The following is a 68,826-nucleotide window of genomic DNA, read 5'->3' as shown; positions in this document are numbered from 1 at the left end:
GACACTTATAAAGAGTATATGAACGCATGTGGTTCACTAGCCTCAGCACTGGATCAGGCATGATGAAATGAAACTCTTCTTCACTACATATGTGAACATACACAGTTTTCTAATCACTTAGGCCTAATTTAAGACTGAACCTCCACAAGGAGCTGAAAAGCGATGAAGAAGAACAGCTCCATTACGGGTATAAGAAAAGAGACAGAATGAGTCTCACACAGCGAGAGGCTTAGACCACAGGAAATCTTTTAATATATTGTGCAGTCCATTTATACAGATCACCAAACGAGACCACACATGCACTGTGACACTCAACAGCTATATCACTGTCTGCAGAAAAAGATCTGCTACAATTGTGGTAGTGTTTCAGTATCTTTGTTCCAAATTATTATGCAAGTGACAGATCAGTAAGATTTCAGCACAAGACACATTCAGATTTGGTTAGGCCTGGCAGAAATGCAACTTTCTGCTCTTTTAATACAGTTCATTAGCTTGACAGAAACGTTCCTTAATAAGCCTTTATCTGACTGAGTTCTTTTATGCTGTAAATCACTCACAAATCTTGACAGTTCTCTATTCAGTTTTCATTTCATGCCTTTTACATTGCACCATTTCATGCTTTTCAGATATTTCTTCATCCTCATATTACTGTGACTTGCTAAATAATGTGGATCAACATCTTGAAGTATGTTTTCCATTTATCTAAGAAGACCTGGAAAACTACCAATCCTGTCTGAGATTGATAGCAGTTATCTAAAAAGATATGAGGACTAAAACAAACAAAAACTTTCTTTGGGAAACTTAAATCTGAATGTTTATTGTACTGAAATCCTACTGATATGTCACTTCAAAGCTGTGTGGAGCATACTATATGTTGTTCTAAAACTTGGATATACCTTTCAGCATTGATGGTGCCTTTCCAGATGTGTAAGCTGCCCATGCCACACACACTCATGCAACCCCATATCATCAGAGATGCAGGCTTCTGAACTGAGTGCTGATAACAACTTGGGTTGTCCTTGTCCTCTTTAGTCCGGATGACATGGCGTCCCAGTTTTCCAATAAAGAATTTCAAATTTTAATTCGTCTGATCACAGAACAGTTTTCCACTTTGCCAAAGTCCATTTTAAATGAGCCTTAACCCAGAGACAACACCTGCGCTTCTGCATCATGTTTAGATGTGGCTTCTTTTTTGACCTATAGAGTTTTAGCCAGTGACGCTGAATGGCACGGTGGATTGTGTTCACGACAATATTTTCTGGAAGTATTCCTGAGCCCGTTGTGATTTCCATTACAGTAGCATTCCTGTATGTGATGCAGTCCCGTCTAAGTGCCAGAAGATCACAGGCATCCATGGTTTACACACACAGAGATTGTTCTAGATTCTCTGAATCGTTGGATGATATTATGCACTGTAGATGATGATAACTTCAAACTTTTTGCAATTCTTCTCTGAGAAACTCCTTTTTGATATTGCTCCACTATTTTTCGCCGCAGCATTGGAAGTATTGGTTGATCCTCTGCCCATCTTGAATTCTGAGAGACACTGCCACTCTGAGAGGTTCTTTTTATACCCAATCATGTTGCCAATTGATAGCCTGACAAGCCAGACCCACGTCAAGATGTTTGATCTGAAAACTCTCCATTGACAGGGCTCAATCCGAGGGGCGGTATAAACGGTTGTCTTTCAAACTCCTACTGCACGCGATAGGATAGCGCTACAACCAACCAGAGCTAGTTGAAAGATTAAACTTTTGGCGTATCCGGTCGGCAAAACTCCGAACACATCTTCCCTTTTTAAGAATGACTTCAGTGCCGTTCTTTGTTCTTTTCTCAGAGAAAAGCTTAACTCCAAGTCTTCCAGAGTCGCGGTCAAAGCTGAGTCGAAAGACCGCCGTTCTCCAGTTTCTGTGTTTACTAGAAGCACGCAAACGCAACTCGGCCGTTATTATGTTAAGCCCCGCCCACCGACTCCATGCACAGTGTGATTGGCCCAACCAGAATTTGGCGTTTACTGCTCAGAAATGTATTGAGAGTTGCTAGACGACACTCGCAGCAGATTAGATTTGCTGCCGCTAGGGTGCGTCTAGATTTCTAGGCTAGCCAATTGACCTAATAAATTGCAAATTGGTCCTCCAGCTGTTCCCTATATGTACATAGTACATTGCTACCTGTCCCAACTTTTTTGGAATCGGGTTTGTATATGAAATGAAAGAAGTATGTTAAAAATTTAAGGAAAAAGATCTCTAGTACTCACCTCATTTTCTTCATTGTCTTCAGTGTCTTCTTCATCTGCCACAATCACAATTTCAACCATTCTTCATTTGTAAACAAAGCAATGTAAACAACAACTGGTACATGAAAATATATTCTTCTGTGTGAACATTATAAAAAATACTTTGCACAAAAATATGCTTATAATATTCAGCAGATCCTTTGTGTGGGATAAGTTGAATTACCTGGGCTCTGGGAAACAGCTGCTACAGAGGTTTTCATAGGACTAAACACAATAAAAGAACACATTATTTTGTCGTTCTGAACATATAAGCACCTAAAGTACACTAGAAAAGTCTTACCTCTTCTCTCTGGGTTTCTGTCCTAGTAAAAATACACCAGAGCAGTGCATTAATGTGTTGATTACTGATCATTTACTAATCATGCTGACCAGAACTGATTATTAAAACCTGTTAACTGCACTTGGTGCACTTTTTTATTTGCCTTTTATTCCTGTTACATATTTTAGTAATCATCATAAATTAGGTGTCATACGAAAACCTAAAATGTACAAAATCATCCTGTGAAAACTTTTTTTTTTTTTTTTTTTTTTTTTTTTTTTTGTGTGAGAGGAATGATATTGAAAAGTGTATTCATTTGTGGCAGGAGAATGTATATAAAAAAAATAACGAAGGGTGATTGTCATCTGGTGGCTGTGTTTTGGTATAGAGGTGTCAGGGTTCTGTCACTTCGGTCTAGGTTACTCTTGGTTTTGTGACAGAGCCCTGACACTCCTGTGTTGTTTGTCTTGTGTCCTGTCCTCAGAGTTGTTTTGTGTTCGGAGTGTGTGTTCAGATCCCGGCACTTTGGTCTAATCTGGTTTCGGTTTTGTGTCGGGATTTGGACATTCATGCGCCGAGTGTTTGTCTTTTGTTGTGAGCATTTGCTCGTTCTCTTGCTCTTGTCTTGTGTGAGTGTGCAGTTTGAGTTCGCTCAGCTGTACGCTCTTCTGTGTGCGAGTTTATGAGTCCTCATTCGCTGCATGTTCATATCATGTTTGGTGTGAGCACATGGCTGTCCTGTTTCTTTGTAACATGTGCTCTCGTCTATTGTCTTACCCCACCCACGTTGTTTCCTAATTATTGGTTCATCTGCCCCACCTGTCTTTCCTCATTACCCTCTTTTGTTTTCTCCATTCTCTTATTCTCTTGTGTTTGCAGTCCTGTTCTGGATTGTACCTCATGTTTCCTCGCTCATGAAAGTCAAGTCTTGTTTTTCCCCCTCGGAGTAGTTTTTGCTTGTCTTGTTTTATTTTATTAAATAAAGCCCATTCCTCCTGCAAACTGAGTCATCGATCCTCATCCCTTACCTCAACCCTGACAAGCGGCTAAATATTATCCCACAGGAAACTCCATTTTTGAAATATCAACTTCAAATCTGGAGTACAACTTTAGACATATGGCTTTGCTTTAATTAGATTTTTGTGTCCAAATTATTTTTTTAAAACATATATTTTGTATAATATAAAACTATAAAATATTTAGGTTAATACACTACATTTAAAATTATAAATATATCATTTTTATACAATTTCATTTTTTTAAATTCCACTTTTGCAATTATCTGCTGAGTGTTTTCTTTAAAAAGAGACCATATAGCTCATGATGATGATGATGATGTAAGCAATAACTTTTATTTATATTAGCACTTTTTGCGTTTGGTCACAATAAGCACAGAACAAAAAAATACAAAACGACTGAGGGACATGCGGTTAGACATAACAGTATTTATTATACTTACTTACACTAATACACATGTATATGCAATTTACAATAACAAAATGCAGAAGCACTGAAATTTAATTTTATCATCACCTTATCCACAAAGTTCTTGATATGTACAGCTCTATATTTTGGCTGTAAATGTTATTGTACTTTTTGCCACTTTAACGGAAACTTACAGTATATACATTCAATAACTACATACTGTAAATATTCTATCATGTTTTCTCTTTAGAGGTGCAATACGTGAAGCAATGAATCGGTTCATCTGTGTTTTGAGGAGCAGACAGAGGAAGTTAGCAGAGATGTTGTTTCCACCGGACAGGAGCTGTAGATCACCTCTGTGAGAACGCCATCAGAACCTGCACAGACACACACTTTATTATCATATGTTTCTATATCATAGAGCTCAGGTTATGCTTATATAAACTTACTGTCAGAGTGGCAGAGACAGAAGAATCCCACGAGTCCAGACAGAAATAAACCAATACCAGAGAAAACCAGCACTACTGTAAGCCATGAGACTGTCAACATGAAAATAAGACTTTAATATCAGATATATTATGTGCACATTGTTTTTATTAAATTCATTTTAAATGAACATGCCACATCATATGATCATAAAAGGAGGACATTTGAATGTTTGTTTTAGTTTTTACAAATGTTCATAAAGTCAGATTGTGTGTGTGAGTGAACGGACCTTCAGAGTGAATGTGATCCGTGTGAGGAACAGCTGCAACAGAAACGATCTCATGAAATCATATTAGAATAAAAACTGCATCACGATTACAGGCATCAGTGTTTCTAGATGATTTCACTGTCAAGAAAATGATTCTTCTTATTTAACACATTTAATATTCTCTTATCAACCAAGCAAAAATAGACGTACATGTTTCTGACTCTCTGGTGGTTTCCGGTCGGGCAGAGGCTGGGATAAAAACAGCTGAGAGAATCAACACTGTCAGATGAGATGAGATATGAGAGATATGAAACTATTAGTCTAAGACAATGGTTAATTATAATGTATAACAATATTTGACTGCTAAATCCTGCGACTGACTAATATTCACATAAGAAAGCTGTAATAAACAAAGAAAGAATATTTTCATATTGCAATTTAAAATGAAATGAGCAAAATGTCTCAATGTGATTGTCAAGTGTTTTATTCTCAATATTATAAACTTCACACACCAGTTGTTTTGGCTGTCAAAGTGTCACCAGTAGAGGGCGCTGTTGAAGCTGCAAAGAGAATTCAACGATGTCAGACGATTCATTTAGTTTGGAAATAAAACTATTTAGTTGTGGTATTACAGTATAAAATACAATAATAATATTAGAATATTTATTTAAAAACTGAAACGTCAGCTGGGCAGAATCATTTCATGTGATAAGAATAAAAAAAATCCACCACTAGTTCAGTCAACTAATTTAAAATTAACAGCAAACGACGAATACATTGTAAAATCTATGATGTTGAAATGTAAGGTGTATGTCACACATATGTTTCCTTAAAACAAACAAACAAATAAATAAAATAAAGCACCCACAAGTTTTTATGGCTGTTGTCAAAGCTGAAGAGGTCGCTGTTGAGACAGAAAATATATATCAATGATATTTAGCTTGGAAATAAAACAGTTAATAAATATTTGTAATTCTCTTTGAGCATGTCTGATATTATGTTATTGTATGTTATGCTTTAATATTAATACCAGTAATATTATATTACTGGTATTAATATTACAGCATAACATACAATAACATAATATCAGAAATGCTCAAAGAGAATTGAGATATAAGGTCACTCACTTGTTTTTGTGGCAGTTGTCAAAGTTTGACTAGTAGAGACTATCACACATTAAACAAATAAAATATTAGTCTTTAAAGTCATAAAATTCTTAATATGCAAAGGTGTTTTAAATACATTGTAAAATCTATGATGGTGTATGTTGAAATGTAAGGTGTATGTCACACATATTTTCCTTAGAACAAACAAACAAATAAATAAATTAAATAAAGCACCAAGTTTTTATGGCTGACATATATATATATATATATATATATATATATATATATATATATATATATATATATATATATATATATATATATATATATATCAACAATAATATTTAGTTTGTAAATAAAACAGTTAATAAGTACTATAAGTTAATAAGTTGTACTGGTATTAATATTACTGCATAACATACAATAATATAATATCACAAATGCTCATGAAATCATATTAGAATAAAAACTGCATCACGATTACAGGCATCAGTGTTTCTAGATGATTTCACTGTCAAGAAAATGATTCTTCTTATTTAACACATTTAATATTCTCTTATCAACCAAGCAAAAATAGACGTACATGTTTCTGACTCTCTGGTGGTTTCCGGTCGGGGTGGGATGAAAACAGCTGAGAGAATCAACACTGTCAGATGAGATGAGAGATATGAAACTATTAGACTAAGACAATGGTTAATTGTCAGCTCTAATTATACTGTACAACAATATTTGACTGCTAAATCCCGCGACTGACTAATATTCACATAAGAAAACTGTAATGAACAAAGAAAGAATATTTTCATATTGAAGCAATTTAAAATGAAATGAGCAAAATATATCGGTGTGCTTGTCAAGTGTTTTATTCTCAGTATAAACTTCACACACCAGTTGTTTTGGCTGTCAAAGTGTCACCAGTAGAGGGCGCTGTTGAAGCTGCAAAGAGAATTCAACGATGTCAGACGATTCATTTAGTTTGGAAATAAAACTATTTAGTTGTGGTATTACAGTATAAAATACAATAATAATATTAGAATATTTATTTAAAAACTGAAACGTCAGCTGGGCAGAATCATTTCATGTGATAAGAATAAAAAAAATCCACCACTAGTTCAGTCAACTAATTTAAAATTAACAGCAAACGACGAATACATTGTAAAATCTATGATGTTGAAATGTAAGGTGTATGTCACACATATGTTTCCTTAAAACAAACAAACAAATAAATAAAATAAAGCACCCACAAGTTTTTATGGCTGTTGTCAAAGCTGAAGAGGTCGCTGTTGAGACAGAAAATATATATCAATGATATTTAGCTTGGAAATAAAACAGTTAATAAATATTTGTAATTCTCTTTGAGCATGTCTGATATTATGTTATTGTATGTTATGCTTTAATATTAATACCAGTAATATTATATTACTGGTATTAATATTACAGCATAACATACAATAACATAATATCAGAAATGCTCAAAGAGAATTGAGATATAAGGTCACTCACTTGTTTTTGTGGCAGTTGTCAAAGTTTGACTAGTAGAGACTATCACACATTAAACAAATAAAATATTAGTCTTTAAAGTCATAAAATTCTTAATATGCAAAGGTGTTTTAAATACATTGTAAAATCTATGATGGTGTATGTTGAAATGTAAGGTGTATGTCACACATATTTTCCTTAGAACAAACAAACAAATAAATAAATTAAATAAAGCACCAAGTTTTTATGGCTGACATATATATATATATATATATATATATATATATATATATATATATATATATATATATATATATATATATATATATATATATATCAACAATAATATTTAGTTTGTAAATAAAACAGTTAATAAGTACTATAAGTTAATAAGTTGTACTGGTATTAATATTACTGCATAACATACAATAATATAATATCACAAATGCTCATGAAATCATATTAGAATAAAAACTGCATCACGATTACAGGCATCAGTGTTTCTAGATGATTTCACTGTCAAGAAAATGATTCTTCTTATTTAACACATTTAATATTCTCTTATCAACCAAGCAAAAATAGACGTACATGTTTCTGACTCTCTGGTGGTTTCCGGTCGGGGTGGGATGAAAACAGCTGAGAGAATCAACACTGTCAGATGAGATGAGAGATATGAAACTATTAGACTAAGACAATGGTTAATTGTCAGCTCTAATTATACTGTACAACAATATTTGACTGCTAAATCCCGCGACTGACTAATATTCACATAAGAAAACTGTAATGAACAAAGAAAGAATATTTTCATATTGAAGCAATTTAAAATGAAATGAGCAAAATATATCGGTGTGCTTGTCAAGTGTTTTATTCTCAGTATAAACTTCACACACCAGTTGTTTTGGCTGTCAAAGTGTCACCAGTAGAGGGCGCTGTTGAAGCTGCAAAGAGAATTCAACGATGTCAGACGATTCATTTAGTTTGGAAATAAAACTATTTAGTTGTGGTATTACAGTATAAAATACAATAATAATATTAGAATATTTATTTAAAAACTGAAACGTCAGCTGGGCAGAATCATTTCATGTGATAAGAATAAAAAAAATCCACCACTAGTTCAGTCAACTAATTTAAAATTAACAGCAAACGACGAATACATTGTAAAATCTATGATGTTGAAATGTAAGGTGTATGTCACACATATGTTTCCTTAAAACAAACAAACAAATAAATAAAATAAAGCACCCACAAGTTTTTATGGCTGTTGTCAAAGCTGAAGAGGTCGCTGTTGAGACAGAAAATATATATCAATGATATTTAGCTTGGAAATAAAACAGTTAATAAATATTTGTAATTCTCTTTGAGCATTTCTGATATTATGTTATTGTATGTTATGCTGTAATATTAATACCAGTAATATTATATTACTGGTATTAATATTACAGCATAACATACAATAACATAATATCAGAAATGCTCAAAAACATTGAGATATAAGGTCACTCACTTGTTTTTGTGGCAGTTGTCAAAGTTTGACTAGTAGAGACTATCACACATTAAACAAATAAAATATTAGTCTTTAAAGTCATAAAATTCTTAATATGCAAAGGTGTTTTAAATACATTGTAAAATCTATGATGGTGTATGTTGAAATGTAAGGTGTATGTCACACATATTTTCCTTAGAACAAACAAACAAATAAATAAATTAAATAAAGCACCAAGTTTTTATGGCTGACATATATATATATATATATATATATATATATATATATATATATATATATATATATATATATATATATATATATATATATATATATATATATATATATATATATCAACAATGATATTTAGTTTGTAAATAAAACAGTTAATAAGTACTATAAGTTAATAAGTTGTACTGGTATTAATATTACTGCATAACATACAATAATATAATATCACAAATGCTCAATGAGAAGTATCTACAGATATATTATTGAGATATAAGGTCACTCACTTGTTTTTGTGGCATTTGTCAAAGTTTGACCAGTAGAGTATCACACATTAAACAAATTAAAGTAACGTGTAAAGTCATTTGTCATTTTGTGTAAAGTTTTAGTGTTTTAGTATATAGATCAGTTATTTCAAGATATGATATATATATATATATATATATATATATATTTCAAGATATGATATATATATATATATATATATATATATATATATATATATATATATATATATATATATATATATATATATAGACAAGTCTCCCGAGCTCTCATCAGCGTCGCCCTGGCAATTGATGGAAAACACCTGCACACGATCAGCACGGGCCGGATCGTCACAGCTGCAGGCCATCAGGCCCGGGCATAAAAGCCTTCACTCTGGGACACCAGTTTGAGCACGATCTCCATGCAGCACTACGCTAACCATTGTCTCTCTCTCTCACCCAGACTGCACCCTGTGACGCTCCGGCCACCTCGCCGCACCCACGTCACCGCTAGCACCAGGGCACCCGGAAGAAGGACATCCACAGCGCACCTGCACCTAAACTCACCACGTTTGTCACAGTTCATACAAATAAATCCACCCTCTGGGGGCTTTGCACCAATTTCATTGTTGCGTGATCCTTCACCCTGCCACACTGGTGGAGAATGCGGGCAAGAGCGTGAAGGATCACCAACCACCCCCTGAACACTGACATTGTTTTTTTTCTCACCCACTCAGTCAACCGGATCGGAGAAAAAGGCGGCGCTCCTCCCCCATCATGGAAGGCCTGCTAAAATGCCTTACCGAAGTGAGTTTGCGACAGCAACAAATCACCGAACATCTGGCGGCCCGCCAGCAAAAAGTTGAAGAGGAAATCGCCGCTCTCCGCCTTGCCCCTGCCCAGCACGTTCCGCTGCCTGATCCGCGCGTCCGCGCCACCCAGCTACTGCCAAAGTTAACCAGCCATGATGACATCGAGCTGTTACTGCAGCTATTCGAGACCACGGCGGTTCGGGAGAACTGGGACCGGAGCGAATGGGCGCGGTTGCTGGGACCCCTGCTGACCGGTGAGGCACAACAAGCCTACTTTTCATTGCCCATGGAAAGGGCTGACAATTATGATGCATTAAAGAGAGAAATCCTCGGATGCCTCGGGCTGTCGTCCATTTTAGCAGCCCAATTGTTTCACGAATGGGAGTACAAGCCTCGTCGCCCAGCCCGCGCCCAGCCCGCGCCCAGGCCGCTGAACTCTCCAGACTGTCCCGACACTGGCTGCTCGAGGGAACAACCACCGCGGGTCAGGTAGCGGAGCGCGTCACGATCGACCGTCTGCTCCGAGCTCTCCCGCCGCCCACTAGGAGGGCGGTGGGAAGGACGAACCCAACCTCCATCAGCGAGTTCGTCGAAGCCATCGAGTTGGCGGAGGTGGCGATGCACCGCGACCCTGGGGAGCGAGCGCCGTCTTTCCCCCGGAGGGTGGTCCAGGAGCGACGCGCGCCGGAAGGTACCCAGCGCACAGTACCCAGGCCTGCGGCTCCCGGCCCAATCGACGAGCCGATGCCCACGGAGGAACCGGTCCCACCGGTACGTGCATGGTTGGCTGGCTGTGTCGTCCATCAAGAGCCGCCCCGCGGAGCCCCGCGATCGGAGGTGAAACTCAATGGGCGGCCGGTTCTGGCCCTTCTCGACTCGGGGAGCTCGGTCAGTCTCGTCCAGGCCGCCATCCTACCACCCCAGAAGAACTCCAAAGCCCAGCTTCCTATCACCTGTGTACACGGCGACACTCGTCATGTCCCGGCCCGCCGAGTGACGATCTCCGCTGGCCCGGGCACCTGGCCGCTGGAAGTGGGAATTGTGAAGGACCTTCCCGCGGCCGTACTCCTTGGACGGGACTGGCCGGGCTTTGAAGAACTGCTTCAGACCTCCGCCCAGCCAGCCAGGCCGGGAGCCGCCCCCGAGAGCGGCGCGGTCGGAGAAGGAGGACGACCCAGGCCGCTCTGTTGGCATCGGACAGCGGGAGAGATGGTGAGTCCCCCTCCCAAACTCCTAATGTCTTCTTTGATGTGTTCCAACAGGTCCAGGGAGGGGGCTCCTTCGCGAAGGCCCAGCTGGAAGATGACCGCCTCAAGAACTGCTGGACTCAGGTCCGGGCAGTCGACGGCCAGGACCATCATCCAGCACCCCATCCTCTCCCGCATTTCATTGTTCGGAACGGCCTGTTGTACTGTGTCGCCCAGCGGAGGGGGGAGGTCAAAGAGCTCCTCGTGGTGCCGAGGACCAAGACAGAAATGATCATGGAACTCGCCCACGGCCATCCCACGGCCGGCCACCTGGGAGTCGCCAACACCATCCAGAGGATCCGGGACCGGTTCCACTGGCCAGGCTTGGATGGGGAAGTGAAGCGTTTCTGTCAGGCCTGTCCGACCTGCCAACGGACCGCACCACGAGCTCCTCCCCCCAGCCCGCTCATTCCGCTTCCCATCATCGGGGTACCTTTCGAGCGAATCGGAATGGACCTGGTGGGGCCGTTGCCTAAGTCTGCCAGGGGACACGAGCACATCCTGGTGATCGTCGACTACGCCACCCGGTATCCAGAGGCAGTTCCCCTGAGGAAGGCCACGGCCAAAAGCATCGCCCAAGAGCTGTTCCTCCTCTGCACCCGAGTCGGCATCCCAGCGGAGATACTGACGGACCAAGGGACCCCCTTCATGTCCCGGCTGATGGCGGACCTCTGCCGGTTGCTGCAGGTAAAGCAACTCCGCACCACGGTGTACCACCCACAGACAGACGGCCTCGTCGAGCGGTTTAATCAAACCTTGAAGCAGATGCTCCGGCGTGTGGCAGCGGAAGACAAGAGAGACTGGGACCTGATGCTCCCATACGTCCTGTTTGGCATCAGGGAAGTGCCTTAAGCGTCCACGGGATTCACCCCATTCGAGTTGCTCTTTGGCCGTCAGCCGAGGGGTCTTCTGGACGTGGCCCGTGAGGCCTGGGAACAGCAGCAGCCGGCACCTCTCCGCTCCGCCATTGAACACGTGAGAGAGATGCGTGAGCAGATCGAGAAGGTCATGCCATTAGTCCGGGAACACCTCACCAAGGCGCAGCAGTCCCAACAACAACGGTACGACCGGGCGGCCCAGCCACGAGAGTTTCAACCAGGGGATCGAGTCCTGGTGCTGGTCCCCACCTCCACGTGCAAGTTCCTCGCGACCTGGCAAGGTCCGTTCACCGTCGTGGAACGAGTGGGGCCCGTCAACTATCGGCTGCGCCAGCCGGGTCGCCGGCGAGAAGAGCAGCTATATCACGTTAACCTGCTGAAGAGGTGGGTGGGGACCCGAGAACAGCTCGCCGCGTTGGCTTCCGTCGATCCCCTGGTTGTAGACGTCGGGGACCACCTGGCGGCCGCCCAGAAGACGGAGTTGAACCATCTGGTCCGTCAGTTCTCTGATGTGTTCTCCACCCGTCCCGGGCAGACCAACGTCATCCAGCACGACATCCGAACGCCACCAGGGGTCATCGTGAGGCAGCGGCCCTATCGGGTCCCAGAGGCTCGGAGACAGGCCATCGAGGATGAAATTTGTGAGATGCTCAAGTTAGGGGTAATCGAACCATCCCGCAGCGCCTGGTCCAGCCCAATCGTCATGGTACCGAAGCCGGATGGCACCCTCCGGTTCTGTAACGACTTCCGCCGGCTCAACGAGGTCTCGGAGTTCGATGGCTACCCGATGCCCCGTGTCGACGAGCTACTGGAACGTCTGGGGAGGGCCCGGTACATCACGACACTCGACCTCACTAAAGGATACTGGCAAGTCCCCCTCACGAACTCCGCTAAGGAGAAGACGGCGTTCTCCACTCCAAGTGGGCACTGGCAATACCGGACCCTCCCCTTCGGCCTCCACGGGGCACCGGCGACGTTTCAGAGGATGATGGACATCCTCCTACGTCCTCACCAAACATACGCCGCAGCATACCTCGACGACGTGGTCATCCACTCCGAGACCTGGCAGGATCACCTGGAGCGGCTCCGGAGGGTGCTCCTGGAACTCCGGCGGGCTGGGCTGACCGCCAACCCCCGGAAATGTCATCTGGCCTTCGCCGAGGCTCAGTACCTGGGTTTCCGGGTGGGTAGAGGACTGATCCAGCCGCAACAGAGAAAGGTCGACGCCATCCTGACAGCGCCCCGCCCGGAGACCAAGACCCAGGTACGAGCCTTTTTGGGGTTGGCGGGCTACTATCGCTGTTTTATCCCTAACTTCTCCTCCTTAGCATCTCCCCTGACAGACCTGACCAGGAAGGGGCAGCCGGAGAAGGTGAAGTGGGATGATGCGCTGGAGAAGACCTTCCGGGACATCAAGACCTCGCTGACCACGGAACCGGTCTTGAGAGCGCCCGACTTCAACTGCCCCTTCCTGCTGCAGACGGACGCCTCCGACACGGGCCTCGGAGCGGTCCTCTCCCAAGTCCAGGAGGGTGAGGAGCACCCCGTCACCTACATCAGCCGTAAGCTGACCCCAGCCGAAACCAGGTATGCGGCGGTGGAGAAGGAAGCCCTGGCCATTAAGTGGGCAGTCCTGGAGCTCCGCTACTACCTGCTGGGACGCCGCTTCACTCTGATGACGGATCACGCCCCCCTTCAGTGGATGGCCCGCGCTAAGGACACCAACGCCAGAGTGACGCGGTGGTTCCTAGCGCTCCAGGACTTCCACTTCACAGTGGAGCATCGGGCCGGGACGGCCAACTCCAACGCCGAAGGACTCTCCAGGCTGTGGTCAGCTTACGCAGGTCTGTCAGGGCGCACTCCCCGCCCACCCCTATGTTCCCCAGTATATGCCACTAATATAGGACCAGCGCGACGCTTGGGGGGGGGGGGGGGGGGGAATAAAAGCCTTCACTCTGGGACACCAGTTTGAGCACGATCTCCATGCAGCACTACGCTAATCATTGTCTCTCTCTCTCACCCAGACTGCAGCCTGTGACGCTCCGGCCACCTCGCCGCACCCACGTCACCGCTAGCACCAGGGCACCCGGAAGAAGGACATCCACAGCGCACCTGCACCTAAACTCACCACGTTTGTCACAGTTCATACAAATAAATCCACCCTCTGGGGGCTTTGCACCAATTTCATTGTTGCGTGATCCTTCACCCTGCCACAATATATATATATATATATATATATATATATATATATATATATATATATATATATATATATATATATATATATATATATACAATAACTTTTTACTGTTCTTGTCACTGGATCAGAATGAGGAGATGGTGTTTGAACTTGTGTCTTCTTCACAGTGTAGAAGCAGGTTATTCTCACAGATGAACTCTGACCTCCTGACCAAATACTGATCTGAGATCCAGTGAGTGAGATCTGACATGATGAGCTCTGTTCTGAGTTATTTTCTCTTCCATATATGTTAAAGAAACACATCTCCATCTTCAGATGTTCAGTATTCTCACAGCTCAGCTCAACTGTGTCTGTTTCCAGAATAACTGAAGCAGACGCTGTTAACTTGGCCTGAGGAAGAGCTAATGAAGAAAAAGAAAAAAGAAGTAAAAGACTGAGTAGTGATCTGTGGCCTGAGGACATTTCGATTGCTTGGATTCTGTTTTTAAAGCTGGGTAGAGAAACCTCATTGGTCCACACAGTCTCATTATATTCAGGATTCACACTAATGAATTCCACGATCGTCCCAGTCACTCATGATTTTTAGATTATTGAATAATTAAAGAAATATTTAGGCAGATATATAAATTACTTTAAACATTTGACCTAGCAGGTACATTTTACTCTACACAAGCTCTTGCACAGAGGAATATCCAGCTGATTCAATATTTTTTAGAACGTATATTCAATACAAAAAAGTTTACTAATTTGCAAGACTTTTTGCAGGCCTGAATATTGCAATTTGAATATATATATATATATATATATATATATATATATATATATATATATATATATATATATATATATATATATATAGCCACTGTCAGTTAACCACATGTTTTAATACAGTAATAATGTTAAATAATTTTAAATATTAATAATATTAAATTATTTTATTTACTATTATAAAATAAATATTGCTCATTTAATGTATGAAAAGTCCTCACCTCTGATGGTGCGTGTGTCACTGAGTGGTGATCTGATCTTTCGTTCAGTGTTGAGTGAATAATCACAGCTCAGCTGTCTGCTGTTCACTGACTGTGTGAAGAGTTCACTGTGACTTAAATAAAACACACAGTAATGTTCTCCAGACCGTGTCCTCTGAGAGACACGTCTGTGCAGAAGACCATCCTCAGTGTAGAGACTACAGATGAAATCAGCTCTTACTGAAAGTGGTATTTCACATGATATGGTGATCAGGAGTTCATAATCACTAACACTGATGAAGGGTTTCTGAAGTGAACCTGTTTGAATAAAAAAAATCTATATTTAATAAAATAAAATAAAAATCAATAATATTTTACAAAATATAACAGCAGTGAAATCTCTCACCTAGAACCGTCACTGTGGCAGCAGGAGAATGAGATGATGGTTTATTATAGTCCTCCTCATAGAAGCAGTTAATGTCGACAGATGCAGGTGATTTTACAGCTGCCCATCCGAGCACTTCAGCACCAGTGAGATCGAGCTCACATGACTGACTGACCTTTATTTTCTTCTGTTCACTGTTGATGTAGAAATGACACAGTTTCACTGTAACATCTGCTGGCGTCTCACAGATCATCTTCACTGAGCTGGACTCACTTAGACCATCTGGAGACACTCTTACAGCAGGAGCTTCTGAAACAACCAAAACAGATCAATCACATTACATCTTATCGACAATGTTTAATAATAGTGACAATGTACAATAATAGTCATAAATTAATACCATATTTTTGGTTAAAAGCTGCTGATTATTACTGATGTATACAGTACTACTATAAAGCAAAAACATTATAAATTCCAAACTTCATAAACTTATTTCAAATAACAATGAAAGTGACTTCTCTCTCTCTCTCTCTCTCTCTCTCTCTCTCTCTCTCTCTCTCTCTCTCTCTCTCTCTCTCTCTCTCTCTCTCTCTCTCTCTCTCTCTCTCTCTCTCTCTCTCTCTCTCTCTCTCTCTCTCTCTCTCTCTCTCTCTCGTACTGCCTACTCTCTATTTTATGTGTTTTTGTAATGATTATATCATCTAACTGTTTTGTCTTATGTCCTTTAAAAACCAATTAAATAAATACTTTATAAAACAAATATATCAGGTTGGTTGAAGTACACGTGTTTGTATGTTCATATTAAAACTTCACACATATCAAACATGCTGAAATGTTTTAGCCAATAAAACTTTGTTCACTATAAATGTGGACATATTTTAAAAAGTCATTAAACAGCAGAGATCACTTACTGTAAGACTGAACCTCCAGAAGAAGCTGAAACACAATGAAGATGAACAACTCCATTACGGTGTGTGTGACAAGAGTCTTACACGATATAGGTGAATTAGGAAGTGACACGTTAAACCACAGGAAATCATTTAATGTAGAGAACCGTTTAGATGTAAGTGTACAGACTACACTAACCATGTGCAATGTAATGTGTATCATGCATGCATAAGATGTTAATATTATAGTTTTAAGTTTCATAATGTTCAATGAATCTACTGACAATTGTACCATAAACAGAGTTAAAGGTTTAAGTAGAGTTATCTAAAGCTATCCATTCTCTGACTAATAAATCCTCTTATTATTATTCTGCATAAAGTAAAACCCTGCATAGAAACATATTGTGCACAAATCTGCATTTATTGTCCTTATTGTAAATTACAGCAGTGATGATCAGTAGGAAACAGAAGTTAAAATGTTCATCCATCTTATTAATAGACAAACAATATCTGACATGCACTTTGCATCTTGATAAGGTCCTTCTGAATGACTATAAGTATAAAGGTAGTTCACTCGAAAATAATAAAAATGAAGTGATCATTTGCTCATACTGGTGTTCTTCTAATGCTGTATTCCCTTCTTTCTTTTTCAGATCACAAAAGGACAATTTTTTTATTATAAAAAGATAAAAATATCACAGAATGATCCCAAATGACACGACACACAACCACAACACCAGGGTGAGTAAATGATAACTTAATTGCCATTTTAAGGTCCCTTTAAAGGCACAATTTATCGCTTATGCCTTTATCCCTTTTAAGGCACAGTATGTAACATTTTTGGATTAAAATTACACACAAAGAAGAAACACTCGAACTGTCACAGTTTGGCTCAGGCAGGAAAAATATGTTGCTCAAACGACATTTACTGAAGAGAGTTTCAGAATGCATACATCACGGTGACCAGACAAGGATTGAATGAACAACACACATGATTGAATAAACGAAGGACACAGGGGATCAGTATTGGGGGTAACGAGTTACAAAGTAAAGAATTACAGTAACTATATTACTTTTTTGAGTAACGAAGTAAAGTAAAGCATTACACAAAAAATATCGGTAACTACACTACTTTAATAGACTATAGGAATGTGCTTTCGTGCATTACCCAAGTTGTGTTTGCCCGTGTGAAGTTTTGATCTGTTAAGTGCCCCGTGCATGCACTGCGTGCAGCATGTGTTTGTGAGTTTGTGACTGTGTGAGTGATGTAGCTCCTGATGCGAGGAGAGAGGAAGACGGGGACAGTTCGGCCAGTGGCGATATTCACATTACTTTTACTTTAGATAAACATTTTCATTTTTCTACGGCCCAGTGATAATTTAAGAAAACAGAATGGAAGCCTACATGTTAATATAGCAATGAATGCAACCGTAATTGCGTGGAGAGGGGCGATTGAATGGTTCAGGAGTCTTGGGCAGATCAGGGGCCCTGGACAGATCAGGAGCCCTGGGTGGATCAGGTGCCCTGGGTGGATCAGGAGCCCTGGGTGGATCAGGAGCCCTTGGTGGATCAGGAGCCTTGGGTGGATCAGTTGCCTTGGGTGGATCAGAAGCCTGGGGTGGATCAGGAGCCCTGGGCGGATCAGGAGCCTTGGGCGGCTCAGGAGCCTTGGGCGGCTCAGGAGCCTTGGGCGGATCAGGAGCCTTGGGTGGATCAGGAGCCCTGGGCGAATCAGGAGCCTTGGGCGGGTCAGGAGCTCTGGGCAGGTCAGGAGCCTTGGGCGGGTCAGGAGCCTTGGGCGGATCACGAGCCTTAGGCGGGTCAGGAGCCTTGGGCGGATCAGGAGCCCTGGGCGGATCAAGTCTTGGGTGGGTCAGGAGCCTTGGGCGGGTCAGGAGCCTTGGGCGGGTCAGGAACCCTCGGCAGATCAGAAGTCTTGGGCAGATCAGGAGCCCTGGACAGATCAGGAGCCTTGGGTGGATCAGGAGCCCTGGACAGATCAGGAGCCTTGGGTGGATCAGGAGCCCTGGACAGATCAGGAGCCTTGGGTGGATCAGGAGCCTTGGGCGGGTCAGGAGCCCTGGGCAGATCAGGAGCCTTGGGTGGATCAGGAGCCCTGGACAGATCAGGAGCCTTGGGTGGATCAGGAGCCCTGAACAGATCAGGAGCCTTGGGTGGATCAGGAGCCCTGGGCGGGTCAGGAGCCTTGGGTGGATCAGGAGCCCTGGACAGATCAGGAGCCTTGGGTGGATCAGGAGCCTTGGGCGGGTCAGGAGCCCTGGGCAGATCAGGATCCTTGGGCAGATCAGGAGCCCTGGGCGGGTCAGGAGCCTTGGGTGGATCAGGGGCCATGGGCGGGATCACAGAAACACAGAGCAGGCACAGGAGAGTCTGGAGTGGAATCCATGGAGCGGGTACAAAATCGATAAACCAGCTGTCCCTCGCTGGCTATTCAGTGGGAGAGACCCTCTTGGCAAGGGTGGTCACAGTGGAATGGCATGTGGAGGGCTCTGTAATAGGGTGAGCTGGAAAGTCCTCTGGTTAGTGGGGATGGACTGGATAATTAAGACTTGTGCTGCCTTCATCGACAGCATCAACACAGAAATCGGAACCATTTAGAAGGAGGACATAAGTAATAAAGTCTGTTACAGACTTATCGCAAAGCATTGAAGACAACAATTGAAAAAACAAGTCATCATCCAGTCCATCCCAAAAACAAGCATTGACCATTGGATCTTTCCAGCTCACAAGGTCGGAATACTCCAGAAATTTCTCCACATACCACTCCAGCGGACGTCCACCCTGCCTGCCGGAGGGAGAGAAGGAATCCCTCTGCCATCTCGTTCGTTCTTTGTCCGGTCATCTGTTATGGTTTGGCTCAGGCAGGAAGACAAGAAGAGGCAGAGGAGTATCTCAAACAAAGTTTATTAAGGGAAGGTTCAAAAACACATACAGGGATTGCATAGCAGCTGGTATAACGGTATAACATAACAGTGATACCAATACCAAGTGCATTCCTGTAATTCAGACCTGCCATGTTCGACTGGAGAACGAACTCCAGATGATGGAAGGACACAAGTCAAGTAGGCTGATCTGCTAATTGAACAGCAGGGTCCTTGTAAATTTTAGGCTAAACTAAAACTAAATATATGATAAAACACCATTCTTCCTATTTTCATTTTCATAAAAAAACAACAACAACAAAAAAAAAAACAGTGAAACATAGCCACACAAATGTAGTGCAGGCAATGCATTATCTTCATTGCATGTATATAACAAAACAAAATATAAAAAACCCTGCCTCTTTTCTTTTACATTAAATAATAATAATAATCATAATATGTGGTTCAGACAAGTGTGCATAGGCTATATATGCTTTTCACTGTAATAAAATGAAATATGAAATAAAACACAGCCCAGTCTCTTTTTGTTAAATGTCAGTTTATGTGTGATCAGTGAAAAGAGTATAAGTAAAAGGTATAAGAAGCTATACAATAAAAAAGCGAACAAATTGGTCAAACAAAGTTATTGCTATCTACAACGGTTAAGTTGAGGAGCCTAAAATATAAAACTTCACTCTTCTATAAAGAATATAGAAAGAATAGCGGCTGGCCCGGGTGTTCTTGCATACACGACTGCATACGAGTGGCGAAGCGGATGGAGAGTTGGATGAAACGCTCAAGGCCGATGGTGTCGCCGTATGCAGCGAGATGCAACCACACACGAGGATCCAACCTTTGACGGTATGTGGTCAGTAGAGATCGTTCGTTCCACCCACTAGAAGCGGCCACGGTGCGAAACTGGAGAGCATACTCATTAACAGACTTTGTACCTTGTTTTAAATGATAAATGATAATTGAGAATGGATGGAGCCTGACGTTTTTGTGACACTTGCATTAACAAGACAACAACCAACCCTTTTTAACTTCCGTATGAATATTATAAAACATTATAATATCTTGCACTAAATGTATCAAAAAGATGCAGCACATCATTGGAGTATGAGTGACTGACCTGGGTTCTGGGAAACGTCTCCTACAGAAGCTATCATAAGACTAAACATAATAAAATATAAATGATATGTCCTGTTTCAAACGATTAAAGCATTTAAAGCTGAACTGTGTAACTTTTTTAGTTTATTCCTAGCTAAAAACACGTAGTTCTTTCAAAAATATATGTGCTCATTAAATTTACTTCTTTCAAGTAATAAAGTATTCTGGTAAGTTTATAATATGCCATTGAAAATACATACGGGTGAGGGGTTCGAATGCCGCCATGTTGCCTCTCCATCTTGAAAGTACTTTAGCCAAAGAGGGACATACCCGTAAATTCAAGCTTCGCCTTTCGCGATTTAACACTCGATGGCACCGTGTCGAATGTGAAGAGGGGGATTGCCATGTTAATCTTGGACTAAATCAGCCACCGTAGGAGTTAAAACGAAATCAGAATTGAGAGGAACAGAAACTAATATTCACTGGATGGTCATATAACTTTACACCGCTAGATGGGGGAAAATATCACACAGTGTAGCTTTAAACAGCACTCACACATATGAAGTAAACTAAAAGTCTCACCTCTTTCTTCTTAGTGTCTCAGTCAAATGCAGTGTATTATGTGTTGTGTTGTTAAAGGGGTACTTCAGCGCTGGGAATATGAATCTGTATTTAAACTGGGTCATTAATGTATTAGAAATGTGAAATTATTTTTGAATTTGGTGCCTTCTAGACTGAGAAAAGACCGAAAATGTATTTTTGTCTCATGGGGATGAAAGACTACAATTCCCAGAATGCTTCACTGCCCTGTGAGGCCACCGCTACTGAATCACTTTTACTTTACCACCACCGCGTTCATCTTCATAAAATCAGTTCAGTTAGAGAACAGACACTACAATTAAAAACTGAACGTTTCTTTTCAATATATTGTGATTTAGCCGTTGAGGGAGTGTCAGCACAAACGCAGCAGGAGTCAGATTACACGCATCATGATGAGCTGAATGAGCTCTCCTGATGAGAGCTGAGGTAAACGCGTCCACGTGGCAGTAGTTCTCAGCGTGTGTTCAGTCTAGCGTGTTTTTAGTTCATGCCTTTGGAAGATAAACTTTCATAGGAATTAATTTGAGAAGATAAAATACTCACTTTGCTCTGCCGGCTGCACCGTTTCCATGAATGCCTGAGCCGAGCTGAGCTGTGAGTGCGACCCATAGACTGTAAAAAACGACCCCATAACCCATGTGCGAGTTGAAAACATACGGAAATAGCTCCCTCTGCTGGCTGTAGTCTTTAGCATCTGGCCAAACATTTTACCTATGACGCAAATCGACGATATTTGCGTCACCGGAGTAATTTTAAATCTCTCATCTCAGGGGGATATGAGAGGGGGGAGCCCGATCATTCGAATATACTCTAGGGTTTCTACTGATACAAAGCCATATGCGAATCGCTGAAGTAACCCTTTAACTGGATGAAATGAAACTCTTCTTCACTACATATGTGAACATACACAGTTTTCTGATCACTTAGGCCTAATGTAAGACTGAACCTCCACAAGGAGCTGAAAAGCGATGAAGAAGAACAGTTCCATTACGGGTGTAAGAAAAGAGACAGAACGAGTCTCACACAGCGAGAGGCTTAGACCACAGGAAATCTTTTAATATATTGTGCAGTCAATTAATGCAGATCACCAAACAAGACCACACATGCACTGTGACACGCAACAGCTATATCACAGTCTGCAGAAAAAGATCTGCTGTTCAACTAAATGTTGTTTTCAGCCCTTATTGGCACAATAACTTTTATCTGTGCTCCAAATTATTATGCAAGTGACAGATCAGTAAGATTTCAACACAATAAACATTCAGATTTGGTTAGGCCTGGCAGAAATGCAACTTTCTGCTCTTTTAATATTCATTAGTTTGACAAAAAAACTTTATCTGACTGGTTCTTCTATGCTGTAAATCTGTAAATCTACTTACCAATCCTGTCTGAGATTGATAGCAGTTATCTAAAAAGATATGAGGAATAAAACAAACAAAAACTTTCTTTGGGAAACTTAAATCTGAATGTTTATTGTTCTGAAATCCTACTGATATGTCACTTCATATCTGTGTGTGTTTGTGTGTGTGTGTGTGTGTGTGTGTGTGTGTGTGTGTGTGTGTGTGTGTGTGTGTGTGTGTGTGTGTGTGTGTGTGTGTGTGTGTGTGTGTGTGTAATGACAGATAAATTAAATTAGCAGAGAATGATTTGGCGTCTGTGCGAGACTGTATAACTCATGTGTGTCTTTGGAAACATCAGGAATAGTGCAGTACACGTGGTACAGTTTTTCCTATAGAACAAAGAAAGTTAATTATAAATGTATGAAATGAAAAAAGTATGTTAAAAATTAGAAGAAAAAGTACTAGTGCTCTAGTACTCACCTCATTTTCTTCAGAATGTCTCTCATTTTCTTTATTGTCATCATCTGCTAGAAATATAATCTCTTAATTTGAACCATTCTGACATTTAAACCAAAGCATTGTAAACAACAACTGGTACATGAAAAAAGATTCTTCTGTATGAACATTATAAAACATACTTTGCACAAAAATATGCTTATAGTATTCAGCACATGATCCTTTGTGTGGGATAAGTTGAATTACCTGGGCTCTGGGAAACCGCTGCTACAGAGGTTTTCATAGGACTAAACACAATAAAAGAACACATTATTTCGTCGTTCTGAACATATAAGCACCTAAAGTACACTAGAAAAGTCTTACCTCTTCTCTCTTGGTTTCTGTCCTAGTAAAAATACACCAGACCAGTGCATTAATGTGTTGATTACTGATCATTTACTAATCATAATGATCAGAACTGATTATTAAAACCTGTTAACTGCACTTGGTGCACTTGTTTTTTTATTTGCCTATTACATATTTTAGTAATGATTATAAATAAGCTGTCATTCGAAAACCTAAAATGTACAAATTCATCCTGTGAAAACTGTTTTGAAGTTGGACATTGGTGTAACTAAATGAAAGGGTCAGGGCTTCTCCCTCTAGTGTGCGGTGTCATGTTCCAAATTCACTGAACTATATTATAATCAAATTCTTTTCTAATCTTAACGAAACACATTGTGGAAAGGTCTGAGACTCAAGGTTTTTTTATGTGAGAGGAGTGATATTTAAAAGTGTATTAATTTGTGGCAGGAGAATGTATTTTTAAAAATATGAAGCGTGATTGTCATCTGGTGGCTGATTTTGGTTTAGCGGCTGAACAACATCCCACAGGAAACTGAGTCAACACATTTTTGAGATAACTTCAAATCTGGAGCACAACTTTAGACATATGGCTTTGATTTTATTGTCATTATAGTCCAAATTATTATTTTTTAAAACATGTGTGGTATAAAATAAAACGTAGTTAATATTCTACATTTGCTTCACATTAAATGGAAACTTCTTTTTTTATTGCACTTTTGCAATAGTCCGTTTTTTCTTTAAAAAGAGACCATTAGACATTAGGTCTGTATTAAAGCGTTCATGATACAGACATTTTAAGTTTAGTGCATTTTCACACCAGTCCTGTGCTCAATAATGTTTTTTTTCACATATATGCTCAATAAGGAGTGACAGTTAACAGGTTTTAAAACTGTGTGTGGGTAACTTACTGATGCAGAAGAGACAGATGCCCATGAGTCCGGTCAGGAAAATCCCCCCGCTGGTGGCCCCCAGTGCCATGATGAGCAATGTTTCTTTGTGACCAAGAAATCAGAACAATTAATCATCATGTGCAAAGTTTTTAGTTTTCAGAAATTAATCGATTGTTAATACATACTTGTTTGTGGTGTCCTATGGCCATAAGTTTTACCAGGAGTTGAAGCTTTGACAGCTAAATGGTTGAAAAGTAGGAATAGACATTTATAAACACTCTGACTCATTAAATCATCTGCTCCAACAACTTTTACTGTAGTACAGTAACTCAGAAGTTTAACTCACCCGCTGTCGTGTTCCTTGTGACATTTAGAGGATGAGTATTTTCTAAAACATAGCAATTCAGTCCATCAAATAATGTTTCTTATTTCCATAGCTTATTTACTACTATTACTATATGCTACTATTTCTATTTTTGACAGATTTCATATTTTAGATTTAATTTAAACATCTCCAAGTTGTTATGTGTTTACAAATAATTTGACATATTTCTGCATTTAAATTGAGTTGATTAAGGGTTTACAAGCTGCTTAATTAATATTTGTTTTATAAAAATAAAAATATGAATCAAAACTAAAACCATAAAATGATCCCATGATGCAAACCCCTAAAAGGTTCTGTATATCAGTGGTTGTTATATATGCACAAGAAAATAATTCCGCAATAACTGCAATTGCAGGTTTCAAACAGAGATGGCGACAAAGAGGCAAAACTTACAGAATGCAGCGTTAAGTTCCTAAATAACAGAAGAGTAAGCACTTTAAAGTTGTAATCATAGACCGTAAAAAAATATGGACGACTCGACATCATCCGTTTCCGCTTGGCAGATTTGAAGCTTTCAGGCGGCCTTGCACGGAGCGGACATCTTGGGACCGAGTCTGCGCAGTAGCGATTTCGGGACCGGAGTTGCGCAGTAGAGCGCAGGAAGTAGAGCAGGAAGTACAGCTGCGATATCAAAAGCCCACCCACTCTCTCGCCGATGCAGAACAATTAATAATGTTGGTGTGAAATAAACAGTTATGGAAATGTAGAAATTAAAGCTAAAGCTCTAATCTGCTCCCAAAAATTTCGAAAAAAGTCCGTTAGTGCCTCAGTGACAACTTCACTCAGAGAAGCCGTCAGTCTCAGCTGTCAATCATGACGTCACACCCCCCGTTTTTATAGCATCAAATAACTAACTCAAACTAAACTTATTTTTAAAACGAACGCCTGAAATGAAATCATCGTGATGATAACTGCCTTCAGTGACATAAACTAACTTTGGGGAAATTTTTTTGAAGTGTAATTTTATTATTTAGTTTGCCTCGCGTCCATTAGAAATCACAGAGGGGCGGCTATACTGGGACCGGTCACCGGGGGGCGATCGAGGCGCGAAAGCTTCAGTAAATGAGAGGGAGACTGCAGGCTTGCTCCCAGATAACAGAAAATGGGCAAAAAGGCGGGATGTGCGCGGAGCTGAGGTGACGCAATAACTATAGACGGCGGATAAATGGCTATCCACGCCCTTAATTATGCAGAACCTTAAGGCTTTATATAACGGAAACGAATGAGTTATAAAAAAATTCACCCCCCTCAGAGTTGTCATGAAGATCAAAATTAGCCTTATAAGCCAAAACCACAATTTGTACCAGGCTGTAAACATGTTTTTTTCTGCTTTAAAGTTGAGAATTTTAACATGGGGCTCAATGAGATTCTGCTCCTTCTGGAGCCTGCCTCTAGTGGCCAGTTTAGGAATTACAGTTTACATTACTTCCGTATTGGCTTCAAGAGAGATCGCGGGAGGTTGCCGCTTGGTTGTAATGAGTCTTAGTGACATTTGAGCAAATTATGTAGATGTCGCTTTTTAGATAAAAAATAATAATAATAACGTAGTTGAAAAGTAATAAAATTATAATAATATTTATGTAATGCTATATTGCGGGGTCTTTATAATCAGGTTTGTGGTTGAATCTAGTAGATTCTACACACTGTTCCTCAATTTTTATGGCAAAGTGTTTCAGATCCTCATGAACACAGAGGTTGTGCAAGGACAAATCATCATATCAGTGTGTCCTGAAAAACTGTATTTTACCTTCAGTACGGTTTTGTTAAATCCCTTTAAATGTGTTTTAAAAGTGTAATTGCAAAACTAGATATTTTACATACACTTTATTAACAATAATGAGCTCACCAGCAGTAGAGTTTATTGGGGTCTCATGCCAAGTAGTGGATTCTGTAGGAAGAGTTGTTTGAAATATTAAGAACTTAATATTCAAAGTTGTTGTTAAAGAAGAAATCATCACAATTTATATTTTTTAATGAAATTTAATCTACTTACTTTGTATTGTTTCACTGGTAAAAAATGTTGGTGTTGAATCTGCAGAAAACAGGTTAATTGTCAAAATAATCATCACAAAAATAATAATTACGTATATATTTCAGAAGATCTTACATAATATTGATGCTTTTGTTGAGTGTGGTGACTGAACTTGCACAGAAAGAAAAGCTATAGAGACAAAAACATGCATTAAGAAGCATTTAAATAAAAAATATTTAAATTAATTGTGAATGTGAAGATTAATTATGAACATACCTGTCAGGTTGAATTTGTCACTATATGGTGAAAGTGTGGATGATGCAGACTCTGGAGAATATCTGCAGCTCATCACTTTACTCTTCACTGACTTTAGTTTATTAAATAAATACGTTTCGTGGAGTGAAGAAATGCACTGTGTTGTTCCAGATGGTTTTTGAGATTTTAGAATCAGCCGATTTTCATCTCCAATGTAAATAAAACAAGCAGAAGCGTTTCCTGATCCTGGTATTTTACAGTAAACTTTAAAATCACCAGTTTGAGAGTCATAGGTTACTGTAATGACTGGCCGCTCTTCTGCAAAACAACATATTCCAGAGCACATTAGTGGAGGAACCAAAGGATTATGACAATGCTCAGAAGAGAGCAACATTGGGGATGCTAAACACAGTTGCTGCACCGAATTAAACATCTTACTCTGAAGTAAAACTGTGATATCGTGAGATCGATCAGCCCTGTGTGTGTCTGTCGGTCGGTCATATCTCAGCTGTGCTGTGCTTGTGTCCTTCTGCACTGACGCCGGAGACGCTGTCAGCCAAACCTGATCAGAGAGTCCTGTAGAAGAAATACAGCAAACCATTAGATAATACAACAAGCATACATCATGGCCGCTTAACACAAGGATTCCAGCACCTCTTTTGCTAGAAAACAAGCTATTTATTGGCCAAAATTAAATGGCACAATATATTGGTTCTAAACCACGTGCCAATGGGGGCTTTGGCAAAACTAAATATAAATAAATCTTAATTCAAAACTTAATTCAGATACTAAAAATACAAATAAATCAAGATGTATTTATTGAAAAACACTCAGTAGCTTGTGATGATGATATAAGCAATAACTTATTTATATTAGCACTTTGCTTTTGCTCACTACATAAGCACTTAAAAAAAAGAACTAAAAACAACTGAGGAACATGCACAGTTAGACATAACAGTATTTATACTTACACTAATACACATGGATATACAATTCACAATAATATAAATAACAAACTGCAGAAGCACTAAACATAACTTAACATAACATACATTTTCCCTCCCATGATTTTTTTTAATAACATCACGTCCCCTTATCCACACATTGCTTGATATTTAGAGCTCTATATTTTGTCTGTAAATGTTTATTTTACTATTAAATAAGTCTAGGTCATTCCTAAAATCAGCAGTTCTTATAGATAATGGAGAAAATATTACAGTAAAGGCAAAAATGTGCAAACTATACTAAATCAGACACCTGACATGAGATACAACTAGATTAAAAAAAATGAAACTCACTTACTTTGAGGGTGAACCTCCAGAAAGAGTGTAAAAATAAAGAGAACGAGCAGAACCATGACAGCGCCACATGAAAGGTGAACAGACACAAAGACATCAAATGCAAATGAGGAAGAAGGAAGTAAGAAAAACTATGTAAACCTAATGACACGATATGTCTCTGTAATATTAAATATTTGACACAGGTAGTATAATGATCAGCTACTTCAATCAAACCAAATACATGAGAACACACACAAACTCTGTTGCTAAAGGGAAAGTCAGAATATGATGCATCTTAAAGTCTCATTATATTTTCTCACAATAGTTTGTGTTTATCTAAAGCGCTGAGGTTTTTCAAACCACAGGACAGCAGTGTGACTGCAGAAGACAAATGTAGAGTTGAGCAGAGATGGAGCTACGAATAGCAGATATCTGATACTTATCTGTCATTCAAAAACTTGGTAAAACTTAATAAAAGTTAGAACAATAGTACAATTGGAAGTAAAAGAGGCCAGTCAAAACAATGCTTTTTCTTTACCTCTAATGCTTTTAATTGATTTAGATTGTAATGGACATATTTGCATCCACATAAACTTAAATGACATCGCATTCTTAATCCGTACGGTTTAATATGAAGTTGGCCCACACTTTGTTGTTCATAAGGTTTAGGAGTGGGTTTTTGGGGAATTTTTGACCATTCTAGAAGCGCACTTGTGTTTAATAAACTGAAACCTGATCTTGGTTTCACAGTTTTGTCTGCCTTCCTTGTTACTGTAACCATTTACCAGAGGTTGAATTCAAAATGGCATACTAGCATACTCATACTATTTCTGCCATATAAAAATACAGTATATAAAGAGTAAGAGTCTCATATAAATCTACCAATATTTAAGTACAAAAAAATGTAAGCAAATTTAAGTACTGTTTTTTTTAGTCTACCTATGCCGGTACTACATACTTATCAATGTCGTTGACTGTCTGGCACCATCTTGTGGCTGTAAAACACCGCCATGAGTTACAATGGAAGACTTCAAGAGTTTACTTTATGAAGTTTTAAATATTGATATTTTGCTTACACAAACGCATCGATTCAAATCAGAAGGCCTTAATTAAGCCATCGGGACCGTGTGTAGCACATTATTTGACGGACTGCTGCATTATTTATGGACTCAGCTCAAAAGTGGCTAAACTAGCCTGGGCTTGGATTAAAGGGGAATGAAAAGAGAATGAAAAATTTAATTACCCTTGCCATACTTAAATAAAAAGAGTTTAGTACATGGACATCACATACAGTGAGTCTCAAACACCATTGCATCCTCCTTCGTATGTAAATCTTGTATGTGAAAAACCACAGAAAAGCAGGCTATTTTCAACATAACGCCACCTGTGATGCAATCGCTGGGATCATTAATATGTACGCCCCCAACATTTGCATGTCAGCCCATGTTCATTTTCAGGCAGAAATGCGTAGTGCGCAGTCGTGAGTTCAGTAGATAAACAAGCGTCACGTGAGGGATAGTGAAAACGGCAGATCATGGAACTAAATGTCATGTTCCAGGCTGTGCAGGGGACGTGAGGGATTTTTCAAAGCCTTCCCACAGATAAAAAATGTCAACAGTCACGGTTGATGTTTATTTACAATCGGATACCGCAACAATTTAAGTCAAAGTTGTTAGTTTGCCCATTTCACCACGGAGAGTTTTTAGCAGGATTCGCTCAGCGTCAAAAACTGAAGAAAGGGCCGATTCCAACCATATTCCTGCAAACAGTAAGTGATTTTATCCACTTCTTGACTGTCAAACCCATTTCTGATTAAACTGAAAGTTTCTTAGTAAGATAACATTAACGATAATATCCCCTGTGTTGTCTAGCTCTAACGCAAGATGCTAAAGTAACAATTGGAAACTCCAAGTAGCTCACATAATAGTTTGTCAAGTGACAAAGGTTAATATTATTCCCTGCCAGTGTTGTCATAAAATACAATAGTAGATACGTATGTCGATCCCTTTTTTGAAGGATTGAAATCTAAATTACCCTAAATTTCATCATCAACACATAACTCAGAAGTTTAATACTACTGTTTGCTTACAGATCGCTCAATCGAGCCTTGTAGCTAACGTCACCTTCCCCACCATCTAAGTTGAAACGATTTGACAAACGATTTGTCATTTGATAAGGCTTCTGGTCAATTTGTTAACATCATGAAGCATTACATACCCGGGTCACCGGAGGACTTATGTTTTTAACAAATAGACTGATCGTTAACACCTCGACAAAATCACAGAATTCATTTGTGGGGGGAAATTGAAGATGAAAATGTTATAGTGAACACATGCTTCTTCATGACGGTTTTGTAATGAACGGCGTAATAGTTAATAGCTAGGACTGATGATGAGTGCCGATTGTGCTTCGACTGTATTTGCAGACTTTGACTTTTTATGATATATGTAGGCTACATTTAGGAAAATATTTCGTTTTTACACTGTGTTGTGCAGTTCTCTAATAAAAGGGTATTTCATGCTATTCTGTATCACATGTAGTCGCGCCATCTCCTGCGCTCCCGTTGTGGACGATGTGACTGTGAGGCAGCGATATATTATTTTAATACATTTTGAGTTACGTTTGGATTTTACTAGATGCATATAGCCTAAAACAATCAGCACAAATAACACTGTTGGATAACACTGTTGGACACAAATAACACTGTGTCGCCAGTTGCCTTTGTCTCCAAAATGTGCGTACGCACGGCTCAAAGATTGCTTAAAGGTGCACACACTCTCCTGTCAAGTTTTTTTTATAGATCACAAACTTTGCGTGCACTGGCGTACGTACGTTTCCAGCCCCGTTTTGTGCGTATGCATGCTTTATAAATGAGACCCCTGAGCTGTAAAAACTAAACTCTGGTCAGGCCAATCACATCGTGTATAGAGTCGTTGGGCTTAACATAATGACGGCCGAGTTGCGTTTGCGTGCTTCTAGTAAATGCAGAAACTGGCAAACGGCGGTCTTTCGAATCGGCTTTGACCGCGACTCTGGAAGACTTGGAGTTAAGCTTTTCTCTGAGAAAAGAACAAAGAACGGCACTGAAGTCATTCTTAAAAAGGGAAGATGTGTTCGGAGTTTTGCCGACCGGATACGGTGAAAGTTTAATCATCAACAAGCTCTGTTTCACCTTCGTTGTTCTGGTTGGTGTAGCGCTATCCTATCGCGTACAGAGGGAGTTTGAAAGACAACCGTTTATCCCGCCCCTCGGATTGAGCCCTGTCTATGGTGAGTTTCCAGACCAAACATCTTGATGTGGGTCTGGATTGTCAGGCTACAGCCATTGGTCTTTGATAGTATAATTTGAAAAAATAATATCAACAAAATGAGTGGGGCTGGTCATTTCAGGCAATTGCATATTTATTTAATATTTTGGCCAATTTAATGGTGTATTCAGTTATATGCAATACAGTTTACCAATATAAAACTAGTTTTCTCCAAAAATTAGAATGTGAACTATCGAAAACCTTCACAGATTCTGCCTTGGCCTATAAATTCAGTAGCTACAGTATACTGTACTATATACTATTATTCTTTCTATCTCTTTAAATGTGCAAAAAGTGAAGCAATGAATCGGTTCATCTGTGTTTTGAGGAGCAGACAGAGGAAGTTAGCAGAGATGTTGTTTCCACCGGACAGGAGCTGTAGATCACCTCTGTGAGAACGCCATCAGAATCTGCACAGACACACACTTTATTATCATATGTTTCTACATCATAGAGCTCAGGTTATGCTTATGTAAACTTACTGTCAGAGTGGCAGAGACAGAAGAATCCCACGAGTCCAGACAGAAATAAACCAATACCAGAGAAAACCAGCACTACTGTAAGCCATGAGACTGTCAAAAGACAAAAATAAGACTTAATTTAAAAAAATATATGTTTTTATTGTAATAAGGGAATTAATATGGTTAAATGCACTAAATCAGTTAAAAGATGTGATGGGAAATAAATGTATCAGAATTTCAATATTCCACATGACATGGTCAATTTCTAGGTTTAGCCTACTTTAAGGTTTGTGGTAAGACTTTAGAATTAGCTAACATTAGTTAACTACATTAGTTAACATGAACTAATAATGAACTGCAACTTATAAATCAGTTATTTATCTTTGTTTATCTTAGTTAATGCACTGTGAACTAACATGCATATGGAATGTCATTTCCTGTCCTGATTCTATAGTGTGTATTTCTCCTGTTCTTTATCAGTTGTTGCAACGACAGTTGTTTGTGCATGCAGCATGTTGATATAGCTCATGCTCCGGCATTCTCTGTTTTTCTTTGACTCCTAATATCTTTGTTATTATTTTGTTTGTTCATTTAACTTTTCTTTGCATTTAGATCCTTTCCTCTATCTGTCAATGTCCTGTAATCACTCCACCATTATAACATGAAAACACAAATTGAGAGACAAATACATACTAACACCACCAGTAGGGTTTATTGTGGTCACACACCAAGTAGTGGATTCTGTTGGAAGAGTTTCTGAAATATAAAGATATTACAATTCAAAGTTGTTGTTAAAGAAGAAATCATAATTTAGTCAACTTACCTGTTGTTGCTCTTGTAGAGAAAGTTGGTGTTGAATCTGCAGAAAAGAGGTTAATTGTCAAAATAATCATCACAAAAATAATAATTACATATATATATCAGAAGATCTTACATAATATTGATGCTTTTGTTGTGCGTGGTGACTGAACTTGCACAGAAAGAAAAGCTATAGAGACAAAAACATGCATTAATAAGCATTTAAATAAAAATATTTACATTAATTGTGAATGTGAAGATTAATTATGAACATACCTGTCAGGTTGAATTTGTCACTGTATGGTGAAAGTGTGGATGATGCAGACTCTGGAGAATATCTGCAGCTCATCACTTTACTCTTCACTGACTTTAGATGTTTGTATAAATATTTTTTTGTGGAGTGTAGAAATGCACTCTGTTGTTCCAGACGGCTTTTGAGATTTTAGAATCTGCCGATTTTCATCTCCAATGTAAATAAAACAAGCAGAAGCGTTTCCTGATCCTGGTATTTTACAGTAAACTCTAAAATCACCAGTTTGAGAGTCATAGGTTACTGTAATGACTGGCCGCTCTTCTGCAAAACATGATGTTTATAGCAGTGTTTATATTTCTAGCTCAGTGTGAGGTTAATGATAAAAGTAATAATATACATTTTCTCTCCCTTCTCTTTTTTATATCATCATGTCCCCTTATCCACACATTGCTTGATATTTAGAGCTCTATATTTTGTCTGTAAATGTTTTGCAATTGTTATTTTGGCTGTAAATGTTTATTTACATTCTAAAAAGTCATTCCTAAAATCAGCAGTTCTTATAAATAATGGAGAAAATATTACAGTAAAGGTAAAAATGTGCAAACTCTACTAAATCAGAGGAGAACAGACACCTGACATGAGATACAACTTGATTAAAAAAATGAAACTCACTTACTTTGAGGATGAACCTCCAGAAAGAGTGTAAAAATAAAGAGAACGAGCAGAACCATGACAGCGTCACATGAAAGGTGAACGGACACAAAGACATCAAATGCAAATGAGGAAGAAGGAAATAAGAAAAATATGACACGATATGCCTCTATAATATTACACATTTGACACAGGTAGTATAATGATCAGCTACTTCAATCAAACCAAATAAATGAGAACACACACAAACTCTGTTGCTAAAGGGAAAGTCAGAATATGATGTATCTTAAAATCTATCTAAAATCTATTTTCTCACAATAGTTTGTGTTTTTCTGAAGCACTGAGGTTTTTCAAACCACAGGACAGCAGTGTGGCTGCAGAAGACAAATGTAGAGTTGAGCAGAGATGGAGCTAAGAATAGCAGATATCTGTGTCAGGGTTCGGTCACTCGGGTTGGTCCTTTTCTTAGTTTGGTGCACTCTCTCATCTGGGTATGGAAAGCATTCTAAATGTTTAATTTTCTGACTTTAGCATGTTAATATTAATTCCTTTCTTTGCACCTCCTCTTCCTTTTCTGCATTGTGTCTGCATGGAAGAGGCAGGTTTCTTATAAGCTCTGATTAATATTTTCTTCTAGATTATATTTATAACATTAATTTCCATGTATGTTTTATCATTTTCATGTTTTCACTTTAAGTTTATAGTTTTCTGTGTCATCAGTGAACTGAGCACATGTTAACTGCATTGCATATAACATTTAGTTTACAGAAACATATATGTTGTATCTTTTATCAGATACACCATTAATATAAATCCAGTAACATATTAAAAAATATATACAGTGATTTCAGGGTGACTGGGACACATTTTGCCATTGAGATGACTCGGAAAAAGTATCCCAATGACCCTGAATTCACCCTATAGAATTATATAGATCTGCTATGGGTCAGGCATAACATTATGACATCAAGGCACCCGTTAGTGGGTGGGATATATTAGGCAGCAAGTGAACATTTTGTCCTCAAAGTTGATGTGTTAGAAGCAGGAAAAATGAAGCAAGAAAGAAAGCAAGAACAATTTGACAAGGGCCAAACTGTGATAGCTAGACGACTGGGTCAAAGCATCTCCAAAACTGCATGACATGATCATGGATGGCCAAGGTTTTTTGATGCACGTGGGGAGTGAAGGCTGCATGGCTGCAGACCAGTCAGGGTGTCCATGCTGACCTCTGTCCACTGCCGAAAGCGCCAAGTGGGCATGTTAGCCTCAGAACTGGACTACAGAGCAATGGAAGAAGGCGGCCTGGTCTGATGAATCATGTTTTCTTTTACATCATGTGGATGGCCAGGTCGGTGTGTGTCACCTACCTGGGAAACTTTGGCTCCTGACATCAATGTGGATGTTACTTTCACATGTACCACCTACCTAAGCACTAGACCATGTTCACCCTTTCATGGAAACAGTATTCCCTGGTGGCTGTGTCCTCTTTCAGCAGGATAATGTGCCTGCCACAAAGCAAAAATGGTTCAGGAATTGTTTGAGGAGCACACGATGAGTGTAGAATGGGTTGACTTGGCCCCCAAATTTCCAAGATCTCAATCCAATCGACCTGTGGGATGTGCTGAACAAACAAGTCTGATCCATGAAGGCCCCACCTCGCAACTAACAGGACTTAAAGGATCTGCTGCTAACACCTTGGTACCAGGATCCTTTGGTCAATAGAAAATAAAAAAACAGCATTTATTGGAAATAGATATTGCTGAAAAATAGTCATAATTTCTTTTCTTTTTTTAAACATAATTTAATGTGTGTGAATGTTTGTACTTGGTTCATCATACAAAACTGGAAACACAGCCAGTGAAAGTCTTTGAATGGTTCATTTGAACATTTGACCTTTGGTGCAATCACAAAAACAGAAATATCCCTTTTCAAATGAGTTGCCTGAGCTATTACTTAATCCAACAGCAAACAAAACAATGTAGGCCTTTTTGTACAAATTTGTATAATTTATTTAGTATTTTAATTCCCATAAGATCCCATGACTATAAAACATGATTATAAAACTATTCAGAATTAATCTGACAAATAATGCTCATGAGTCCATTTGAACAAAACAGATGTGGATATTTTAGATGATTACTTTTGAAGAACAGAAAAAGGGACCCAAAAAAATCTCACTCTTAAAACAAAGTTTCAAAAGGGTTATATAGAACCCCAAGCTTCTAGATTCAATTTTGTAGAATCCTTTATGGCAAAAAGGGTTCTATATATCTTAGTGATTTCATTATACTTTCATGTTTAACGGGTTGTTTAATTCATAAAATTGAATTAAAGTGAAATAAAAACTGGGAAGCCCTATATGAAGCGCCTGAGATCTATATACAGAACCTTTTCTTCTAAGAGTGAATGTAAAAATTAGCTGCTTAAATATGAACATCAGGTGAAAATATTCACAGAGTCAAGCAAAGGAACAAAATATGAGTGTCTTTGGCAGGTAACAGTGACGCTTGTGATCATCAATACAATTGCCATTCACAATAACACAGTATGATAATTATGCAATTATTATTCTGTAACAGTATGCATATTCATGCTGTACCTTTTAGTGGCTACATGTGTGAAAATGCAAGTTAACTAATAGAAGCTTGTGACGTATGAGCTATGATTGGTTAGGAGGTTGTTTGGAAAGCGGAGGTTTAACATGCATTTGCTATGGAGTATTACATCCTGTTTAAAATGAAGACTGATCAATTCTGGCTTGAATTAAAATAGTAGCGGCTGAGTTTGATTCTCTCAGAGGACCGTCAGAAGACTGTAAACATTGGTGTCACTGGAGACGGGCGGTTCAGTGGAGATGGTGCAATACAAAGGATTCAATTCAGCCTGGAGGAAAAGTGAGTCTTAGAATGAGGATAAATAATTGCATACGCATGTGCATCTGATTTAGGGTGCGTTCACACTTGTCATGTTTGGTTCGATTAAAACGAACCCTGGTGCGATTGCTCGGTTAGTGCGGTTCATTTGAACATATGTGAACGCTGCCACCCGAACTCTGGTGCGCACCAAACAAGCGGACCGAGACCGCTAAAAAGATGGGTCTCGGTCCGCTTCCAAACGAACTCTGGTGCGGTTCGATTGATATATGAACGCAACACGGACCAAAGACATGTAAACGGACCAAAAACCGGACGTATAATGTCACAAGATGCCACGCATAATGCAGCTGATTTGACGACGCGGAAAGATCGGTGTACGTTATCCAAAATGAGTAACTTTAACGTTAGAGGGCAAACGTAGAGCAACGAGGAAGTGCCTCATCAATATTTGGTCTGACGAGCATGTTTCGAAAATGCTAGAAAAAACACACAAAAAGCAAACCTGGCTCTTCTCATCAAAGTTCCTGTGTTGCCCATTATTAGCTGTACAGACGACAGAACGGCCGTCTCTTTTGCATAAGAGTCGCCTGTCTCTTTTCTGCACAACGGAGGAAATCCTGCTGCTGTTTTGAATGTTTTGAACATTTTATGAGCTCTTCATGAGTTATCAGCGGGTAAAAATAATGCCACATGTACACGCATAAAATGATCGCGTTTAATCCAGCACACAGCGTTGTTTTGAACATTTCATGAGCTCTTCATGAGTTCTCTGGTAAAAAAAATAATGCCATGTGTTACACGCAAAAAATGATCGCGTTTAATCCAGCACACAGCGTTGTTTTGAACATTTCATGAGCTCTTCATGAGTTCTCTGGTAAAAAAAATAATGCCATGTGTTACACGCATAAAATGATCGCGTTTAATCCAGCACACAGCGTTGTTTTGAATGTTGTGAACATTTCATGAGCTCTTCATGAGTCCTCTGGTAAAAAATAATGCCATATGTACACGCATAAATGCCCGCGCGTGTAATCCGCACACAGCATTGTTTTGCATGTTCGGTAAACGAGCTCCTACGTCATATAAGCCGACCAATCAGGTTGTGAGCGTCTCCCTGTGCCTTTGGTTCGGTAACTTTAGGTTCGCTGTTAAAAATGCCTGTGTGAACGCTAAGCGGACCAGGACTATTATGTTTGTTTTTGTTTTTTGGTCCGGACCAAACTAACCAAACGAACCGAACTACAAGTGTGAACGCACCCTTACTCACCTTCGTTTGCTTTGATTCTTCACTGTTTCCTGCATAAGACACATCACAAATCAAATTATGACCATGGTGGTATATATAAGTAGGATAACAGTAAGATTCGAAATTTGCTAAATTATTATTTGGTAACTCTGGTCAACTTTATACATTCTACTAACTATAAGTAACCACATGTCAACTAACTTCCATTAGAGTATTAGTAGATGGTTTGCTAACACTTATGATGGTCCAACAGACATTCTACTGACTTTAGAGGGTTACTTCAGCGATTAGCATATGGCTTTGTATCAGTAGAAATCCCGGAGTATATTCAAATGATTGTGCTTTCCCCCCTCATATCCCCCTGAGACAAGAGATTTATGCATTTTATTTCTGGAAAAATTCCTCCTATGATGCGAATTGACGATATTTGCATCATAGGAGGAATGTTTGGCCAAAGGCTAAAGACTACAGCCAGCAGAGGGAGCCATTTCCGCATGTTTTGAACCTGTGCATGTGGGATGGAGATCACACTCACAGCTCAGGTCGCAGCTACAGGCACTCATTTAAACGGAGCTATGGTGAGCAATGTAAGTATTTTAACTTCTCAAATTAATTTTTATGAAAGTTAAGCTTGCAAAGGCATGAACTGAAACGTTCCAGACTGAACTCCCGTTGTGAATGTATGCCGCGAGTGTAGTCGCGATTACCTCAGCTCTCATCACGAGAGCTCATCAGCTCATTTATCTTACTCCTGCAGTTAGTGCTCAGTGCTGTGATACTCGCGCGGTGACTCACTCATTATATTGAACAGACACGTTCAGTATTTAATTGTAGTGTCTTCTCCAACTCAGTCACAGTAATCCAGTAGGTGGCTTTGGGAATGGCCTCACAGGGCAGCAAATCATTCTGGGAATTGTAGTCTTTCATCCCCATGAGACAAAAATACATTTTCTGTCTTTTCTCAGACTAGAAAGTACCAAATTCAAAAATAATTTCACATTTATACTACATTATTGACCCAGTTTAAATACAGATTCATCTATCCAGCGCTGAAGTACCCCTTTAAGTAACTTCGGAATTACATGTCAACTTGTTCAACTAACCCGAACCCGAACCCTAACACACCTAACCTAAAGAGAAACCAGGCTCAGTCGGGGGGCCAGTTCTCCTCTGGATTAAGCGAATAATATGAAATCATCTCAGTGCCTGTTAAAGCAAAGGCTTGTAAATCACTCTAAACTGTTTGCTATGATTCATAGCCTATAATAAATTATAATGATATTTACATAAAATAATACACAAAATACAATATAGTACATGATGTGGAGGGGATTAGTTTTACTCTTTACCTGGTTGGTGAGAGGTGGATTGCCCTGAGTTGATGGTTGAGTAAAAAGCTGTATCTTCCTCACCAGACTAAATAACAAAGATTGATCTAAATAGTGTCAAATATTAAAATGATCCTGTAGATGGATAATAATGTCAGTAATACTTACTGAGTCTGAACCGGAACTTGGTAAATAAACTCCTATAATACAGATCAAGATTTCAGCAAACCTTGACATTAACCTGTATTTGACTATTTAGTAAGATATGGCTTACGTTTTGAGGAGAAAATGAACTTACCCTGTTTTTTACAATTTTTTTCAAGCCAAATCCTAGTAAATTTCACAAATATATTTAGTGTGTCTCTTTATCCCTTATTTTCGTATAATTTCACCAATATGCATGCACAAAACAAATCTTTACCTCTCATCCTTTGGCCTTCCTGCGATTAAGAAAAGATCAAATCAGTGTGTCAACTTTTCAATCAGAATGTTAAATCTATAAGCCATATGGAAGACATGTCAATTTTTTACACTTACGTGTACATATGTAAAAACAGATGCCTACGACGCCAGTCAGCACAATTCCTCCGCTAGTTGCAACCACAGCAATAAAGTACAACATTTCTGTGTCAGACAAAGATACAAGAGATTTGCAAGTAATACACTTTTGGATTTCTGTAATAAGTGTAAAAAAAAATAATGCTGCCATTGGCTTCTAATGAATTTCTTCTTCATGGAATAACTTAAGCCTCTGAGTAGAGGTACTTACTTTTATTTAAGTACCTTTTCCCTTCAATCACTGAGAGGAAATTTAAGGAGAAATTGACCATTAGCATGTGTATTGTTTTCAACGTGTATAAATAACTCTCTCTATATAAGAAATGCACATTTTAGAGTAATTTCCCAGCTTATAAGGAGTGCTCTTATATACATTTGACTAATGTTCTGGAAAGGTTCTCTCAAAGTTATCTGGTTTTAAATAAAGTTCTCAAAACATTAGCACAAAAAAAGGTATTAATACTGTACGTCATTTGTGGAGCATTTATTTTCTGAAATGTTTTAGTTGGATGTTCTTCTAAAGTTTTTTTAAAACAATACTAGTAATACTACTGTAATTGTATTGATCAGAAGAGAAGACCTGAGGACTTACCATTTGCAGGACTTGTTAAACCACGGCTGTCATGGGTTATACTGGTCATATCTGTGGTAACTAAACAATGTAGATGAGTATATTTAAAGCCAACCAATTCAAATCTTTAATATATAATTATGAGAAGGAAAGCAGCACTTACTGGTTATTGGATCTGTTATGATTTCAGTACTGGATGTTACAGCCAAAGCTACTGAAACCACTACGAGTTAAAAATTATTAATGGAAAAAACTATAATTTCCATGTTTAGGAAAGGTTCTCTCAAATTTATGATCAAATGTTATTTAAGTAACATTATTAGAATGTTCATTCAAAGTTTTCTGGTCTTAAATAATATTCTCAAAACATTAGCACAAAAAAAGTTATTTATACATCATTTGTGGAGCATTTATTTTCTGAAATGTTTTACTTGGACATTCATCTAAAGTTTTTTAAACAATACGAGCTGTTTCAGAATGTTCAGAGAACATTTCAAAAGTAACAGTTCCATAATGTTTGAAGATTTATCAAATGAAATGCTTCCTTAATATTCACATAACCAAAGACGTTTAAAAAAAAACATTTAAAACACTGGACGTTTTGAAAAAAGAAAAAAATTAAATAGAAATATGTTTTGATGAGAACTATATCAAAACGTTCTGAGAACCTTTTTTGTTAGTTTGGTTACCTGATGCATGTTCTGTAGTTTCAGCAAGTGTAGTCGATTCCAGGGATGCTGAAGATTTGTAAATCAATCAATCAAATGTGTTTTGGCTTCAGTAATATTATTGATCAGAAGAGAAGACCTGAGGACTTACCATTTGCAGGACTTGTTAAACCACTGCTGTCATTGGTTATACTGGACATATCTGTGGTAACTAAACAAATGCATGTGAGTATATTTAAAGCCAACCAATCAAAATCTTTGATAAATAATTATGGAAGGAAAGAATCACTTACTGGTTATCGGATCTGTTATGATTTCAGTACTGGATGTTACAGCCAAAGCTACTGAAACCACTACGAGTTAAAAAAATATGAATGGACTAAACAATAATAATTATGTTTACAAAATGAAAAAGTGTTATGTCGGTTGATTGCACACTTACATGTTGTGTCCGTTGTTGATGCAGAGGACAAATTTGCTGAAATTCATGTTTATATATAAAATCACAATTATAAGAAAGACACATGCTGATTTAAAAAAAAATCTTTACAATCTTTAATGGATTATGTTGGCAATTAGTCTATATGCCATTGTCCTAAAAGGTCACATAATTATTTTTTAACAAATATATACAATAAATTTCACAGTCTTTCTTTTACATATTGACTGTCAAGGGTGTATACACACTTTTGGTAGGGATGCACCGAAATGAAATTCTTGGCCGAAGCCGAAACCGAATAATAATGAAATGCTTGGCCGAAGACCGAAGGCCGAATACCGAACGCGGTGTTTCGCATTTTTTCCATTTATTTGGCAATTTGCTTTTTACTTTTTTGTGTTGCTTTTCAGAGAAATAAATCAAATAACAAAAATACAATTTCAAAATATTTATTTAACACTGAATTTTTTTTAACATTCCAGCAGATATTATACAAACTAAGCACAACATAACTTAAAATAAATAATTAGTAAAATAAAAAATATATTTTTATTTGGCCATCTTAGAAGCCCCCCTTCTTGAATAGCCTATGTTAGGCCTATAACTGACTGCTGAAAGAATGTAACTCTGTATGTCTACAACAACTAATGTGCATTGAATAGTGCAAAAAATGTGGATGAACCCACAACAAATAAATAACTGTCTTAGACATAAGCCTACTTAGCCTACTTCTTCAGGAAAAGTGGCAGGTTCTTCTTTATGAAAAGTAGCTTCTCTGCTTTCTCACATGAAAGTCAGTTCCTCTTCTCATCGATGACATGAGCACTAAATTTCAGCACTAAACAGTGCTTCCACACTGCTGACATGTTTGCTGCATAAAGCACGCATCTCTTACTCTACGTGGGTTACTTTTTGATCGCGTCATTAAAAACGTCATTGTTCGGCCAAAATTATTCGGCCTTTTTACTTATTCGGCCGAATGCCGAAAGTGCTTTTTTTGGCTATTTTCGGCCGAATAATTTCGGTTGCCGAATATTCGGTGCATCCCTAACTTTTGGCCATGCAAATACAAAGTTTATGACTGTGACTTAACTAAAGCCTATTGGGTGCTTGAGTAAAGCAACTGAAATGCTCCTTAGTGTTTTCTTATGTGACAAGAATACGAATGAATACAAGTTAAATCAGAAAAGCGGGAAATTAAATTAAAAACTCCACCTTCAGAGGTTCCATTGGGGATCAGTGTAGTTGGGCTGTCCTCTGTGATCGGTGACAAAGATGACATGGCAGCCAAACCTTATGAGATACAAAAACATGAATAAAGCACATTATACACCAATCAGGCCTAACATTATGACCACTGACAGGTGAAGTGAATAACACTGGTTATCTATTCATCATGGCACCTATTATTGGGTGAAATATATTAGGCAGCAAGTGAACATTTTTGCTTTAAAGCTGATGTGTTAGAAGCAGAAAAATGGGCAAATGTGACAAGTGCCAAATTGCGATGGCTAGACGACTTGGTCAGAACATCTCCAAAACTGCAGCTCTTGTGGGGAGTTCCCGGTCTGCAGTGGTCAGGATCTGTCAAAAGTTGTCAAAGGAAGGAACAGTGGAGAAACGACAGGTCATGGCCAAGGATCATCGATCCATGTGGGGAGTGAAGGCTGGCCTGTGCAGTCCAGTCAAACAGATAAGCTACTGTAGCTCAAATTGCTCAAGAAGTTAATGCTGGTTCTGATAGAAAGGTGTCAGAATACACAGTGCATCGCAGTTTGTTGCGTATGGGACTGCATAGCCGCAGATCAGTCAGGGTGCCCATGCTGACCCCTGTCCACCGCCAGAAGGACCAACAGTGGGCACGTGAGCACAGAGCAATGGAAGAAGGCGGCCTGGTCTGATGAATCAGATTTTCTTTTACATAATGTGCATGGCCGGGTGCGTGTGTGTCGGTTACCTGGGGAACACATGGCACCAGGATGCACTATGGGGAGAAGGTAAGCCGGCGGAGGCAGTGTGATGCTTTGGGCAATGTTCTGCTGGGAAACCTTGAGTCCTGCCATTCATGTGGATGTTAGGATTTACTTGACCACCTACCTAAGAATTGTTGCAGACCATGTACACCCTTTTAATGGAGACAGTATTTTCTGGTGGCTGTGTCCTCTTTCAGCAGTATAATGTGCCCTGCCACTAAGCAAATGTTCAGGAATGGCATGAGGAGCACAACAATAAGTTTGAGGAGTTCACTTGGCCTCCAAGTTCACCAGATCTCAATCGAATAATCGAGCATCTGTTGGATGTGCTGAACAAAAACATCCATGAAGGCCCCACCTAGAAACGTATAGGACTTAAAGAATCTGCTGCTAACATCTTGGTGCTAGATACTACAGCACAGCTTCAGGAGTCTAGTGGAGTCCATGCCTTGAAGGGTCAGGGCTGTTTTGGCAGGAAAAGTAGGACCAATACAATATTATAACAAAAAGTGATTAAACAGCTTACCTCTGACCCTTACTGGGACTTTGTCGGAAGGAGGTGATGTTGCATTTTCTCCTAAGCTATACACAGAATAGTAGCAGGATATGTTGATATGTGAACTCTCTGAATCTCGTGACCACATGATCAGTTTGCGGATGGTAAGAGTGAGGTTACACAATCCACTCGGTGTTTTAAAGTCCTCCTGTCCTGAAAGGTAGAACATGCATTCAGACACACGATGATTCTCATAACCTCCACAGACCATCCGCACCTTTTCTTCATTGTTGGCAAATGTAGGAAATATTGTCAGGTTAGCTTGCGGCAAACCTATAAAAAAAGATGATACATAAATTCACCGTTGCAATAAAATAATCACAATTAATTATTAATTTAATTATATTACATACAAACTCTTCGTGCTTGTATTAATGTCACTCAACAAGATAATTCAATTTGAAACTATTGACTCTTGAATATGATTAAGACAAGTAAAGGTTTATATAAAAATGTAAAAGTCGAAGTTCAACTTAATTTTTTATTGTAAAGTTTATTGCTTTATTTTAAGGCAATGGGTTTCCTAACATTTTTGAGTCAACTGATCCTTTTTTTTACACATGCACACACGCACACACACACACACACACACACACACACACACACACACACACACACACACACACACACAACAGAAAATGTCCTGATGAATGTCTCAAAGTTTAGAAAGAACATTTAGAAATAGCATTTTCATAACAATGTGAACATTAGCCAAACGTTCAGAGCATTATGTTAGCTGGGTTAAAACCATTGTAAAGCATGATAAATCACTTACCCTGTGATCTAACCTGCAGTAAAAGCTGAAAGGTTATGAAGATGAACAGGGCCATTTCACTGTCTGAAGACACTGTGAACAAACATTCCATTAGAAGTGAACAATAGACACTATACTCAGTCTGAGAGAGAAGTAGGAATTGAGACTTACCTCAAAATGGGTGAAACGTCTGTTCAACCTGACATTTGTGTGCTATATAAAAAATATATTTAACCAATTACCATGAATCGATCTCAGAATGGCATCACAATTAACAAAAGGACAAAACAAGTAAGAAAAGTAAGAAGCAAACTTCTGAAACAGGTAAATAACAAGGGTGATGATGAAGACATCTAAAAAGGAAGTTCACAGTCACTTTCACAACTTTTTTCATCGCTGTTGTTCTACAGAAGTGGAAAACGAGAAGTACAATGGTCCTTAAAGTCAGATTATGATTCATGCTGTTACCTTTCACAATGTCCGAATAGCTCATTTTAATCTAGGAGAATGTTGAATCATCAGGCCTAAAGTCTAAACTATATCTTATTTTAAAATTTGCATAGAGAAATTTGATGCATTTAGTCTGATAATATGAAATCTTGAGGGGGAAAAATGGATGTATCTAATAAAATCAGCAGGCATCAGCCAGAGAAAAATACTGGATATTCCAACATTATTTTTATTTTTCAGAAACACTTGTTGATGTTGTGAATGAGAAAGACAACACTCAGTCTCAGGGAGCCTTTAGAGAACATGTGCTGAACAATGTAAGGGAAAGTTACTTTTAAAGTAATGCGTTGCAATATTGTGCTACTCCCTAAAAAGTAACCCATTTTTATTGAAAGTTTAACTAAAAATGTGTACATTTATAAAGTAATGTGTTACTTTACTCGTTACATCAAAAGTAATCTGATTATGTAATGCAATCATGTTATCCCAACACTGGTGCTTTATTAGAGTCATTGTCAAGCTTAATCGTCAAGCCTCCAGACTCCCCTATAAAACCTACAGACCTGTGCAGGCAAAAAAAGAAATGCTTAAGCCTCACATTGGCTCAAAAAGTCTACTGTGATGTCATCAAGGGATGCTTTTGTCCCTTTTTGAGGAAAACATACAATGTCATCAATAAAACCCAGCAAATATTGGCCAACAGCATTGTTTGGCAAATGGAAATTCTATATTTTTGGCCTTTATAGTATTCTATTTTGGGTGATATTTACACATTCTCTCATTCTTTTTATTGACATGGCCAAACAATTTAGGCGTGTTGTGTGAGTGGGTCATCAATGACGTTTGCGGCCGCTTGTGTCAGAGAGATACCGCAGGGACAATGCCGGGCCGTTAATTTAATGCGTTTACGGACGTTCTTAATGGGGTCGGTGTAACATCAACCCACACCCATCGCTTTGGCCTTCAAGGCCTGAAAAGAATCTACGGCCTGGGTTCAGAGAAAAAAATCGAGGTCACCTTAATGTCAGATATTAAACGCCTTGGGGCTGTTTGAACAGGGGGTTTGGTGATTATATAAATCGGTCAAACAGAGAAAAGGAAATTCTTCTTTGAGCAAAGAGGATCTGCTCTGAAAGGTTGCTAGGAGTGACAGAAGTAACAGACGCAGTTTGAAATGGAAGTGCTTGCCAAACTTTCCCTCTCTTTGGTAAACAGTCACAAGGAGAATCTGAAACACTTGTTCGCATAAAAATAGTTTTTTAATGATTGAAATTGTGTATTTACAGTTTTACTGGCATCTAAACTCTCTATCAGCCTTTAATCCTGAAGACAGGAATAAGAGACTTACCACACAGACAACATTCGTGAACATAAGTGATATACATTAAACTGAAATATCTGAACGCGGTAATTGAATATACATATCTAAATACTCAGGGTGGATGATGACCCCTAGGATGATGACCTTTGACCCTTTCTCATAATTTCATATGACTCACCTTGTTTATGTCATTGTATTTTATATTTATATCAACACAAAAATGGCCTGACACAAGATATATGTCCTACTATTTTCTAAAGCAGCAGACAAAAACAGAACTCTCTCAAAACACTTCAAAAAAAAAAAATAAAGATTGGGAATGATAATGTTTGTGTGTGTGTGTGTGTGTGTGTGTGTGGTTGGGTATTTGCCTTGGGATTAGATTACAAAATGGCCACTAATTATATTTACTAGTCACATTTTACTTTTGTAAAATATAAATATTTACTAGTTCTGGCTTAAAAAAAAGTTGTATTATGTACTTTAAAGCAGATCACATTCACAAACATCCCTTGTGTCAGTGAAAATGCATGATTTGGTCTTAAATTGAGAAAAAGGTACTTTTTTGGCCATAACCTTAAATCTACAGCCTTCATATGTGATCCAATAGCTTTAGTCACTACTGCACATGTTCAGGAAACAGTTTGGTCCACAAAAAGTTACTTATTCATTATATTTTCATCTTTAGGAGATGGTAGTGATCAATAACACCTGGAGAAATGCAGCTATAATGCTCTCTGCTAGCTTAATGAGCATTTTACTGGAATTTTTTAATAATAGATTTCCAGTCATTTAAAGCTGGATCGTCCTAGTGTTAGCTGTATCCCACTGAGGTAATATAGAGTGGAATTCTTTCCTTTTTCACTTTTGCGAAAGCAACTAGAAACTTGAAATCTCAGCTCATGTTGTTTCCACAGATCCAGTATGAAGTACATTTTACAAATAGCTGATTTTGTTGAATTATGTTCTATAATTTTCTTTGAAAATTCTTCATGAAAAAAAGAAATAATGAAAAGACATCACTTCTACTATTATACCACTTCCTAACATACTGTCCTCTGTCTCTCCATTATGAGTCTTTGATGGAGCGAGGCTACATCAGATGAGTGTATTTACACAGCCACCGTGGTGGTGGAAGACACGGGTGTTGCGGCTCCTTCCGGTGTAACCTTAGCCAATCGGTGGTCTTTGTTTTGCGAGCAGCTCCGCCCACATAGCTGGCAGGACGCGCAGCAGGAGTTGCAGCAGGGCAAGAAACGAAACACACTCAAACGCCACAGGAACCAGCCGGGGGCCCAACAGCACCAGCACATGAGAACCCCTCCTGCCGTCACACCCAGAACCACATACAGCGCCAGCAGAGAGATGGAAGCCTGGGAATCTGGAGCAGAAAGATTGCATTAATGGACGAGGACCTACAATACCCTGCACTGTCAAAAAATATTGTTGGTTTAACTTAAAAAAGTAAGTAACCTGGTTGCCTTAAAATTTTGATTTTTTTTAATTAAAAAATGTAGCTAATACAATGAAGGAAATTGGTTTAATAAATAGAAACTCGAAATATTATTGTATCTGAACGACATAAAATTGATAAATGATGAAATAAGCACAATTTGGCATGTTTGGCTGCGTCATCAGAAATAAAACACACAATTACCCAATATGCTTACAAAATCTTTTAATAATATTTCAATAAAGGTTGTCGATTCTTAAAAATGTTCATTGTATTAACTCAAATTTTTAATTTCAATGAACTCAAAATTTTAAGGCAAGCAGGTAACTTTTTTTTACAACATTTTTACAGTGTGAGATTTAAATGAATTCAGCACAAACACACTTACATTAACTCTTAAAACTGTTATCTATGGCATAAGTTTAAAAGAGATCAAAATCTGGTAATCATGCATCTTTTTAAAAAAAAAACAATAAACCATGATAGTGACTTTAGCATTGAGTCAGCAGCAATATTACAAAAGACACTTTGCACAGTAAATCGTTTCATTTGTTTAATAACAGGTTTCAGAATAAATAATTGTTTCATCAAGCAATATAGTTCATTAGCTTAATATAAAAAATACATAAAAACAAAATATATATGCATTTTATGTCTTTTCCAATCAGACCAAGCCTACAGTTAAAGAATTATATTAAGTTAACTGAAATAATCAGTTAAAAGTCAATTGGATTGCCAGACAGAGAAACGTGATTGGTCACTCCAGAGAACACGTCTCCACTGCTCTTATCTAGAGTCCAGTAGCGGCGTACTTTACACACTACATCCGGCGCTTTGCATTGCACTTGGTGATGTAAGGCTTGGATGCAGCTGCTCGCCATAGAAAACCATTCCATGAAGCTTTCTACACACTGTTCTTGAGCTAATCTGAAGGCCACACGACGTTTGGAGGTCTGTAGATATTGACAGAAAGTTGGTGACTTCTGCGCACTGTGCACCTCAGCATGCGCTGACCCTGCTCTGGGATTTTACATGGCCTACAACTTTGTGGCTGAGCTGCTGTTGTTCCCAATTGCTTCCACTTTGTTATTATACCACTAACAGTTGACCATGGAATATCTATTGGTGAGGAAATTTCACAAATGGACTTTTTTACACAGGTAGCAACCGATCACAGTACCACGCTTGAATTCACTGAGCTCCTGAGAGCGACCCATTCTTTCACAAATGTTTGTAGAAGCATCTGAATGCACATGTGCTTGATTTTATACACTTGTGGCCATGGAAGGGATTAGAACATCGGAATTCAATGATTTGGAGGGGTGTCCCAATACTTTTGGCTATAGTGTGTTTTATTTCAGCTTTATTTCAATTGATGACTGTGGCAAGGGGGGCGTGGTTCAGCGAGGTCTGCAGCGGGAGAGAGGGCCGCGGGACGAGCGGTAAGTGAGTGGGTTGGACGCAGATCAATAACACCTGTCTCTTGTTCCAGTAATGAGCGCGGAGACGGGATAAAACACCAGCGGAACCGGAGACCAGAGAGAGAGAGAGTCGGACTGTTGGTGCGAGAACACAGAGACTGAGTTTACCCGGAAGCCGGAAGTGCCGCGAACCGGAAGTTATTGTTGCTTATGAGTTTGACTGAGAACACACGAAGAAGTGTGTTATTGACATTGAGAAAGAGAAAATAAAGATACGCATCAACAGTCCAGCCGACCCCTGTGTCCTCTTCCTTCCTTACTATATCGAACTTGTTACAATGACAAAACATTATTATTATTATTTTGCTTATTTTTTATTGTTGACTGTGTTATTCATTACATCATTTTTACAGTAAAATAAAATATGATAGTCCTCATAATGCTACTTTCTTTTGTTAACTAAAGCTCTCTTTGTGAACTCTGTCCCTTCAAGTAGTGTGCCATTGTTTGAACACCTGTGGATTCTTAAAAGCAGTTTAGAACGGATATGGAGGAAAAATCTATTTGTTCAAATGCACAATTGTGAGTAGTTGCTACTTATAGAAGACTAGTGCTCTTGAGAAGTGTCAATGAGCAGCTGATTTACAGCTCACTGTTTGCAATGAGCATTTATGTGCTCCTCAGTTAGCCTTTGTGTCCTTAGCCTTTCAGAGTTCACCATTATACAGCAATGAAACTAAATTTATGGACAGTCAAAAAGAGCCAGCTTTCTGAGGAGTAGTCATATTTGGGTTCTTCTGCATTGAACCATTTTCTTCACTCACAGCTTTTCATCTATCTTTCTAAACTAATTTTTAAGGTCTAAATATGCACTAAAAACGATTTTGTACGTTAAACCCACAACCATGTAAAACTGATTTACTGAACATTGCAGCAGCTTAAACAGACAGTAACATGTACTTGGTTTTGTTAGTTTGGCCTTCTACAATTAACCATACAGCATTCTGGGAAGACTGTAAAACACGTTTGTAGTCTTGTAGAGTTTAATTACAAGATTTAACAAGATGGACAAGAAACCACTGTCGTATCTTAAAGGGATAGAACATTTTTGTAATTTATGTACATTTATATATATATTGCAAAATTCTATACCTTTATTTTTAACATAACAGATGTTTTGCCAGTGTTTAAGCCGCGTTTCCACCGTAGAAACTTTCCCAAGGAACTAGGGACTTTGGTGTGGTACTCAAATCGAATGCAAATGAGATTTGGGGACCAATTTCAGAAAATTATCATTTAAATTTCAACTTTTTATCACACAAAGCTAACATATGAATTCAGAACACTTACAAACACTCAATATAGTCATATTGATTAGTTTTATGAGGCTTTTTGTCACTTTTTGAGCTTGATGAAAAAGAGCCGTGGCATTACCGGTATATTCTCTTTGTGTTCCACAAAAGAAAAGAAAGTCATACACGTTTGAAACAACATGAGAGTGAGTATATGACTGATGACATTGTCATTTTTTTGGATCAGCTATTCCTTTAATTTTCTACTGCAAAGTCAACATACATGAAGAAATATAAAAATACTAAAATGACTACGTTCAACTATCAAGGCAAAGTACAACGGGAAGCAACTATTCCTTTAAATGTGTGAGAATTAACATGCATCCAAACAGATTTGTTTCTGTTTGGATGCATGTTTTTTTTATTGCTTTTCAGAACTACTGGAGAGCTTACCAGTCACAGAATCCAGATCAGGAATTGCGTTTGGAGTGGCACAGTTCTTTAAAGTGGACACTGTCAGAGTAGGAACTATGTTCAGCATCCGTGCTGGTTGGGTAACATGGTTCTGCGGGGGCTTGGGTGTAGATAGAGGACCTGGAACAAACAAAAACAAGAGCAAGACCTATCAGGAACAAATCCCAAAAGGAACAGCCTTCTTAAAAAAAACTCTTTACTGACCATTGCAAGCGGGATAATCGATTAAGTCACTGCTATCGCCACAGTTGTCAATGCCTTTATCATCTGCACAAACCAGACTCATGGGAATACACTTCCCATTCCGACAGTTGAAGTAAGGCTCTCCGCTGCACTCTGATTGGTTAAAACCTGGAGAGAAAACCAATATGAGTAGTTATATCATGCTTAAAAGTTAAAACGACTGAGAAGTAGTGATGGGTGCTTTCGAAACACTGCTTTGTGAAACTTCTTTGAATTGTAGTAAACAATGCTTTGTTACGTCATAGGTTTATAGATTACACTTGGTGTTTTATGCATGAATTATCATTGCATTTACACTGTTCTGACCAGCAGGTGTGTGGCTTTGGAATAGCAAACCCAGTTGGTTTAAATCATTAAACATTTTGAAAAGCTTTGTTTCTCCCATCACTACTGTGAAGTGGACGTAAGCACATTCTAACCCAGCCTGAATGAAGTGAAGTCTCCAACAAAGTCCACCCTTGGTTGAGTTCCTCGTGTCACAAGACGTAGAGTAAGAAATGTGCCTGTTGACAACACTGGTCGAGGAGGGCTCTTCCCACAGAGTGGCGGGCCAATTGGGGGTGCAGACTTATCCCTCCCATCGTAGAACTGGATGTAAGAGCCAGCATGGCAGGGATCTTCTGGCCCCTCCCTGGTGGTTGGCTCTAAGCTCAGGTCAGGCCGCGTCGGGCCAGATGAAGAGGACCCCCTGGGTGATTCCGGGAAGAGGGGCGGGGGGCTGTGCGGTGACACTCTTAGCAGGCTGTAGACCAGGAAAAAGCGGAAGTAGAACTGCACCTTGTCCCGCGGGGTGGCGGACTGCATGGTGAGGTGGCAATCCGTTCCCATGGAGACAAAGTAGTACCTCCGGGAATCCTGGTGGGACTTTACGATCATGCCGTCCCCCTGTATCGTCTGTCCACAGAAGTCCACCACATTCACTGTTGGGAATATTGAGATTCATGGTCATTTTCTTTGAGAAACTGAAATGTGGGGCTCAAAATAACTTTTGTTTCAGTTAACTGTTACCCAAGTCGCCGTTTTTATATTGCATTTAATATGCAATAGATTGTTTCAAAAAAGCTTAACAGTAACAAACAGGAAAATAAAAGAGTCAATGATGCAAAATTCCTTAAATATGACAAATTGAGATTCTGCTGTAAAGCAGCTCTACAAAAGACAAAAGTTCATAAATTATGAAACAGGTTCAATTTAGCTTTGAACCGCTCTACGGAAAACAACAGTGTCATTTCTTCAGCCTGAGTCAGTTTGCATCTCCTGATTTTGCAGAGTTAGACATGTTTCTGGGTCAACATATTTTGTTGATCCTGGAAAAACATTTCTTTCCGAAAATGTCCCTATACTAATAAACCTACCCATAAGTTATCCCTAAAATCAGAGGGAAATGATAGGTGGATAACACTGATGTAGAAAAACATAACCCTTGTTGTAAGCCTAAACTTGACATAAAGCCGTAATCGTAAGCCTCAAATCTGATTGGTTGATTGGAATGGTGTTCCAACCAGGATCAAAAAAGGTGTTGCACTTGGAGAAATCATGTTCTGCAATCAGTTCAGTATTAACCTGGCAAAGTGTTCCCTATTTGATAGTGTCTTAGTAAATCATATCCCTGAATATTAGGTGCCTTTTAATCCATGAATAAGCAAACCAAAGGAGACAGTGGCAAAGAACCCAAACTCCATGTTGTGTAGAACGAAATAAAGAACACAGGGATGGAAGGAAAACAGAACAAATCCAGTTCTAATCTAGAAAGACCACAAGCATGAACTGGCTTTGCATCCCCCCATCTGGGATACGAACCAAATAATAGGAAGATTTACAACCTCTTGGTTTATTAGCTTTGTTACCAAGGGCAACTGGTGGATCCGTGATGTCTCACTGCCAGGAATGCCCAGAGAAAACTTCTATTGGTGGAAAAGGACCAATACCTCAGAATATTCCGTAACCATGTATCCGAAACTGAGTTTCCACAAAAATGAGCAGCAGCAGAATAGTAAGTTCCCTATAAATGTTTTAATTGGCCAGACCAAAGTCCTCTGAGCTCCAATCACACCCGGGTTCCCACTGTAATGTCCAACTCTAGAAAAACAGCAAAGAGCGTGCCAACTCTGTGGGTAATGACACAGATGCCACGGGCTTTTTACAGGAACAGACGAGGAGGTGTATGCTATCTAGATGTATTGTCTTATAATGAAAGGCCATGATAACCATCTATCTATCTATCTATCTTTCTTTCGATATATATATATATATATATATATATATATATATATATATATATATATATATATATATATATATATATAATGTTACTAAAGTTCAGATACAAAATATTGTGGTATAAATTATTATTCTAAACTTTTTAGCTTTTTATTATTGTGAAAGACACCCAGAAATAATTAGCCTATATATACTGTAATTGAAGTAAAATGGTTTTATGGAGGTAAAAACTTAGGGAAAAATGATAAACTGTATAGCCTAGTATTTAATTTTTAATATGGGCTATAGTAGGCAATTTTTTCTTCTCTTTTTATCTTCAGTATATTACAGCAATGTGGCATTTTGGCATGAAATGGATGACTTAACTTTTTTATTTAAGTTTTATTTCAAAAGTTGTAACTGCAAAAACGTATTGAATGAAAACAGCGAGGAGAAAGACTGGAAGTAATTTTAAATCTACTTTCATTTAACTTCGTTAGATTACAGTTGTGGTAAGACAAATTGGGCGACATTGGACAAGCCAAATGTCTGAGAAAAGCCATTGCAACTCAAGCGCTGGTTCTAATGCCAATACACACAAATTAATTCAGAATACGAGAAGACACCCGATTGCAAAAAGTTTCTCAGACGAGGTAATAACGAGATAAATCTTGAGAAGTGAACACCCATCACCCTACCTGTCTCAATGGAGTGACTCTGGCGTGTCATTAAGCTGAACAGAACAAACCATCCTGACAGGTGCTGAATGCATCGCACTTTGTCCATCTCGAGTGTCCAAGCAAAGGCACTGGCTCCTCCAATGTTAAACTCAATTGTTCTGTCGCATTTGAATCGCGCAATGTCTACTCTTGCGAAAACCAAACATTCCCCTAATTTATAAAGACGACATGTAGCCCGTGAAACACCCCCAGAAGTGTCTTTTAATGCTTTTGAAGCGGGAATATTTGTCTATGCCGTCTCAGATGCGTCGAGCTTAATCCTTGTTCATCATCCCGGCTTTTGTGTCTTTAAAGCCTCTGTCAAATTTATGCGTCTGAACTATTTCCATGACAACAGGTCCAATGCCACGGATCTAAAGGAGGAGTCGTGCAGGACCCCCTCAAATTTGCCCCCCACACAAGCACCATCTAGAGCTGAAGACAGGGGTGAACATCTGTCACACTGATTACATTTGGACATGAACACAGTTACAAGTGTTCATGAGAACTATTGGAGTTTTATAAATACATGCATAGCCTACTAATATACTAGTCAGAGGTTTGGATATAAATATTCACTCTGCACTATTATTATTGTTCAAAGTTATCAGTGAAACTATTGATACAGATGAAAGTAATATGTAGGCGTCTTCAAAGATGCCAACTCTCAGCAAAGTCAATGAAACGCAACATGGGATGCTTTTTATAATTACAGGAGTATTACAGGAGTTCACGTCAGATGACTTGTGTTGCTGCTTGCCCTTTACTATATGGTCGAAGACATTAATAGTTTTTTTTAAGAATTTAATGCATAGAGATGAGTTGTATTTGAGTACAGAACAAATTTAAAGCATCTAAGCATAAGCCTTCAAAAAAAGGTTAAGATTATTAGGAATAAATTCAGTTTTACTTTTACATTACTTTAAAATCATTCTAAAAAAAACCCAAAAATAACTTATATTACACAATAACACACACACACACACACACACACACACAGATTTCTGCACCACATTCATGATCTTCTTCTGACACAAGAAACCTCTACATGTTACATGACATGTCCTCGTTTAAAGTTTTAAGGTGAAGTCAGTAAAAAGCTCTTAAACCTTTGGGGCCTTTCACAGAGTGGAATGAAGCTTCTTGTTAAATGTTTCATTGGACTTCGTGAATGTGTCTCATGATCTACGCTGGGAATCTATTCAGGCACAATTCCCACAAGACAAAGCAAAAACATACACAAAGTGAGACCATAAGAAAAAAGAAACAAAATTTGATCAAGTATTGATCTAATATTGTGTTTGTCGCCCTTTCGCTGTCTTGACAGACCTGACCTGTCGAGGCACGGACTCTAATAGACCCCTGAAGAAGGTGTGCTGTGGTTTCTGGAACCAAGATGTTAGCAGCAGATCCTTTAAGTCCTGTGAGTTGCGAGGTGGGGCCTCCGTGGATCGTACTTGTTTTTTCCGCACATCCCACAGATGCTCGATTGGATTGAGATCTGAGGAATCTGGAGGCCAAGTCAACACCTCAAACTTGTTGTTGTGCTCCTCAAACCATCTATTTTAATATACTTAAAAATTAGTGCTGCATGGGCAATCGATTAGCCTAATTGCATCCAAAATAAAAGTTTGCGTTCACATAATGCATATGTGTGTTTACTGTGTATAAATGTTATGTATATATTTTTTTACAGTCTATGGTATATATAAACACACACTCCTTCATGTATATATTAAAAAATATATATGTTCATATACATATAGGTCTAGGCTACTATATATATATAGTATATATATATATATATATATATATATATATATATATATATATATATATATATATATATATATATATATATATATATATACTGTTTCTTATATAAATATCTTTTTTTTTTCTTAAATATATACATGCATGTGTTTATTTTGGATAGATTAATCGATTGCCCAGCCATTACTGCAGTCTTCAGTGTCACATGATCCTTTAGAAATCATTCTAATATGCTGATTTATTATCAATGTTGTAAACAGTTGTGCTGCTTAATATTTTTTATGACCTGTAATACTTTTTCAGGATTCTTTGATGAATAAAGTTTAAAAAAAAAAAAGAAGAAGAAGAAGAACAGCGTTTATTTAAAATATAAATATTTTGTAAAAGTTTGGGGTCAGTAAGAATGAATGTTACGAACATAATTTATTTATCTTTTCACAACAGAAGAAATGCGCAGAAACCTATTGTGTAATATGTGGAGCGCCTCAGCGTTAACATTATGTATATTTATGACATTTTAAATGTCACCTGGCTAAGAAAAAAACATAATATCCAAAGATTTAAATATTTAGGTTTTTTTAATTACAAAAATTCAATGTGTTGTATGTTTCTGGCAAAGAAAAAGTTGAAGCAAACTTGCCATGTGCAACACCAAAACACTGAGCGAGCTCGTGAGCGCCGGCGGATTTACGTCAGACGCCGCAATTACGTCACGCGTAAGTACGTACGTCTCATAGAAGTTTGAAACTGACGAAGGGACAAAAATATTTATATAAAAGCTGACGCAAAGGCGCTAAATACAAACGTACAATCAATAAAGTGTGATTTAAAATTCCTATATTTATGAAAGTATCTTCACAGTCAAGAATATCCTGCTAAATTTACGCCAGGTGCATTTATTTAATGAGAATAAGTCAAGAGCTAGTTGCTAGCATGCTAACTGCGCAGCTTTAGCAGCCTCGATGAACACATTCAATATTATTGTGCTTGCTAAAGATTTATAAAACAACATAGTTGTGTCGAGCCCGTAAAACGCCGTATTTATTATTGACGGTATGTTTTATTCTAAACTGTGTATTATGTTGATGGGATAATCTAAATTGTGTGTGCTAATGTGGACTCTGGTGTTTCTTGAATATTATTGTCTGTGCTTGCCACTTATCTGCTTGTTATTATACATTAGCTGTCATAAGAGTGTTTTTCTGATGTATGGGGTAAAATCAAAAGTGTTGTGCATGCTGGACCAATGATGCAAGGCCTGTGCATCACAGATGTGTGTAACTGTCAAGTGAGTGTGGTGTGATTTTTGATGTTTGTGTCTTTTTCATGTACATGTCTTTTGTACGTGAATTCTGTATAACTGTTAAATTTTGTGTGTCATGTATTTTTTTATTATTGAAGGGTGTCTGTTCAGCTGTATGTTGTGATTTTTGTGTGCTGGTTTTGTGTCATTTTAACCATTTGTATTTATTTGTGCAGAATGGCTCCTAGGTTGCAGCTGGAAAAAGCTGCTTGGCGGTGGGCAGAGGCAGTCAAACCAGAGAACATCACACATGAACATATCGAGTTAGCTTATAGGATCGCAGTGCCAGCGTGCAAAAGAGGGGCATGCAGGTAATGTGGTGATATGGATCTGTTTTTGCGGTTCTCTGTTTATTTATTTCAGAATGGCATTCACTTTAGGAACCGTCCTAGGGATTGTTGTTGCAGAACAACTGTGAAAACATGTTTTTATTTCTGCATATTGTTGTAATCACAACACTGTCCCACCTTGAACATTTTTCCTGTCACGCAGGAGGAACTGTAAAGGGAATCCTAACTGTCTAGTCGGTATTGGGGAACAGTCATGGTTGGGAGAAATTGATGAAAACACCTTCCATAACATCGATGACCCAAATTCAGAAAGACGAGATAAGGTATGCCAAATTACAATGTCAAAATTGTAAAAAAATACCAAATCAAATTAGTTTTCAGTGGCCTTATAGTGTTTGTTAGGTTTGTCAAATACCTTAGGGGAAGTTTGTTTACACATGTCAACATCATCAACGTTTATGTGAATGTTTTTCTCTGTTCAAGAACACATTTGTGGGCCTGACGAATCTTGGTGCCACATGTTACGTGAATACTTTCCTCCAGGTGTGGTTCCACAATCTGGAGCTCCGCAGAGCCTTATATCGATTTCAAAATGCCAGAGCTGAAGGACACAACACGGATTCAGGTGACCTTCAGGTTCTTGGTTTTAAAGCCTGGATGATTTTATAGTCTAACAATCGCTTTACTTCTCATTAGGCAATTACGATGCCCTTGTAGCATGCAAGTATTGTGTGATTTTTGCAGTGGAAATTGCCATTTAGTTAATTTTTTTAGTAATTGTAAGTAAATTAAATATGTATTTAAAGTATATTTGGGTAGTTGACAATAAGCGGTGTTTTTTATATTGTTTTGTTTTTGTAAAACATCACTTTTCAAGAAAAAAATTGTTTTGTAGTGTGAAAAGTCTGATGTTTGAGAAAATATATGGGTCACTAACTTTGTCACTTAGTTCAGTGTTTTTTGGAAGAAAAAAATCTGAAATGTGTCCTATGATGTGAAAGAAAGAATTAAGAGGTGTGACACCAAAGGACAACAGAAAAAAAACACTTTTATAGTGGTTCCAAAAATAATTCTGAGACAAAATCTTACCATGTGCACACATGGGCTTCACATTAACATGCCCTTAAATGGGGTCCTTCAACTAATTAAACTTGTCAGTGGAATTGCCGGATTTAAAATCTGAAGACAAAGCAGTTTTGATATCACCAGTTCCATGTAAGACAAAGAAATGTTTAACCATTTACTGCACTTTAAATGATGACAATATTAATTATATTCATTTTTATCTTGTGTGACAGTGAAAATGACAACAAAAACCCATTTATTTATTGAAATAAACTTTTCATAATTTGTTCACGATTCTGCATTGCCACAGATTATGAGCCACGGACGATATGTGAACATCTCCAGTATCTGTTTGCATTGCTACAGAACAGCAACAGACGGTATATCGACCCCTCAGGGCTGGTGAAGGCTCTTGGGCTGGACACAGGGCAACAGCAGGTAAGCAAGCATAAGATGGAGCATGTTGGAGTGTCCTGTGGATCAAAAATCTCAAAAGCTACTTATATTTTGTTTTTTAGGATGCTCAGGAATTCTCTAAACTCTTCCTATCACTTCTTGAAGACACACTTTCAAAGCAGAAGGATCCAAATCTCCAAAATGTCATCCAAAAGCAGTTCTGTGGACAGTTCTCTTATGTTACCGTGTAAGTTATTCCAAACAAGCGATATTTCAGATTCAGACGTTTCTTGTCACTTTTATATTTTTATAGTGTGTGTCCTGCACCCACAAGTAAAAAATGATATCTGCCTGAATCATTTTTGGTTTGATCGAATATATATATATATATATATATATATACACACACACACACACACACACACACACACACACACACACACATATAATTATAGGTTAATATAGTCATTTGAGAGTGATGTGTTGTGTACGATGTATGACTTACAATTATATTATAATATTGGAATTAGAGTTTGTTTTTTGTGTTATGTCAGATGCAACAAGTGTGGACGTGAGTCTCCTCTACCATCACGATTTTATGAGCTGGAGCTGAACATTCAAGACATAAAAACCTCACAGAGTGTGTCACAGAGTTTTTGAAGGTGACTGCTCTCATTTCTTGTGCTTGACAGTGTCTATGCAGATCAGATATTAAGGGTCTCAATGTGTTGTTCCTCACGCTGTTTAGGAGGAGAAGCTGGACGGTGATAATCGTTACTATTGCGAGAGCTGTCAGAGTAAACAGAACGCCACCCGTCGAATCAAGCTCCAGAGTCTTCCTCGCACACTCAACTTTCAGCTCATGCGATTTGTTTTTGATAGGTGAGTAATGTAATGTCATTATCAGATCTGTTACCAGATGTATTGAAGCTATTTTTAATCATTTGTTTCTCATCATTCTCTGCTTGGATAGGCAAAGTGGTCATAAGAAGAAACTTAACACCTTCATTAGTTTTCCAGAGTTCTTGACATGGGGCCGTTTTTGGAAGGAAAAGGTATAACTGTGCACTTCATATATACAGTACATTTCAAATGTTTGGGGTCTGTATGAGATTGTTTGGTTTTAATTTAAAATAAATTGTTACTATTTTAATATAATAGAAAATGTCCTGTGATGCAAAGAACATTCAGCATCATTACTCCAGTCTTCAGTGTCACATGATCCTTCAGAAATCATTCTAATAAGCTGATTTGATTCTCAAGTAACATTTCCTATTATTATAAATGTTCAAAACAGTTGTGCAGCTTAAATTATGTTTGTGTAAACCGTGATAATTTCCCCTAGGATTATTTAAAAAAAAATGCATTTACTTGAAACAATGTAAAAATCTTGCAAAAAAAAACGGTCACTTTTGATCATTAATGCATCCTTGCCGAATACAAGTATTCATTTCTTAAAAAAAACATTATAAATCTTGATCACAAACCTTTTGAACTGTAGTTTATGTCATCTCAGAAATAGAGAAAAGGAATAGGAATTGTAATAAATAAATAAATATGACTTAATTTTTTTTCCCTCCCTCCACCTCTAAATTTAGAAGAGAAGTGCACATATGAGCTCAGCGCTGTGTTGATTCATCGTGGCGTGAGTGCTTACTCTGGTCACTACATTGCTCATGTTAGAGATGCCCACACAAATGACTGGTACAAATTCAATGATGAGGAGATCGAGAAAATGGAGGGCAAGAAACTTCAGCTGGGTGTTGAGGAAGACATTGGTAACAGCACATTTTGATTTTAGTTTGAATGATGTCTCATTTTTGTGGCTAATTGTTAGTGCAGTTGCTTTAACAGTCAAAAATAAAAATGTAGTTTATTTCTTATCCTTTACATTTCAGCCGAGACGGGCAAGTCTCAAACCCGAAAGCCAAAATGTAGCAAAGGCTATCACTGTTCGAGGAATGCATACATGTTAGTGTACAAACAGCAGACAGAAGAGATTGAGCAAACAGAAATTAACATTGAAGTACCAGGTAAAATTAACTCAATGAATATTATGGATCAAACATTCACATTTGAGGGGATTTTGTGGATCATTTTCATTTCAAAGGAAAGTATTTTTCCTTCTAAAAATAAAAAAGTTTTTTCCCCTGATTTATTATTTGAAAGTGTTATCTATTTACTACATTATTAACATAGTGTTCAAGCCTCTCAGGATATCTTTTTAAGACAAATTTGTTTGGTTTTGTCAGCTTTTCTCCAGAAGCTAGTTGACCAGGACAACAAGAAATTTGAGGAGTGGTGCAATGAGATGGCAGACATGCGAAAGCAGAGCGTTGACAAAGGCAAAGCCAAACATGAGGAGGTGAAGGAGCTCTACGAATTGTTACCTGCGGAAGACGGTCCGTAAAAATGCCCCGTGCATCAGTTTCTCTGACAATATAATTTAAATCTCCCTTTTTAAAAATGTGAATATTTTGGTGTTCAATTTACACGACTGTTCAAAAGTTTGGGGTCGGTAAATTTGTGCTGCTTAAAGGGATAGTTCACCCAAAAATGAAAAATTCTGTCATTAATTACTCACCCTCATGAAATTTCAATCCAGTAAGGCTTTTGTTCATCTTCGGAACTCAAATTAAGATATTTTTGATTAAATCTGAGAGATCTCTGACCCCTCCATAGACAGCTATTTAATTAACACTTTTAAGGTCCAGACGGGTAGTAAAACGTATATAAAATAGTCCATGTGACTCAAGTGGTTTAACCTTAATGTTATAAAGGGAAGATAATACTTTTTGTGTGCAAAAAAAACAAGCAAAAATAACTTTTTATCAAAGTTTGGCACTAACCTTTCTGGACCTTGAAAGTTGCAATGACGTTCTTTTTTAATGACGTTTTCATTTAAACTGTCTTAATTTTGTGTTCTGAAGATGAACGAAGGTCTTAAGGGTTTGAAACAAAATGAGGGTGAGTAATTAATGACAGAATTTTTCCTAGGTTAACTAACCCTTGTGCATCTCATTTGTAAAAAATCAAGGCCGTTTATGTTTGTGGAATTTTTCAGGAATCTTTTTTGTTTGATTTGATTCTTTGATTTGAAATAGAAATCTTTAGTAACAATGTAAAAGTCTTGACTGTAACTTCTGATAAATTAAATGTGTCCCTGCTAAATAAAAGTTAAAGTAAATATAAAAAAGTCACATTTACCCCAAACTTTTGAACAGTAAGTCTTTTGTATTTGTATGAGAGCATATGTTTTTCAATAAGGAATCAACGTCTGGGTTCCTTTTGTGTTTTTAGGCCAGTCATATGAGTTTGTGCCTCTGGAGTGGCTAAAGAAATGGCTTGATGATTCCACGGCCATCAAGGAAATCGACAACAGCCAATTCCTGTGCTCCCATGGCAGACTGCACCCAGACAAGATTGGCGAGGCCAAAAGAATATCCTTAAAGGCTGCCAATCTTCTTTTCGGCCGCTACGGAGGAGGACCCAGACTAGACCGTAAGGGTTTCTTTTGTCGAACTTCTCCTTAATCATTCATTAGTGTTTTGTTCAATTTAGTCATTCATCCTGGATGGTTTAGGGTCATACCTCTGCAGAGACTGTGTCACTCAACGATGTCGGGTGATTAGATTGAAAAACCAGCTAAATGAAGATTATAAAGAAGTCACAAACCTTGCCAAAGCCTCTTTGAAAAGGTACAGTGAATCAGTTGCTTCTTTAAACTGGATCTCCATGATGCTGCAACTGCAGTTCATTAGATGTTTGAAGAAGCTCATCTGGTGTTTATATTGTGTGTATTTAGTGATGAATCAGGGTTCTGGATCGGTAAGGCTTCTCTAAGGAGCTGGAAACAATTGGCATTAGACCAGCTTGAAGAGGATGAGGAGGAAACCAAACACAACAACAGCAAAATGAATGGAGAGAAAAGCAGCAGCCCAGGAGCTAAAGGTACCTGAAGCTTACAGCTGGTCTTTCTATCTTTTGCTTTAAGTTTTGTCTTTTAGTTGTTTATAATCCGTTTGTCTCTTTTTTTAGCTGATGGAGTTACAGGAGAAAATGATGACCGGGACGGTGAAGAGATGAAGAACTTTAATGAAGACATTCTTTGTTACCATGGTTTGTTTTCTCGAGATAAAAAAAATTGAAAACGAAAAGAACATTTTTCAATATTTAATGGTTCTTCTAACTGGTTTAATGATAGCAAATGAGACGCACCAAACTGTTGTCATTTTACATGAATTGAACATTTTAAATGAATACTTACTCAATTCATTCAAATATTTGAAACTGTATTATTCATTAGCAAGGTTTTGCAATGAGACTCGATAATTGTGGTGTTTCTTTCTCTCGCAGGTGGTCTGAGTATACTAGAGAATGACAGGCGCCTGGTTTCTGCAGAGGTGTGGAATAAACTGCGGATGTATTTCCCCAAAGCACCAGAGTTCACACAACAACACGAGCCCTGTCAGCAGTGCATGGTAACACATTGATCAATTAGCACAGTTGTCATGGTTAAAGGGTGTAGTGATCTGCCTGCTATTTTTTGGGGGAGAAGTCTTAAAAGATTTTAAGATATACTGTTTATTTCAGAGGCTGGAAAGGGAAGGGAAAGAGAACGAGGCTTTGAACAGAATGATGGCAAATGAACAGAAGACATCCCTGCTCAACCTCTTCCAGGAGAAAAATCGGCCCACACTGCAAAAATGGCCACAGGTAATTTTACACAAATTAGGGATTCTGTTTCAGTTTTTCACCTGATGTTTTGAATAATTCAAATGTCTTCTGGTAAAGAGGGTGAAAACATCAGTATTTCTTTCTTATTGTCAGCTCACTTTGGTTTGAATTTTGTTTTAGGACACAGATGTTCTGTACATTGTACCCCTTTACTTTGTAGAAGAATGGAGGAAATTCATTAGGTAATGGATTTTTTTTCTGTAATCAATGATTCTGCAGTTAAAATATAGACTATTTTAAAATGTTACATTTTTGTAATGTCTCTTGTGATACCTGATCGCACCACAGGAGGCCAGCAAAGAGTAACCCAGTGTCCAGCGTGGCGAACAGTATCCTGCTCTGCCCTCACGGAGGCTTCATGTTCACCTACGACTCCATGCTGCAAGGAGACGCCCAACAGTGAGTTGCTCAGTCCTGACCTCTCACATGTCCTGGACTAAAAATAATATTCAGCTTTTGATTACTGATATTATTAAACAAAACTGCAGAAATTTTCATTTGTGTTATTTTCAACTTCTATACAATACAAAATTATATATTTTATATATATATTTATAATAATAATAAATATAATAACAATATGAAATATATATTTTTATGTGTATATATTTCAATTGTAGTCAATTGTAATAATATTTCACAATATTACTCTTTTTACTGTATTTTTTAGCAAATAAATGCAGCCTTGGTGAGCATACTGATCCCAAACTTTCGAACAATATATTTTCCTTATACATGTAGAAATGTTTTTATTAAAAATGGACACGTTTTTCATCAACTACCCATATAAAGAGCAACTCTTGAGTTAAGTCTGAGTGTTTGTGTCTGTCAATGCACAGTATAGCTCTTCTCTGGCCTGCTGAATGGGAGGTGATCAGCAAAATGTTTCTGGTGGACCAGGCCATCTCCATATATCGGATTTATGACAAAACGCAAGACAATGGCAATGTGCAATACCAGACTCATCCAGGTGAGATAAACGATCAGTAGTTTCTTCGAGGACCCTCAAACAGACGTAATTCATGCGAGAATGGGTTTTGTGCTCTCAGATTTGTGTCGAGAATGCAGAGAGGGCTTCATTTTCCAACAGCAGAGGGACATGAGGGAGTACGCACAGGCCACTGTGTATGTTCGCAAAGTCATTGACAAGAAAATGGTGAGTTTTTGCATGATCACGTGTCCTCAATATAACCCTAAACATTACAGTTGTACTTCCAGGAATAACTCGTGTGTGCCCTTTGCTTTCTGTGTTCCAGATGATTAAGGAATCTGCCCCTGAGTTCAGTGTGAGTGGGTCAGATGTTGAGGATGAAAGAGAAGAGCCAAAAATAGATGGAGAGAAAGATCCAGACTTCAGTCAGGTACTTTTGATCTGTCTATCTATTTGATACAGCTGACTATCCATCTATCTGTCTGTCTATCCAAATATCCGTCTGTTCGTCTGTCTGACATCATTTATCTTCCTGTCTTTTTGTCCAACTTTCTATTCAACTATCCGACTATTCCTGTCTATACATACTGTATCTTCAGGTTTGTCGATCCACCTGACTATCTGTCTGTCTGACTGTCTATACCTCTGAATCTGACTATCCATCTATTTGCCTATCTGACTATCTGACTATCTATCTATCTATCTATCTATCTATCTATCTATCTATCTATCTATCTATCTATCTATATATCTATCTATCTATCTATCTATCTATCTATCTATCTATCTATCTATCTATCTATCTATCTATCTATCTATCTATCTATCTATCTATCTATCTATCTATCTATCTATCTATCTATCTACTGTCTGTCTGTCTGTCTGATTTTCTATCCAAATATCTATCCATCTGTCTGGCTTTCTATCTAACTATCTGTCTGTATGTCCATCTGACTGTATATCTAACTATCCATCTGTCTTCCTGATTATCCATCCATCCATCTGATATGTGTCTGTCCATCTGACTGTATATCCAACTAGCCAATAGGCTTGCTGCAATAGTGTGTCACCGGTTACATCCCTTTCCCACCGTGGCACCGCCCCCACCGTCGTTTTGATTTTTTTTTATAGTAATAAGTCATTTAATTCAGTTAGAGAACAGATACTACAATTAAAAACGGAACGTGTTTGCTTAATATACAGCATGAGCCGAACGAGAGTTGCAGCACAGACCAGCAGCAGGAGACAGATTTCATTCATCATGAGAGTGAGGAGCTGACTGACAAGATGACGGCGGAAGATTTGCTTTCAAAGCGAAATGTAAAAGCGACTATTTAAACGGGCTTGTCATTGTACTCTTCTTTTGTTGTGTTTTTCATCAAGAATAATATTGAACACACCATTCAGACAATTCACCCCAATTCTAAAGTAAAAGTAAAATGTGCACGGCCATGCAGGCATTCATAACGGTGCGCATCCGCTGGCGCGGAGCCAGCAAAGTGAGTGTCAGTTCATTCCTATGAAAGCTCAACTTCCATAGGAATTAATTGAAAACCCTGCTCCGCACCTTTATGAATGCCTGTGCGGTCATGCACATTTTACTTTCACTTTAGAATAAGTTATTTAAATGCTCCCACCGGTGATACCGGTATTTCCTTACCGTCACACCCTTACTATCAAAATATCTGTTTGTCCATCTGTCTGTCTGACTGGCCATCTGTCTACCTGATTATCTATCTATCTATCTATCTATGGCTCAAGCTCCCTTCTTTACATCAGTCTGAGGGCGGAGCCAAACGGCAGAAGCTGAACGAGACCACCTCTCTCTCTACGCCCGCTGTTGCCTCTGCCTCCAAGTCGGGCATCAGAAGAAGCACAAGGCACAGGAAACTCCGTGGGGAGAAAGCCCTCATCGTCTCTGCCAACCAGACGCTAAAAGAGCTAAAGATCCAGGTCTGTTTGTACAGCGAAAATTAGGCATTTAGATTTTATGTGATGCCACATGTTGTCTTATTTGAAATAATTGCATCCACAGATAATGCATGCATTCTCGGTGGCTCCATTCGACCAAAACCTTTCCATAGACGGACGCTGTTTAACAGATGACTCCGCCACACTAGGAAGTCTTGGAGTCATCCCAGAGAGCGTAATTTGCCTTAAGGTACAACTCTCAACTGTTTTAATGGAAACAGATACATTGGCTGTGTTTTAAAACATAATGAGCACCTGTCTAGACTGCCTTTTTGGGCATAATACACTAGCGTTCAAAGGATTAACGTTGGTAAGAATTTAAAGTAGCTGTTTTCTATAGTAATATATTTAAATGATTATTTACCACTGATATGCAATTATTAAATAGTTATTATACAATATTTGTGGATTGTTCCATTTCTAATGAGACTTTTTTAATATTTCTAAAACTGAGACGAACTGCTTGAATTTTCCCCCCTACAGGCTGATGAACCCATTGCTGATTACGCTGCAATGGATGATGTTTATCAAGGTAAGTGCTGTTTATATCAGTTAAAAATCTGTTAACGGTACGTCTCATTTTCAAACACGTTAGTCTGCATTTTTTTATGCTGAGTATGTTTGTTGTTTTTCTTCAGTCTGTATGCCTGAGGAAGGATTTAAAGGTACGAATACACTATTATGATGATTTCTGACATGCAGTATTAATCTTTAAAACCTTTGTGAAAGAATCAGGAACATGATATTGTTAAACATGTTCTATTTGTCTCGTTTTGTTCAGGCACTGGACTTTTAGGACACTGATGGAGGCTTCAGATGTGGAACAATGCTGACAATGACTAAGCAAGGATAAAGCTTGAATTACACATAGATATTCATTCTTGGGATGGATTCTTTTTTTTTTTGTCTTTTGTTTGTTTTTTAAATTTGTTTTTGAATGTTGCAACAACTTCAAAAGTGTCTTTTGCTTTAAAACATCGTGCTGGCTTTTAATATTGAAAGATGTTGATGCATTCTGCAAGGTTTTGTGGTCGTGCTTACCATGACTGTGAAAAATACGGGTCAAGATTTCCTCAAAGGACGTTCCGTTTCAAGGAAAATCTGAATTCCTCCTTGTTTGTTGCAATGTCATGTTCAGAGATTATGGTCTGATCATATTTTGTGTGTAAAACAGTAAGTCTCTGTAAATCCTTTGTTGAAAAGCTTGTGATGGCACTGCAATAGAGCTCGTACATATTTAAGAATGCATGAGCAACTTGAATATTAAAAAAACATATTTAGTCTTTGTTTCATTAATGTAAATAACCTCATCAAAATACAGCAGTGAAGAAAAGTCTAGAAAGATGAGCATAATAGATGTTTCCAGATGTGGAAATATTTCAGCATTGCTAAATAGTTTAGACATGTTCTGCTACTTGAAATATTTAGCAGGCATTTGTGTGAACTTTTCTGTATGTTCTTTCATATGGGCAATAAATATTCTTTTTACATCTTAATATGTGTTTTTTTATGCGTAGAAATTGTTTTCATAGAAATGTTTATATAAATATTACTATATAAATAATGCACATATTCCTGTTACTGTTGTGTTTCTGGTCCAGTCAGTCAACATCTTGAGACCCAGCAAAAGTATTATACTGACTGATATAATAAAAGATGTTTATATTTTGTATCCATACTACTGTAACTATGAAATGGCCGTAAATGCATTTAACCTGCATTGAAAAAACTGACTGAACTTTGCTGTTATGAAATATTTAATATTTATCTTATTTCATAATTTTAATTAACATATGCTAATAAATCTGTGTTACCAACTTACACATAGTGGCTAATGTTTATATTATGTATTTTGGGGTCTTGTATTATATTTTTAAAATAATCACATTATATCCATTTTTACCCTGTTCACCTGCAGAAAGATGAAAGCATCTTTAAAAAGAAAACCATATGGTTTTATTATTTTTTTAGATGTTTATTTTAAATAAATTTTAAAATCAAATACAACTTTTGTTACATTTATTTATTATAGTTATACATTTATATATTAAAGTAACTAAATTTTCTATAACATTTTATGAAATGAGAGTCATTTTATTAAGTTAAAATTAGTTAAAAGTTAATTTTGCAGATGACACCCAAAGAGGTTTATTCAACATTAGTAAACATGTTTTGAACTGGTTTACAACTATTAAACCTCATATTTGTGTAGAAATATACGAC

General features: G+C 38.3%; 4 protein-coding genes and 3 long non-coding RNA genes across 8 annotated transcripts; 1 reads left to right on the top strand and 6 right to left on the bottom strand.

The window, feature by feature from the left end:
- Positions 1 to 4,109: 4,109 nt before the first annotated feature.
- LOC137058880 (uncharacterized) lies at positions 4,110 to 4,957 on the bottom strand. Its single transcript, XR_010900876.1, has 4 exons — positions 4,885 to 4,957; positions 4,696 to 4,728; positions 4,430 to 4,519; positions 4,110 to 4,357 (listed from the first exon to the last, which is right to left on the bottom strand). It is a non-coding gene; the product is annotated as an uncharacterized lncRNA (long non-coding RNA).
- A 17,754-nt stretch (positions 4,958 to 22,711) lies between these two features.
- Positions 22,712 to 23,105, bottom strand: LOC137058414 (uncharacterized). Its single transcript, XR_010900682.1, has 2 exons — positions 23,023 to 23,105; positions 22,712 to 22,931 (listed from the first exon to the last, which is right to left on the bottom strand). It is a non-coding gene; the product is annotated as an uncharacterized lncRNA (long non-coding RNA).
- A 1,111-nt stretch (positions 23,106 to 24,216) lies between these two features.
- LOC137058276 (uncharacterized) lies at positions 24,217 to 28,255 on the bottom strand. Its single transcript, XM_067431513.1, has 9 exons — positions 28,148 to 28,255; positions 27,284 to 27,421; positions 26,867 to 27,163; positions 26,726 to 26,779; positions 26,612 to 26,650; positions 26,465 to 26,506; positions 24,580 to 24,621; positions 24,419 to 24,472; positions 24,217 to 24,335 (listed from the first exon to the last, which is right to left on the bottom strand). The coding sequence occupies exons 1-9, from the start codon at positions 28,200 to 28,202 to the stop codon at positions 24,217 to 24,219; spliced, it is 840 nt and encodes a 279-aa protein (XP_067287614.1). The 5' UTR covers positions 28,203 to 28,255.
- A 3,292-nt stretch (positions 28,256 to 31,547) lies between these two features.
- Positions 31,548 to 32,192, bottom strand: LOC137058825 (uncharacterized). The gene is made up of 3 exons (XR_010900861.1): positions 32,175 to 32,192; positions 31,916 to 32,005; positions 31,548 to 31,843 (listed from the first exon to the last, which is right to left on the bottom strand). It is a non-coding gene; the product is annotated as an uncharacterized lncRNA (long non-coding RNA).
- A 4,068-nt stretch (positions 32,193 to 36,260) lies between these two features.
- On the bottom strand, positions 36,261 to 44,910 carry LOC137058043 (transcription initiation factor TFIID subunit 12-like). 2 transcript variants are annotated; one of them, XM_067431195.1, is made up of 14 exons: positions 44,737 to 44,910; positions 44,587 to 44,658; positions 43,782 to 44,084; positions 42,498 to 42,575; positions 41,286 to 41,321; positions 41,137 to 41,196; positions 40,197 to 40,256; positions 39,816 to 39,845; positions 39,584 to 39,670; positions 39,468 to 39,486; positions 39,215 to 39,376; positions 39,068 to 39,134; positions 37,740 to 37,768; positions 36,261 to 36,479 (listed from the first exon to the last, which is right to left on the bottom strand). In XM_067431195.1, the coding sequence occupies exons 2-11, from the start codon at positions 44,639 to 44,641 to the stop codon at positions 39,298 to 39,300; spliced, it is 807 nt and encodes a 268-aa protein (XP_067287296.1). In that variant the 5' UTR covers positions 44,642 to 44,658; positions 44,737 to 44,910; the 3' UTR covers positions 36,261 to 36,479; positions 37,740 to 37,768; positions 39,068 to 39,134; positions 39,215 to 39,297. The 2 variants fall into 2 exon arrangements, with proteins under 2 accessions (XP_067287296.1, XP_067287297.1); XM_067431196.1 differs by lacking the exons at positions 36,261 to 36,479; positions 37,740 to 37,768; positions 39,068 to 39,134; positions 39,215 to 39,376; positions 39,468 to 39,486 and adding exons at positions 40,865 to 40,912; positions 40,995 to 41,054 and having other exon boundaries at positions 39,615 to 39,670; positions 40,197 to 40,398.
- Positions 44,911 to 45,508: 598 nt separating this feature from the next.
- Positions 45,509 to 54,462, bottom strand: ldlrad2 (low density lipoprotein receptor class A domain containing 2). The gene is made up of 5 exons (XM_067431491.1): positions 54,117 to 54,462; positions 51,639 to 52,139; positions 51,181 to 51,327; positions 50,956 to 51,096; positions 45,509 to 47,717 (listed from the first exon to the last, which is right to left on the bottom strand). The coding sequence occupies exons 1-5, from the start codon at positions 54,202 to 54,204 to the stop codon at positions 47,449 to 47,451; spliced, it is 1,146 nt and encodes a 381-aa protein (XP_067287592.1). The 5' UTR covers positions 54,205 to 54,462; the 3' UTR covers positions 45,509 to 47,448.
- Positions 54,463 to 56,975: 2,513 nt separating this feature from the next.
- usp48 (ubiquitin specific peptidase 48) lies at positions 56,976 to 68,099 on the top strand. The gene is given in 30 exon segments (XM_067431198.1): positions 56,976 to 57,198; positions 57,390 to 57,524; positions 57,706 to 57,826; positions 57,987 to 58,128; positions 58,879 to 59,006; positions 59,087 to 59,211; positions 59,519 to 59,583; positions 59,586 to 59,626; positions 59,713 to 59,846; positions 59,938 to 59,984; positions 59,987 to 60,019; positions 60,563 to 60,742; positions 60,863 to 60,997; positions 61,217 to 61,366; positions 62,265 to 62,465; positions 62,548 to 62,662; positions 62,770 to 62,915; positions 63,003 to 63,083; positions 63,321 to 63,445; positions 63,558 to 63,680; positions 63,822 to 63,883; positions 63,990 to 64,100; positions 64,541 to 64,671; positions 64,751 to 64,857; positions 64,958 to 65,062; positions 66,412 to 66,585; positions 66,668 to 66,793; positions 67,087 to 67,135; positions 67,242 to 67,268; positions 67,385 to 68,099. Coding segments are annotated over 30 exon segments (3,159 nt in total). The 5' UTR covers positions 56,976 to 57,181; the 3' UTR covers positions 67,408 to 68,099.
- Positions 68,100 to 68,826: the final 727 nt, after the last annotated feature.

This window comes from Pseudorasbora parva, chromosome 22, assembly GCF_024679245.1.
Source record: "Pseudorasbora parva isolate DD20220531a chromosome 22, ASM2467924v1, whole genome shotgun sequence".
Classification (NCBI taxonomy): Eukaryota; Metazoa; Chordata; class Actinopteri; order Cypriniformes; family Gobionidae; genus Pseudorasbora; species Pseudorasbora parva.
Note: the sequence above shows the minus strand (reverse complement) of the source record. Positions and strands in the feature narration are given on the sequence as shown.

What these genes read in the sequence shown, in the direction of transcription:
- ldlrad2 (XM_067431491.1), bottom strand. Translation starts at nt 54,204, where the DNA reads ATGGACAAAGTGCGATGCATTCAGCACCTGTCAGGATGGTTTGTTCTG. An exon ending in GAGTCACTCCATTGAGACAG is followed by an intron (nt 52,140 to 54,116) that starts GTAGGGTGATGG and finishes TATTCCCAACAG; the next exon opens with TGAATGTGGTGGACTTCTGT. An exon ending in CTTCACTTCATTCAGGCTGG is followed by an intron (nt 51,328 to 51,638) that starts GTTAGAATGTGC and finishes TTTTCTCTCCAG; the next exon opens with GTTTTAACCAATCAGAGTGC.
- LOC137058043 (XM_067431195.1), bottom strand. Translation starts at nt 44,641, where the DNA reads ATGGCCCTGTTCATCTTCATAACCTTTCAGCTTTTACTGCAGGTTAGA. An exon ending in CCCCAATGGAACCTCTGAAG is followed by an intron (nt 41,322 to 42,497) that starts GTGGAGTTTTTA and finishes CATGAATTTCAG; the next exon opens with CAAATTTGTCCTCTGCATCA. An exon ending in GAAAAGGTACTTAAATAAAA is followed by an intron (nt 39,671 to 39,815) that starts GTAAGTACCTCT and finishes TGTCTGACACAG; the next exon opens with AAATGTTGTACTTTATTGCT.
- LOC137058276 (XM_067431513.1), bottom strand. Translation starts at nt 28,202, where the DNA reads ATGGTTCTGCTCGTTCTCTTTATTTTTACACTCTTTCTGGAGGTTCAC. An exon ending in TACCAGTGAAACAATACAAA is followed by an intron (nt 26,507 to 26,611) that starts GTAAGTAGATTA and finishes CTCTTCCTACAG; the next exon opens with AATCCACTACTTGGCATGAG. An exon ending in CCCAATAAACTCTACTGCTG is followed by an intron (nt 24,622 to 26,464) that starts GTGAGCTCATTA and finishes GCTATGTTTTAG; the next exon opens with AAAATACTCATCCTCTAAAT.